Here is a 72,089-nt window from a genome sequence, read left to right as displayed (position 1 = left end):
ATAGTATCCCTCTTTCAATGAAAGACAACAAATACCCACTACTTATTCCTGTTATTTATAATAGGGGTACTGGATAGGTATCCAACTCCCAATCAGGGTATAGGTTTATTTAGCTTTTCTATGGACGGATGTTGGCTTGGTTGAAAGAAATGTCTAAAACAAAACCATTTTTGGTCATGGCATTTCAATCAAGGATGCAGGGTCATGGCTGTAGGCTACACCTCTCATAGGGATCACCGTACTATCAACCAAAATCTTTACAGCAGGATCTCACCCATTCCTCATTACATTGTTGCCAAAGACATGGGTCAAAGATTCAGTCGTGGAAGAGTGTCGTGGAAGAGTAGAAGAGTCTTAGATGGTGCCGGTGTTGTTGTTAGACCTCACCTGTGGTATAGTAGAAAAGGCTGTATTACTAATCAGTAAGCTCCCAAAAATGAATTGGCCTCTCCATAACCATATAGATTATTCCCTCTTGGACAAGACTGGGGATGCTTTATGCAGAAGCATAAACTTCTGTTGTTGGGGGGCACTTGGACTTGACCACTGGTGCTGCCCGTGGTTCATAGACCATAAGGGAAAATTGAAGACGCTAAAATATTAGGACACATTTGAAAAAAGTAGGGTCATAAAGCTGCTACAAACGTTGACAAACTTTCATCTTTGCTGTCTGAAAGACCAATAAAACTGTAGCGGAGTCATTCAGATGACACACTTGAGTTAAAGGCTCATCTCTCAGGGTGTGACATACAGGAAATCTTAGCCGCTGCTTGAACTGGGACACTGTGAATAGCCACAGAGTCCCTATTATATTATATGGCTGAAGTAGGAGAATGTGCAGCAGATTCTGGTTTCATGAAGTGGATGCAGAGTGAAGAGAGTGGTATATTGAATAGATGAACATAAACGTAGAGGGTATGTGGCTGCAATGTGCAGGGAGTGAGTGAGAGTAGTGCGCTAGGAGCAGGTGCAATATGTGGGCGCTGTGTGCATAATGCGGCTGGAGTGCAGTGTACAAGGGTAGGTACAGTGATGGGAGATTGCAGTGTGTTTAGGGCAATTGGTGATGAGCACAGAAGCACTAGCAGTGAATTTCCCCGAATCCATTGCCTGTCCTTGATCGTCTTGAATATAATGAACGAGGAGCCCCAGAGACTAAGGCTCGTGAACAAGTCTGCAATTAAGTGCAGCTGCAGCAGCCGCCTGGACTCAGCACAGTCCCCTACCACAAGCCTTGTCAAGTTAGAACAACAAAGTGAGAGCAAGGGCAATAAATTATGTGGCAGTGGACCCAGGGCCCAAGAGGCCTGAGCAGCCCACCAAACACTTATTATGACCAGGGCCACTGGAATTATGCAGCATGGGAGGGCCGCATTTTGCTGCAGTGTTGACTAAATCATGCAGCAGGAAAAGGCAAATTATGAAGCGTATTGCGTTACAAATGTGATCATATTTGTACATCATGTAATTTGTACACTTGTTCCCACTGTCTGGGCATTGGTTGCCCCTCATTAGTACCAGTTTAACCCTGAAATATGGCAATAAGCAACATAAAGGTGGCCAGTCAACCTGTTGTATGGCGTTTTAGATTCCAAATGAATTTTCCCGATTCATGCCCTTCTATAGATACAATTTGTGTTGCCCTTATATAGGCATAGAAATCAAGCCCTTATTTAGGCATAGCCCATGCTACCCAAATACAGGCATGGCTACTTCCATCCGTTCACAAAACGTCACAACGATTTCTTGGAAAACCAGACTCTTAAGCCGTTAGGGACTTCCCCTCGCTTGAACATTGATTTCTCCAAGAACTCATTTATTATGCATGAACAACTATTCCTTAGGGGTTTATCCATGACGTTCATATGCCCGACTTGACGTCAAAGCTGGGCATTCTTTTTTTTTTTAAAGTTGTTTTTATTTAATTTGAAATAGATAGAGGAGAAAGGACAGAGAAAAAAAACCAGACGGCAATATTGCAGTATCACATATGTAGGGCTTGGTAAGCATTTCAGACATAAGCATTAGCAGCGATGGGCCACGGCCATCCGGGCAGTTCCGGAGGGCAGGAGAGCCGGTGACGGCCAAGGGACTTACAGTCAGTCACTTCCCAACGTCTCAGCTGCCTCCTCTAAGAAGAAAGTAAGCATGGGCGGAAAATCCGTTTCGCTCGCGGATTTTGCGGATTTTCGGTAAATTCGCAATCCGCGAGATTCGCGAATCTCCCGCAAAATCCGCAAATCCGCGAGCAGCGGATTTTGCTCGCACTGTTCGCGTGAGTTCGCGGCTTCCCAGTACAACTTCGCACCCCGCGAATAAGGGCAAAATTGCAGAAATACGATTTTAGCAAAACTGAAACTACTTACCAGGTTCAAAAGTTCAGGCTCATCATTAGTAGCCATTTCCTGTAGTGCTTCCTGAGGGGCCCCTCCAGAGTTCAGTTGCCAGTTGCAACTATTATGTGACCCTGCTCTGAACCTCAGAATAGTTACACATATGCCACAAAGGTCCTGAATTACAGCTAAGGGAGACAAGCAGGAGCCAGGCTGGAAGTTCAAATCCATTAATCAGCCCCTAATTCATTATTGTCAATTGGGGCAGGGCGGGTGTTGTAACTAATTTTGCAACAATGAAAGCACTTAGCAAGTGCAAAAGATCACTAATCAGGAAGCACTAAGGAAGCAGGTGCCAGCTAAAAAAATATTCTGTGACACATTAATCAGCCCCAAGTTAATTCAGGTCACTTGAGGCAGGGAAGGTGTGCTTGCTTTGCCAAAATAATGTACACTGACTGGACAACCAGAGGGTGCTGTGATGAAACAGAGGGTGGCATGGGTGGGCCAGAGGGTGGCATGAGTAGTCAGAGAGTGGCAGTGGTGACAGAGAGTGGCAGTGATGAAGAAGAGTGTCCCAAACAGGCTGGACACATAGAAACAACAAGTTCGCGAAACTTGCGACCCGACAGGTAAGTTCGCGTTTGCGAAATTGTACAAAACCCTCGCGAACTGGCAGAAACCCGCGCGAACACACAAAAAAAAAAAAATCCGCAAATTCGCGAGAATTCGCGGATTTTGCGAATTGCGAGTTCGCAAATCCGCAAAATTCGCGAACGCGAGATTCGCAAAATTCGCCCATCAATCCAGCAATACGAAGTACCTCGGAAGCCCCCGGGTAGGCAAAATCCTCCGTTAGCTATGCATTGCCGCAACAAGTACATAACCCCCCCAACTTTGCCCCCATCCCACCCCCCGTTCCCCCCTCCCCCCTCCCCAGGTGGATGCGCCAACATACACTCTCTCTCTCAATCACATACTCACGCAGCCCAATTAATTAAATCTGGAAAAGATGAAGGGCTCGTAGGGCTGATGGGCAGACCGCTGATGGCAGACCTTTTGATAAAAATCGGACCAATGGACCCCACCGAAAGTTCTTAAAGTTGCCCAAGAAGATGTCCGCTATTCTCTCCATGCTCATCAACCTCCACAACTTCGCGTGCCATAATGACACGGCCGCCGGTTTCTTCCATGCCGCAGCCAGTGTAAGCTTAGCCGCTCCCAGACAGTTTGTCCGCCTTCGTCTGATGTTCCAATAGCGGGTCCCGTAGGCCCAAGATGACAAAGGACAGGGAGTCTGGAATCGGATATCCCAACATGTCTTTGATATAAGATAGGATTTCAGTCCAAAAAGGCCGTATGACTGGACAGTCTCACCAGATGTGGCGGAAGTATCCCAACAAGCCACAACCCCTCCAGCAGTGGTCTGAGGTCGCCGGGAATATGCGATGAAGTTTCGAGGGGTAGAGGTACCAATCGAGCATAGTTTTAAAATGGGCGTCCCGTAGGTCCGCTGAGTGATTGTGAGACCTAATATCGTGCCAGAGACCCTTCCATTCTCCATCCGCTATGTCCCTACCCAGAAGGCCTTCCCAGTGGTCCATGTAGCGGGGACGAGGAGAGACCACCGTACTCAGCAAGCGTTTATATAGAAAGGAAATTGTTCCCTTCATCGTGGCGGTCCGTAAAAGAAAGGCCTCGAAGGGCAAGAACGGTCTTGTAGCTGCCTCTCTCAGTCCGAGCGAGGTCGCCTAGTGGATCAGCTGGACATATCGGAAGTGTTCCGTGGGTGGAAGGTCATAGTCTCGCATGCAGTTAGAAAACGAGAGGGGTTCCGTGCCGTGGAATAAATGCGCAGGGGCCCTGCAACCTCCCTCTCTCCAAAGCCGAAATGGTCCCTCCTGCAGCGCCGGCGGAAAAGCCGGATTAAAATGCAAAGGAGTGAAGGGGGAGGGGAACGAAGTCCAGCGGTCATCTCCCGACACCGTGTCCCACACCTTCAGGACAGTGCCAGTGGGTGTGCTGATGTAGGCATTCCTAGGTCTGTCTAATTTGGGTTTCCAGGCCAGGTCCCAGATCGACCTCCCGGCCACACTCCTGTCCATGTGCAGCCAGTGTTTTTCAGACTCCTGCTGTGACAATTCTACCAAAACCCGCAACTGTGCGGCTTTATAGTACAGGTGCATGTCCGGGAGACCAACTCCTCCCTCCTCCCATGGGGGCCGCAGAGTCGCAAAGGAGAGGCGCGCCCGGCCACCTTGCCAGATGAATTTCAGCAAAAGAGTCTTAAGGCGCCGGAAGAAGTCCATCTCTATGGGGTTGGGGAGGGCCTGGAAGAGGTACAGAAACCTAGGAAGGAGAACCATCTTGACGGCATGGATCCTACCCAGCCAAGAGATGTACTTCGGCTTCCACCGGTCTAGTTCTTCGCGCACTGCCGACAGCATAGGCGGAAAGTTCGCTGCGGATAGGGATCCAATAGAGGGTGTCAAGCGAACACCCAGGTAGAGCAGGGAGGCTGGTGCCCATGCCAACGGCGTAAGCAGGCGCAGTCGATCTAACTCGGCCGGCGGGAGCGTCAAGTTCAAGATATATGATTTATCAAAACTAACTTTAAACCCGGCCACGTCCTCATAGCCGGACAGCAGAGTTTGAATGTGTGGCAGAGAGTGCGCCTGGTCCCCCACCGAGAGCAATACATCGTCCGCAAAAAGGGAGATTTTATGCTGTTCACCAGAGAAGGGGAGTCCCTTCATCTGCTCCCGCTCACGCACCGCGAGGGCCAGAGGTTCGATGCTTAAGGCAAAGAGAAGAGGTGAAAAAGGGCACCCCTGTCTAGTACCCCGGGTGTGAGCGAAGCTGGCGGAGCGATGTCCATTAATCACCACTCTGGAGCAAGGAGCGCTGTAGTTCGCGCGGATCATGGTGATGAATTGGTGCGAGAAGCCAAAGGTTTCCAGAGTGCGGAACATGAAACCCCAGTCCACCCGATCAAAGGCCTTTTCGGCATCTAACCCCACCAGTACCGCTGGGAGACGGAACCGAGTGGCCTTCTCAATGAGGTGTATAACCCTTCTCAGGTTGTCGTGCTTCTGGCGGCCCTTAATAAACCCTGATTGATCCGGGTGAATGATGGCCGGCATCAGGTCCTGGAGTCTGCGCCCAATGATAGTGGAATATAATTTAGCATCTATGTTGAGTAGAGCTATCGGGCGGTAGGACGAGCAGTGAGACAGGTCTTTCCCCGGCTTAGGAATCACGGTAATCATAGCCTCAGCCATGGAGCCCGTGGTTCGCCCCGTGGCTGCCATTTCGTTGAAGAGGGGTACCAAAAAATCACAGAGCTCCGAAGCAAAGGATTTGTAGAACAATGCCGTGTAGCCATCCGGACCGGGCGCTTTGTGGAGCTTCAGGTCCCTAATAGCCTCCAACACCTCTGTTCTAGAGATGGGGCCTGCGAGGAGTTCATTCCACTCTTTCGAAACCCGTGGGATAGGGAGGTCGGCCAGAAAGCGATCCTGGGCAGCTTGATTTAGGGAGTCACCCTTATAAAGTGCCTCATAGAAACGGCCGAAGAGATTTGCCTTATCTACATCTCTATGGTGCAACGACCCAGAAGAGTACAAAAGGCCACCAACATAATCCCTCTCTCTTTTATCCCGGAGCTGACGAGCCAAGTGCCTGCCTATTTTATTCCCCTGTGAGTAGGAGACACGCCGAAGCCAAAGGAGGGTAAATTCTGCACGGTTGTTATAGTGGGCCTTCAATTTGCCCCGCACTGCAGTCAGTGGCCTAAGAGTCAGCCTAGACGGGTTTGTTTTGTGGGCGTGCTCTAAGGCAGCCAGTTCCGCTTGCAGCTCTTCTCGTTCCTTCCTCCTCAATCTATTGAGGTTGGCATTGAGGCTGAGACAGGTGCCCCGCAAGGAGGCCTTACATGCATCCCAAGTATTAAAGAGGGAGGTGTCCGATGCCGGGTTGAGAGTGAGAAACTCCTCTATCGCCTTACGCAGTTCCTTGCAGGAGGTGTCATCCCGGACAAGCGCCGGTGGAAAATACCATTTCCTCACCCCGTCCCCTCCGGTCGGCCAGTGTAGCCCCAGTACCAACAAGCTATGGTCAGAGGCAGACAGAGGGAAAACGCTAGAATCCCGGACATCCCCCCTGAGGGTCTGGCTTACAAAAATATGATCGAGCCGGGAGTAGGAATGATGAACATGGGAAAAGAACGTGTAATCTCGCATTTGTGGATGCAGGAACCTCCAACAGTCAATCAATCCAAGCTCACCAATCAAACCCTGATTTTCAGTAGAAAAAACACCTGCACCCGCCCTCTGAGCTCGTGAGCTGTCCAGATCTTTGTCCCAAATCATGTTAAAATCCCCCATTAGAACCACGAGTCCCTCAACAAAGTCCCCCGCCCTGTCCAACAGGTCTCGGAGAAAAGCATTCTGCCCCGAGTTGGGAACATACACCACCACAAATGTACAGGTCACGCCATGAAGTACTCCCTTGACCATTAGCCACCGCCCCTCCCTGTCACAATGGATCCCCAAAGGTTGGAAGTGTAGCGACGCTCGGAACAGAAGTGCCACCCCTCTATGTTTAGTAGATGCAGAGTACCTATAGATGAGTGGGAAATGCCTATGTCGCAGTCGGAGCTCATCTTTATGCGCCAGGTGGGTCTCCTGGAGCCCCACAATGTCCAAGTGGTGATCAGTGAGATATTTCCAAATGTTTTGGCGCTTCTGAGGGTAGTTGAGACCCTTTACATTCCATGTCCCAATACTAAGCGGCATAAGGGATAGTCAGAACCCTCCCCTGCCTACTCAACGCAACAACCTTCCCACTCCCCCACCTCCCCAGAGGCAGCCAAGCCGGCCCCCACGCCCCATCCATCACCGGACCTCCACTGAACATTGCATTCCTCCCGGGCCACGAGGACTCAAGCCCTGCAACACCTCCTACCCAGCTAACAGTCCCTCCCAGAGGCCTGACAACCAAGATCACAATCAACTCAGAAGCAGAGAGAGAAAAGCACACTACACACTCATTCCGGACGCTACCACCACCCAGTCCAACCACCCCCCCCGCAAAAGCCCCCAACAACTCACCCATCTTCCCTCCCCCCAGACCAAAACCAAAACCAAAATCAGACAAATATACTTAGCAGTCCCAGTGGATAGTCCCAGATCAGTGCAGAGCACAGAACAGTCACTGGGAAGGGGACGGGAGACCCCAGGCGGGACTCCCAAGGCCTTGGTCCGGGGTGTCTTCTCACAAAGTACCACCATACCCACGGAACCTGAGTACACGGGCCCCTCCGGCGCCCTCTGGCCATTGGCCCGCATATCAGGCCGCCCCGGAGCTCTGCTGCGAAGACATCAATGTTGCTGAAGCAACGGAAGCCACCGCGTCTCCTCTCTCCTGCAAGCTGGTTGCTCGGTCAGGCCGACCGCGATCCGACGCCGACCCCACTCTATGCCATGAGGAGGATCGATGCCGACTCCTCGTCGAAGGGCTGCCCGCTCCTGAAGCCGGAGACTCATCCTCGATGCCCAGAAGTTCCTTCGCCACCTGTAGGGAGCGGATCTGTGCCAGCTTATTCTGCCACCGGAAGACTATGCGGAAGGGATGGCCCCATGAGTAAGGAATGTTGTGATTTCTCAGAAAGGCCGTTACTGGCCTAAACTCCCGTCGCTTCTGAAGGGTCGTAGCCGCCAAGTCCTGATAGAGCTGAGGGCGGTGCTCACGGAACTGCAGATTCGGAATATCTCGCGCCTTCTTGAGGATCCTCTCTTTCAGCTGAAAATCATGCACACAGACTAGTATATCAGGGGGCGGCCCTCCGCCCCTCCGCGGTAGACCGACTCTGTGAACTCTGTCCATCCGGATCTCATGCACATTCTCCTCGCCCAAGATCTGTATGAAAAGCTCTTGTACATAGCCACGCAGGTCACCAGCTTCGCCATCTCACGGCACCGCTCGTATGCGAATGTTGTTCCTACGAGAACGGTTCTCCAAATCTTCTGCATGGGATTGTAGGTCCAAGTTCTGCTCAGTGAGCCTTAGCACGTCCTGCTGCAATTGGTGGACTTCATTCGCCATGCTGAGATCGTGATTCTCCAACGTGGCCACTCTCTCCCCGATTCCGTCCACGTCCCTCCGCACCTCCCGGAGATCAGACGTCAGCTGCGCTCGGAGGTCAGAGATATCCTCCTTAATAGACTTAAAGAGATCAGTCATGAAGGCCTTGGTGACCGGAGCTTCATCATCAGACTTCCTAGGAGAGGAGCTCGGGCCAGGAGATGCCGGCTGCTGGGTGCTCTTGGATTGGCCGTCCTTGCCGGGCTTCCCCTTGCGTGAAACGGTGGACATCGTGGCCCCCTTTGCCCTTTTGGGAGACACCACGGAGGGCACCTCCCCACCACAGGACAGAACCGCTTCAACGTGGCCGCCTCACGTCCTCGGCTCGGACCTGGACCCCCGGGTGCTACCCCCGTCCTCCACAGGGGGCCAGGTAGATCGGGCTCAGCGGATACGGCCCCCCTGTCTCCAGCTCCACCCCAATGCTAGGGGTGCGATCGTACCTTCAGCAGTAAGCAGTGAAGTCCAAGAGTCCAGGGGGTCTGTTCTTCCCCTGGGGCCCCCAGTGCAGGCGTCCTCCACTACCAGCCAGGCCCCACTCCGATGACCTCTCTGCCCCACGCTCCAGTCCAGCTCAGCTCGCCCCCGCCAGCCAGCAGTGTCCCAGCCTCCAAGAGGGGGGGGGGGGGGGATCCAAGCTCGTCCCAGAACCACTTCTGCGTCACCAGCCGCCCTCACGCGGAGCAGGGGTTCGTCCTCAGTGCCCCCACATTGCCAGAGCCATTGCCTCTTGCTCCGCAGCATCCCGTGACGGCCCCCCGCCGCAGTGCGACTCAGTTCCCGGGGGCCAGGCGTTCACACAGCTGCAACCCTCTGCTCACACTCACAGCAGACGGGCACGACCTCGAGTAGGCGTGTGGGGAGTCCAAATCTTAGGTCGCAGCACTCACTGCAGCAATCGCGCCGCCACTCACTCACCAAGGATTATCTGCACCACCGCGAGGGTCGTCCTGGCGCCAGACCTCAGGCAGGGTCCCAGTGTGGCAGCGCGGGCCCCCGGTGCAGCTCTTCCCGCCTTCCGTCCCAGGCCACAAGCCCCGGCCTCGATTAGTCCGCAGGCCGTGCAGCAGCTCCTCCGGGCCGCGGGCAGTAAGCCCCGCCTCCTCCCCTATGACGAAGGCCGCGATGTCCACCGGGCACTCCGTTACCGCCGACGGGCCTCCGCAGCACTCTCCGGCTGCTCCAGATCGCCCCTTCCGGCTTCACAGTCTCCCCACGGATCCGGGGCACTCAGCTCAGCCAGCCTGCTCCACAACTCGCCACATCAGGCCGATCACGGCCTCCGGTCACGGCCTCCGGTACAGCGATCTCGGGCACCGCCTCCGCCGGGCGTCAAACAGCAGCTGGTCACTGCCCCCAGGGGACACCGGAGCGCCCAGAGAGCCCACAGGGACGCCCGGGGCAGGTGCTAATCAAGGCTTTGTAGGGCCTGGCGCCGGAGGGGACTTGAAGCACGTCCTACTCTGCCGCCATCTTGGCAACGCCCCCAAAGCTGGCATTCTTAAACACCTTCAAGGTATAAATATACCACCACTTGCTATAGCAAAGCACGGTGTGGTTCGGTGCGTTTCGACGACCTACTTGCCCGACGCAGCTCGCTACCACAAGTGCTGAAGGGAGCCGACTCTCCAGCTGACACACTATTCAGAAGCTGTCCTCCTCTTCCGAGAATCCAGCTCCAGTGTTTCTGACTTGCGGGGTGTTGGGAAATGGAGTCCGCGACAGAGATACCAAACCTCCTTCATTCTGTGGGTATGGAGCTGATTAGAACCTAGAGAAAACTTTGGCAAATTCTTGGCAGAACTAAACTGATACCCTCGGGTCCAGCTAGCACTATATACAACTCCTAATATAAATAAATAAATAAATCTAAGCTAAAGACCACACTTACTTCTTCCCTCGTACTAGACCTAGGTAAGATACATTGGGGTTGTATGAGAAAGAAGAATGTTCAATAAACCCTTTTTATTGAACATCCATCTCTCTATTTTCTCTGCAACTCTGTAGAAACGAAGCATGCATGATTGACTGAGTAAAATAGTTATCTATTGTTTCCATGACTCTGAAGATATTTGTTCCAGTCCTAGGGAAACAAAGTTGTCATGTTTATGCGGTTGTCTGAAAGAAATCCCTTCTTGTGTATTTGAGAAAGTTTCTAGTGACCTCTGAGCTAGCTGGCACTCACAATTAAGTTTAGTACTGACCTCAGTGCTATGTCATATCTATAGGGTATACTATTCCAATGCGCAGAGCCTACTAGGAATATAGGAACTACTCTACAAACCTTTGCAAAGGGCCTTCCACTGGGCAGCAACACGTGCCGCTGCATGTTTAGTAACTTTTGAATTGTTTGACCCTCAAATAATGTCTTATTAAAATCTGCAGACTATGCAGCAGATGCAGGATTATGTGACAAAAGCGACAAATCTATAATGATGCAAAAAGCGCAGCGGGTACACATTTGGCCTTGAATATAGCTGTCTTTTAATACTCAACCAAAGGAGACCCAGTATGTTTGCACTAGGGCCATCCCTGGCACTCTTGCTGTATCACATAGTTAGTGGAACTCGAGAGACAGATGACACATTATCTGTTGTTATACTTTGCAGTATAGCCTGACTGCTGATACCCATGAAACACCAGGACCTCTACAGCAGACCCACCCACCCACCCCCAAGCAGAAAGCAGTAACTACAAGTGAAACCACACACAGGACACTGATGAGCATTCATGTACGGTATATCAGTCAGAAAGATTTCACACAAACATACAACAATTATTATTATTATTATTAAATCGATTCTTGGAATAGCGCATGGCTACCCTTAGGCATCCCAGCGCTGATTGCACATTCCTGTTCGACTGCAGCTTCTGGAAGAGCCATGTTTTTAGTTGTTTCCTGAAAGAGAGGTGCTGTGGTGTGGATCTAAGTTGCAGGGGAAGGTTGTTCCACAGAATGACTGCGTTGTACAAAAACATACATCCCCCATTCTTACCCTCCTGATCTTTGGAACCTTGGCTAGGAATAGATTGGCAGATCTCAGATTGCGACGAGGGCGGTGGAAGGAGACCAGGGTGGAAATAATTTTTGGGCCTGTGTCCCAGAGGGTCTTGTGTGAAATGCCGAGTGATTTGAACCTAACTCGCTCGGATATGGGGAGCCAGTGCAGTGTTCTCAGTGCTGGCTTGACTGATTTTTTTCTGGGGATGTTGTATAGTAGTCTAGCTGCGCAGTTCTGTACCACTTGAAGTTTTCTTATTACGGCGTTAGGGGTGCCCAGGTAAAGTGTATTGCAGTAGTATAACCGGGGGAGTATAAGGGCTTGTACCATCGTTCTACGTGCAGTATCTGGGAGAAGTCGTAGAATTTTCCTAAGTTGCCTTAGGATGCCAAAGCATGTAGCTGCCACTTGTACCGCTTGATGGTCTAGTTTTAGTGACTTATCCAGCCAGATTCCAAGGCTCTTTATTTTTTCCTTGGGTTCGGGGACTGATCCGAGGCATGCTGGCCATCTTAAGTCTGTGGGTCCCCTGGCTGTGTTACCGAGGATCATAAGTTCGGTCTAGCCACCTTAGTCAGACATTCTTCCAAGTCAATAGTGCTGCCATCATGGTGGTTGAGGGCTACCACCAGTTGGGTGTTGTTGGCGTATGTTACTATCTGGGCTCCAAATGGGATAACGAGATCGGCGAGGGGTCTCACATACACAATGAATAGGGTGGGGCTCAGTGAGGACCCCTGAGGCACCCCACAGGTGAGTGGGATCTTCCTTGAGGAATGATTGCCTTCAAACACTTAAACTGATATGTCTGTTAGGAAGGACTTGATCCAGGAAAAAGCATTTCGTGTCACTCCCACCTACTTGAGTCTTTCTAGTAAAGTGCCATGATGTACCGTGTCAAATGCGGCACTCAGATCCAATAGGATGAGTGCCACTGAGCCCCCCAGGTCGAAGATTTTCCTTGAATCCTCAGTTACGGTTATCAGGGCTGTCTCTGTGCCGTGTTTGGGACGAAACCCTGTCTGGGAGGTGTCAAAAATGTTATGGGCTTGAAGGTAGTTTGAGAGAGAGAGGTGTTTACATGTTTTCCCAGAATCTTGCTGACCTGGGGAAGCAGGGATACTGGACGATAGTTACTCCATATTTCTGGGTTTAGGTTGAGCTTTTTCAAAAGTGCTTTGACCATGGCATGTTTCCAGCTTGATGGTACTGTTGCAGTAGTTAGGGACAGGTTGAGGACTTCCAATAGTGTGGGGAGTATGGATTCTTTTACCTTATGCAGCAGATGTGCCAGAGCTGGGTCACAAGGGGATCCAGATTTAACTTTCTTGAAGAGTGTGGTGAGGGTGGTAGTGTTAAGTGCTGGGAGGTCGCTCAGAGGATTTGCTGCCTTCGTGTCACTGTCCAATTTGGTGCTTAGGTTTTCCATTTGCTGCGGTGGGGGGAATGCATTGTAGATGTTAAGGATTTTGGTGTTAAAAAACTCTGCCAATTCCCTACATCACAGTGGGGCTGATTCTGAGGGCCTTTCTGGCTGGGGACATAGAGGTATTTTTTTTTGCAATTCTAGCTATTTCCCTGGGTGCATTGGATGCCAGGTTAATTTTGAATGAATGAATTAATTAATTTGGGATTTGTATTGCGCGACTTAACCCGGAGGCATCAAGGCGCATCTGATGGAAACAGCTGAGTGAACGGTGACACCCGAAGAGGGGGATTACAGGTAGGATTCTGCGAAAAGCCAGGTTTTTAGACCTTTACGGAAAAGGGCGAGGGACGGCAGGCCCTTAAGGTCAGCTGGAAGCGTGTTCCACAGTTTAGGGGCAAGGGAGAAAAAGGCCCTCCCTCCCCACCTAGCCTTGATGGTTTGGGGGATAGTCAGAAGGTTTTTGTGGGCCGATCGCAGGGCCCTGCCCGGGGTATAGAAGGACACAAGAGACCCAATGTCCTCAGCACCCAGACCGTGTAGAGCACGGTAGGTAAGGACAAGAACCTTAAAATTAATCCTGGCCTGTACAGGCAGCCAGTGAAGGTTTTTCCTAATCCCGGAGCCAGAGGAACGTCTGGGGGCATCAACTACAAACCTAGCTGCTGCATTCTGGACAACTTGGAGGCGATGGATGAGCTGTTTGCTTATGCCAAGGTAGAGGGCATTGCAGTAGTCCAGGCGAGGAGAGATGAAAGCCACCGAAACCTGTTTCCGGGCGTCAGGGGAGAGATAGTGTGCGAGTTTCCTAAGGATCCTCAAGACACCACAGCAGGTGGAGACAGTCTTGTTGACTTGTTTGTCAAAAGCAAGTGTGGTGTCGATGATGACCCCCAGATTCCGGGCAACTAGGGACGGCTTGGGGCATGTTCCGAGGGCAGGCGGCCACCAGTCCTCCGACCAGAGATCTTGTTTGCCACCGAAGATGAGGACCTCAGTCTTTTCCCCATTAAGTTTGAGGAAGTTTGAGGTCATCCAGCCTGCCACGGCTTCCATGCAGTTCTTGAAATTTAAGGCAGTGGACTCAACAGAATGAGATAGGGAGACCATTATCTGGGTGTCGTCAGCGTACGACAAAACTTCAAGTCCGAAAGATCTGACAAGTCTTGCAAGTGGAGCCACATATATGTTGAATAGTGTGAGGCTCAGGGATGAGCCCTGTGGGACCCCACATTGCAGAGGCTTGGCGGAGGAGAGGAAGTCACCCAGTTTGACCCTTTGAGCACGCTGGTTGAGGAAGGATGTCAGGAGACCCAGAGCCAGTCCTTCCACTACCATCTCGCCAAGACGCGTGGCCAGAATGGAGGGGGACAGGGTGTCAAAGGCGGCTGTAAGGTCGAGCAGGATCAGAAGGGTAGTCTGACCACTGTCGACCTTGGCGCGGATGTTGTTGACCACCACTGTAAGGGCTGACTCTGTGCTGTGCACCTTCCGAAAGCCATGCTGAGAGGGGTCTAGCAGGCTAGCTTTGTCCAGGAAGGCGCTGAGATGGCGATTGAGGTGGGCCTCAAGCACCTTGGCAGGGGCATGAAGAAGGGATATGGGTCGGAAGTTTTTTTGGATCCCGGGATCCAAAGTTGGCTTTTTCAGTAGAGGCTTGACAATGGCCAACTCCCAGGTTGCGGGGAAGACGCCATTTGAAATTGCCAGATTCATTAAATCCAGAAAGGGGGGGAGCAGGACCTCTCTGCAGTTCTTCAAAATTTTGAGAGGGCAGGGGTCCAAAGGGGATCCCGATTTGAGTTTGTCGAGAAGCTCATTTAAGACTTCATAGGTCAGTAGAGGAAAATTAGACAAGTGTCCTTGGGGGGACGAACGTGGGCTCGGCCGGGAAGGAGGGACAGGTGGCGAGACGGGCTCCTGAATAGAGTTGAGGGCTTCTAGGGCGGTATAGATGTCCACGATTTTGGTGTGAAAGAACGTGGAGATCTGATCGCAAAGTTCTTGAGATGCGACAATGGGATCTGGATGCTGAACAAGAGACAGAGAATTCACAATATTGAAAAGATCTCTAGGGGAACTGAGGGAGGTAGTCAGATTGGTAAAGTATGACTGTTTGGCTGCCCGGATTGCGGCCTTGTATCCTATAATGAGGTTTTTGTGTTTGGTCCTTTCATCTGGGTCAGGGTGGGCTCTCCAGAATCTTTCTTGCCTCCTGCACTCCTGCCTACGGAGTCTAAGGGAGTCAGAGAACCACGGGGCCGATGGACGTTTCCTGGCGCAATAGTGTGGTTTGGCAGGGGCAAGGATGTTAACTGCCTCCGAGATGGTGTTGACAAGCTCCCGAGCGGCAGTATCCGTATCAATTTTGGGAGAGGACTTGAGATTAGCGATAATGGCTCCTCATAGAATTGTGTCTGGGCTTTTTTGATTTCTCTTTGGTATGTTTTTATGGTTGGTAGGGTTAGTATTTGTTATGGGGTTGGTGGTTTCAAGGGTGTGTGCCCAGACTTCGGGCTCTAGTTTTGCCCATGGTCGGTCCCAGGTTTCTGGGGGTTGATTGCTGGGGAGGGTCCTTGATATCTTCCAACTGATAGGTATTGAGAAATGGTCTGACCAAGGGACTGGGGAGGGGCTGTTTATTAATATATTGTCTAAGTTTGAGAAGGCTGGGTCCAGTATGTGACCTTTATTATGTGTTGGGCCTGTTATTCTTTGTTCAAGTTGTAGTGCCTGCATATTGAGTATGAGGTTGTATGCTTCGCCTTTATTATTGTCTTCTGATGAAGGTTTAGGTCACCTAGAATGGTGAAGTTGGCTGCCGCGTTTGCCCATATTGCTGCTATGTCGGTGAGGGAGTCAATAAACATTCCGGATGGGCCGGGGGTCTGTATATTAAAATTCCTGAAAGGGAGCATGTGGGGGTAAATGTGAGTGTAAAACCCATGCTCTCACAGTCTTGTATCATATTTGGTTCGATGCGTTCGATGCGTCCCTTTACATGGTCTTTAAGGATAATGGCAATTCCCCCCCCCCACTTCCGGGGTGTCCTATCTTTCCTCACAATGCCTAAATCACCAGAGTGCTGGCCACTATTGGAGTACAGACTACCCATGCACACGTCAGTTTTATCCCCCACCAGCCTCTAGTTTACCATCACAAGGTCTGGTGTTGTCCTGCAGTGTCACTCACTGCTAGTGTCTCCCTCTTTCAATGTCACTGAAAGTCTCTTTGTCTCTCTCTCTCTGGCTTCCTTTTTCTGCTAGTGTCTCCATCAGGACCATTTCCCATCAATCACTCATGTCAAGCTTTCCCCTTGTGGATCAATCTCACTGTGTCTCTATGCCTCTGTGTGTTTGTGCACTCTCTTTTTCTGCATCCATCTCTCACCGCCTTAGTGTAGGAGAGTGGCTCTATATACTGGACCAAAGTAAGTTACAGTCAGTCGCGGCCTGTGGAGGGAGTTCTGTGGGGCAGACAGGCGGGCGGGGAGGGGCAGGGTGGGGGGTGGTAAACACTGCAATATGGATGATTGCAGGTAAGTAAACAATTAAATTAAATAAATGAATTTTGTAGCGCGCCCTGCATCGCATTTTGCGATGCAGAACGCGCTACAAAATTTGTTTTATTAATTTAATTGTTTACTTACCTGCAATTATCCATATTCCGGTGTTTACCACCCCCCAACCCGCCTGTCTGCCCCACGGAACTCCCTCCAAGGGCCGCGGCTGGGTACACTGTGTATAGAGTCCCCAGAGGTTTGGCAGAGGCTAAAGTTAGATATAACCTTACTCTCTAAAGTGGTAGCTTGGTCGAGCAGTATCAGAGGACAGTGCAAAGCATTTGTTGTACACACTCAGTCAGCAAATTGCCTCACACGCTCAAGAACTGAACTCTAGACCAATTGTTTTGTATGAAAAGATATAGTTGTTTTATTTTAGAACCAACAAGGTATCAAAATATACTTTCTCAGGATGAGTTACTTTAGTTAAATACTTTTCAAATAGGCAATAGACTTTTTGAATGCAATAGTTACAGTTTGTTGCAATAGGCAACACAATTTCAAACACAATGCAACATTGAGCTTAATGGGAATTTCTAGTTAAATGCAATTAGTTACTTTGTAGATTACTTTTCTAACCACAGGACTGGATGCTAGATTCATTCCCATGACATGAGCTGTAAACAGTTAAGCAAAAGTTGACAAACATTTTCAGTTGATATGGAATGATAAGGAAATTCAATTTACAGGTAAAGTATGTTCACGTTACTTTTGTAATCCAGTACTGGACTCCTAGGTTCAGCACTGGGACCTCTATCTAAAACAGGTAAGTAATCACGTTTTGGTAATTGGTACAATTTTTAAAGAATATTTGTAGTTTGCAAAAATCGACACTTAAATGAAATTTCACAGAAAAACAGTCAATGATTTCCTATGGAAGAAAATTCAGGTTACTGGTAAGTACGGTTAAAATTACTTTTCAGGTTTTGTGCTGGGCTAAAAGGTGCAGTACTGAGGTCTCTCCTGATAACAGGTGAGTAAATCAGAATTCATTGTTCGGCTGATTTTTGGTGAATTTTTTAAAGTTCAAAAACTCCACACTCTGAAGAATTTCCAAGTGAATCCAGTAATGTTAGCCTATGGAAGAAAAGTGAGTTATCAGCTTTTAGGTAAGTACTTGACTGGCAGAGTTAAGGTTCTGGGCATAGACTATGGGGTCTCCCAGGGTCAGGTAGGTACAGTTGGTACACTCTCAGTGGCACAGGGGCAGCCGGGTGCAGAGGTTGTTAGGCCCAATGTTATCCAAGGAGAGGCAGGGGGCCTTCGGTTGGTGGCTGCTGGCTAGCAGGCCACTCCGCTGTGGGAGCTGGGCTCCTGATCACTTGCTCAGGGCAAATGGGGAAGTAGGATAAGACAAAGGTTGCACTGCCAGGGGCACTCGGGCGGCTGGGTGCAGGGATGTTATTCAATGGAGATCTTGAAAAGGGAACAAATGCTGCAGGCTCGGGATGGAGGATCTTCTGGTGCGACCCACACTGCGAGGGGTAAGTTGGGATCTTGGAGGGTAGGTAGGCATCCCGGAGTTGGGCACAAGGGGCTGGGGGGCACCGGGTGCAGGGGTGTCTTTTGGCGTCTGGAAATCTTACCCTCTGCTGGTCGCGGTTGGGGGGGGGTCCCTGACTCTGAGGCTGCGGGCATCATCTGGATCGTCAAGGAGGGTCCTTGGACACTGGATTCCAGGTCAGAATCGCCGGGGGGACGTCCTCAGGGTCTATGTCCACTCGGGAACAGGCCGGGCTCTGCGGGTGCAGAGTGGTCTGGATTCGCAGTTCCTGGCTAGCACCAGGGGTATTGTTGTTTAAGCAGAACCACTGCACATGGGAGTCCCAGTCTCTAAGAGGGTCAAGGCAGGCAGGTCTTCCGGGTTTCTCAAACTTGCTGTCCACAGGAGACGCCAGGATTTAGCAGGATCAGGTTCAAAGATCAACAGGCCTGTAGGGCTGGGGCCAAGTCAGTTGGTGTCGTCCTCTTGTTAGTAGCTGCACAGCAGGTCTCCTTCATCTTGGTCTTCTTTCTTGTTTTGAAATCGGGATCTGAGGAAGGAGGGTTCAGGGTGCCCCATAATACTAAATTTAGGAGCCGTGTCCTGGGGTGAGTACACCCCCTATCCTGCTCCTCTCCTGTGGGAATGGGCAGTAGCCTATCTCTGATTGGGCAGGGCTCCCCATCCTCAAGATGGCTGGAGCCCGGAGTTGTGCCTCACCTCGCCTCTCCCACCTGAGGGATGGAATTGGCACAGGCTGGCACACCCCCTTTCCTCACGTAGGGTTTCCCACCAGTCTCCCCGCCAGAGTGGGGGTCAGAACCAGAGGGGGCCAGTTGCTGTGCACAGCAAGTGGTCTGGAGAGGCTCACAAAGATTGTATGCCTTTGAAGCTTCCCCCTGCCCATCCTGGGGAGGAGACCTAGCACCTCGCCCAGGATGGGCATTGTTGCAGGCCCAGGAGAGCGGGCGGCTCTCCACCCAGGGGTCCGGCAACATGTCTGCTGTGTGGCAGCCTAGGCAGCCCCTCAGACAAGATTCGGATTGTAGGCTAGGTTGCAGGGGGCATCTCTAAGATGGCTTCTGTAGTGCATTTTACATTAAATCCCACACTGGCATCAGTGTGGGTTTAATGTGCTGAGAAGTTTGATATCAGACTTATCAGTCTTCAGTGTAGCGATTATGGTGCTGTGTAGTTCGTAATGACAACCTCCCAGCACCATATAATCTTAATGGCATCACTGCACTTACAGTGTCCAGGGATGGCCCTGGGTACTGTAGGGGCACAGGGCTTATGCAGCTGGCATAGGGCACCCAGCTAGAGGGGGGACTGATGTATGCCAGGGCAGTGGGTTTGTGGGAATTGCACTCAGGGATGTGTGCCATGTCGACTCTCTGTTTAGTTCTGCACCAGGACACTCAGTCTGCAAAGGTGCTGTGTGGGTGTCAGGGCGCAGGGCCCCTAAGTGTGGCACAATAAGTGCTGCAGCCCTTAGGCGCCTTCTCTGGTCACATTGCCCTGGGTACCTTGGGTACCATTTACCAGGGGCTGACAGGTGGCCAGAGATGCCAATTGGGTTTCGGCTTCAATACAGTTTTTAGGGAAGGAACACAGGCCCTGGGCACACTCAGTCAAAGCACATCAGCAATTCAGCAAAAAGTGGGGGCATACCATGCAAGAAAGATGGCACTTTCTCACACTTAGTGGCACTTTCTTATTCATCTCTGCTTCTGGGTCTATCACTCATTATAGTTGTTATTTTTTAACCATTACATTGTGCCCACCTGCCCAAGTCTTTCGCCCTACCTAATTGACCCATTCTGTCTACTTTTAGATCTGTCTCCTGACTTTATGTGATCAACAGTAAAAGAGTTATAAGAAGCATTACTAGAGTTGTGTGCTTCAGCCGAGACAGGGCGATAATATCACACTTTAAGCCTTTTTGGAAATCTTATGCTCAATACAGTTGGCCTGCCTTGGTTATGGCGATAAGCATTGCCACAGGTTTAATCAGTTATGAAAAATTACGACAAAGGCAGTAGGCTTGATGATGATGATGAAGATGGAGTTTTATAAAAAAAACTCTGTTACCAATGGCTTCCTGGCACTAGATGGAAAAGTTAGAAAAATTAGGTTTTGATTTTTTTGTAGAAGAGAAATAGCATACTGGCACATGTTATGTTACCAGACAAAAATTCCAGTACTTGACAGCCTGGAGTGAGAAGTCATGTATTTCTTGTCAGCTGTGTTTGCTCTTAGGGATGATCAGTCTTCTTTGAGTGAAGGAGCTAATGGGGTGAGATGGACAATAAATGGCAAACTGCCTTCTCTGATACAGTTGACCAAGGTGGTTGATTACATTATAAGTGAAACAGATAGCTTTAAATAACATGTGTTTATGAACAGGAAGCCATTAGAGGCCCTACAAATGACAAGCAACAGACGTTCAAGGTGGTAGATAGGGAAGCAGTGGTAAGAGATTGCACAATGTGAAGGCAGTGAATGATATATTATAGGGCACCCCAGCACTGATAGTTTGCATAGTCCAGGCAAGCCATGAGGGTCTGTATGTCGACTTCCTGGATCATATGGGGAGTAAAGTTAAAGCAAATGGCTAAAATCTCATTGATTGATTTAATGAAAATAAGTTTGTTGTCCATGATGGAGTTGTGGTTCCGGGCAGAAGTTACAGGTATTGGAGCATGTATCCAGGAGGAGAACCATGTGGAAGCTTCAGGACCAAAGAAGAGTACCTTCATCTTGCCCCCATTTAACTTCAAGGAAGTAGTACTCATCCAACTTGCAACGGCTTGCATGCAAGCTTTACATTTATCTTACCTATCAATTATGTTGGATGAGATGAAGAATAACATTTGGGTGTTGTCTGTGTAAGAGATTATTTTACATGCCAAATTCCGAATAAGAGAAGTGAGAGGATTGAAGTAGACAGTAAACAAGGTGGGACTAAGCTATGAACCATGTGGGACACCTTATCTAAGAGGCGGTGCTGAGGATCAGAATGGTGTAAAAAGAACAGTAGAGGTGGAATCAATAATGAAGGATCAAAGCCATTTTAGTTATGTTTCACAAACTCTTATTTCTTTTAACTGAGAGAAGAGGGTGGGGTGTGGGACCCTATCAAATGTGACAAAGAGGTCCAATAGGTCCATGGGAGCAGACCGCCCTGGTCCGGGATTCATCTGATGTTGGTGATGGCCAATAGAGAAGATTCTGTGCTGCCCATACAGAAGAGCCCAATTGAGAATAGTCAATGATGTTATTATCCAGATATTCAGGTAGCTGAAGAGTGACCTTTAGTTTTAGGATTTTAGCCAGGTACGGCAAGATAGAAATGGGTCTAAAACTGGAAAGAACTGTAAGATCAGCTGTACACTTCTTTAACAGAGAACTAATTTGGGTCATCTTTCTTAGGTTGAATATTCAAGCCTAGATTAGCAAAAAGTTGCACAGCATGGTTACAATGGGTGAAATCTCCTTCTTTTCTAAGTCAAAGATAGCCAGTGGACATGGTTTACTGGGTGAGCCGAAAGTGATATGGGATTTGATTGAACCTGTTCCAGGTCTAGAGGAGAACATTTTTCAAGATATGCACCTTTCTTTGCTTGTATGAGTGACAAAAAGCCAGCAGAGGTGTCAATAGGTTTGACTTCTCGAACGTTAAATATATATTGGAGATCCTACCTGACAAGAATGTGTACAGGTCATCACACAGCTGCTGCAAAGGCTGCATAGATTTGGCTCAGACAGGAGTAGCTAGAAGAATACTATGACAAACGTTATCTGAGGGGAATTTTTGCCTTCAATGTTAGTTGCATAAAAAGCAATGGTAATAGTAGAGATGATGTTTTTATATTTAAGTAATTGGTGAAATATCCCCTTATCTAAATCATTATAGTTTTCATTGCATTTGTGCTCTTGTTGCTTACATGCATTTTTCGCCTCTCTTAATTGCTCATTGTACCATGTTGCCAGGGGGATGTCTTTTTTTGATGCGAGGTTACAGGTCAATTAAGTCCAATACTGTGGTGAGCTATGTCTTGAATTGTTTAGCACAATTATATATTTAAAGTGTGTATGAGGGAAATTAGTGAGGACTGCAGCCAAAAAGGTGTGTGTATTCTGGGGCCAAGTGCAGAAAGTCAGGTTTTTAGGTCTTGCCTTGGCAGCACTTGTGCTGTCTCTTCGAGACATGCTGTGTTCAGGATGTGAGCTTTAAGCTCAGCCCAATTGTAACTCATGTTTTCAATTGGCTCTTGTGACTGTCTTGTGTAAATGCTTTTTTTCTTTGGTTAGTTTGTTTACTAGCCCCTCCTCAGTCCCTCCTTTTCTACTCTAGTAAACTCTCATAAGGGATGCCCCTCTTCCATGTGCTCTTACTCTGTGTGTTTCATCTACAATGTCAGAGCACTATTTTCTTAATAAGCTGGTGTTGCAGGCACAAAGCTACCACTTCGCGACCGCATGTCCCTGACCCTAATAGAATTTTAATGTCCATTAGGGTTTTTTGTGCATATCGGTATGCTGTGCTTTATCCTGGAGTATGGCAGCTGTGCCTTTCTTTTGTGCGGCACGGCTCACCCACCTCAATTTTTTAAATAAATAACTTAAAACATAAATTAACCTTCAGCGTGGAGCTCGTTTGACGAGCGCTGCGCTTTTTCTTTCACTTGCAGCTTCGGTACTGCCTCTCCCTGTGGGGTGCCCTCCTTGACTCCACAAAAAAAAGCCTATTCTACATTCTCATGCCCCACTGCCTGCTTATGGAGACGACGCCTTTAACTTCAGGGGGGCGCTCTGCTTGAAATAAATGCACTGCCGCAGCTATTTCAGATTATTTGTTTTGTTGCAGCGCGGCATGTTTGCAGAAACTTATCCAATGGTACTTTTTATTTATTTACTTTCTTTTGTTGAAGCGCGGCATGTTGTGCTTTATTTTGCAATATGGCGGCCGCTACAATGTTAAAACTGGCTGGCTTTAAAAAATATATCAATAAATGAAACAATATTAACCTGATGGAAGTTGGCTCAAGGTCCAGGAGAGCGATAGGTCAGAGATTCAGAGAAAGACATGGAATAGATAAACTGCACAGATAAGAACAGCGGTTGTGTTATTCAAGACAGAACAGTGTAAATGGTCTTAATAAATTATGGCAATACCTCCACCCATTCTGTGGAAGTTGTCTTGGCAGATAACCTTTTTGCCTGAGGAAATAGCTGATGCTAAATCAGACTCGGATGAATCACAGAGGCAGGTCTCTGTTAAGAAGAGAACATATGGATTATGAATTTTAAATAATTTATAAGTATGAAATCAGTTTTTAGGTAGTGCTCTTTATTAGGAAACATTTGGCAACTGCTGGCTTGGTAGCAGTCTTGGAGACCTTATTGTTCTATGAATTTTATGGCTGAAGAAAAATACATTAGTTTCAGTGGCAGTTGGACTAACTGACCATCGAAGTACATAGAAGTGAGTAGCTGATTCAGTGCCGACGAGGAGGGTATGTGACTCAACCTCGTTCCCCATTGGAATGGACACCATGTTTCCAGGTGTCTACTAGAACCGCCACACACCTACTGAGGTGACATTCCCAATGCAGGGCGGTTACTGAACCACACTTGTGAGAAAGAAAATAGCCCCACCACATAGTGTAGATAGATTCACTGTTCACAGATTAGGCCCTGAAGAATTACCATGGATTGAAATAACCATGAGGCAATAAACATGTTGACCTCAAGAGATGAGCATAGCTTTAACTGAACCTTGACTTCAGGAAAGCTGCCACTCTTTTTGTTTTTATTGAGGTGATAGCCAGCCAGAATATAAGTGCTACTTGGACTCTCCCACCTATTTCAAATCACTCGTTCACTTCACTTTATCTACACACCATGGGCCACACACCCCCACTTCATCATACACGAGGAAAAAAAGATCTCCAATAAAGAGCCCCTTTACGGGTGCCCGTTGGGTATTGCAGCGCCAGCCCAATGATGAGCAGGTCCAGATGATGAAGCATGACACCTAGCTTGCTAGGTGTGTGAGGTCCATAGTTCCGAAAGAGAGGGATCCCCTCCAATCTCTCTCCAACATCAGGTTCCACCTTTACTATCATTACTAATGATAGTGGTTGGTTCTCTGAGGTTTTTTTGACTAGGCACCACTTTATGAGGAACAGCATACCACTAGCTAATAGAAGTGAGTAGCTCAGACCTTTAGTTTGTAGCAAACTGTGGGTTTCACTGGAACTCATTATGCAATTACCTCCATTCAGCGGAAACCCAGACTTCATGGGCTATGTGCACTCTGGATGCAGCCAACTTTGCTTTTAGTATGAGACCTGTTTGGTCTTAAAGTCCACCATTAGAGCTTGGGTGTAGCTACAGGGGGTGCTAGAAGCTAGTGTGTGTTCTCTGGTAAATAACAGTGTAGGCAAATAAAAAGATAAGACAATCTCAGCAACCCCACCGCCAGTAAAGGCTTCACTTCAAAATGAGGATACTGAGAAAATAATACTAATTAAAATAAAGATGAGTAAAATAAACCACAAAACATGTAATAATTGCAATGCAGAGATTGGTACCTTCAAAAACGCAGCACCTCCAGAACACAAGAAAATGAAAACTGTAAGCAAAAATGCAGTAAATTGCTTCATAATTTCTGTGGGTAGGCTGATTCTTCACTATAAATAAGTCAAGTCTAACACTTGACTTATCTATTTTGAAAAGCATGTTATTCAATAGGTATTTAAGGGTAAATATAAAACATTTCCTAGCAATTGTAACAGAAAGTTTCATTTCTATTAAGGATAAGGAGGCGAGGGTTATTAGCTTTACCATCAAACCCTGGAAAGGACTACAAAACAAAGTTCAGCCAATCACAGCAAAGATTATTTCCATACCCTCAATTGTATCTTGGTCAGCCTCCTCTTTCTAGAGTGTGACCAAAGACAGTCCAGCACTAAATTTACTCCCATTTAGATGACTCCGAACCTGGAAAAAATAACGTCTGTCCCTCATATCCTGGAGGAAAAAACTTCATAATAACTTCCAACATTGCATTTAGATAATTTAAGCACACACCAAATAAATCTCCAAATGTCAAATCCTGAAGGAAAGCATCATACTTAGACCTTACGATCACTCGGACCCTAGACCATGATTAACTGCCATTGCCACAGGGAATAAAACTAATAATCTAGCAGGGTGGAAAGTTTGTAGAAACCTGGGTGGGAATAATCTTTGCTTCCATATCCTTAACAGAATTTAAACTTTCTGTTACGATTACCTCCTATTATTACGATTACCTCCTATTGTTACGATTACCTCCTATTATTCCAGGAAGATTCAAGATGCCGCTCACTCTAGCAGAGAACTATTCTCCACCGTCATCTCCTTATTGAGTTGTCCCCGAGGCGCGAGCTTTATACCAGACAAAGTATTCACGGATGAGATGGCGTCCTATTTCCAGAATAAGGTCCAATCCGTGTACAATGATCTGTCCAGAGCAGTGGATAGTTTACAGGTCAAGTTGAGCGGGCACAGTGGCAATGGCATCTGTAAAGCATAAAGTGACCTTTCAATGTTCTCCCCGTTGGATGAGAATGTGCTGACTGACTTACTGCTGGCCACCAAGTCAGGCTCTCCTTTGATCCCTGTCCACCTTCTGTACTCCACCTGGCACCGGCAGAGGTAAGCGGTTTACTAATGCCGGTATTTATTCAGGTTTTGAATTCTGGTATCTTACCACTAGCTTTGAAAAAGGCCTGTATACGGCCTTTGCTCAAGAAGCCCAAGTTAGACCCTTCTGATGAGAAGAGCTATCGTCCCATCTCCTGCTTGCTGCTGCCAGCTAAACTAGTGGAGAAAGCCATAAATAGAGAGCTATCTTTCTATCTTGAGACATGGCATATTCTCGACAGCACCCAGCATGGGTTCCGTGCGAATCACTCCATGGAAACCGCTCTACTGATGGCAGCTGAGGAAATTCGGAAGGGGATGGATGAGGGAGGCAGGGTCATATTGGTTCTGCTGGATCTTACAGTGGCCTTCGACACCGCAAATCACGAGGTACTCATCCAACGGTTGCAGGATGTCGGTGTCAAAGGCCTAGCGTTAGATCTCCTCTCCTTCTTCCTATCTGACAGGGAACAAGTCATCTACTGGAACGGGCTTCAGTCAGACAAATTTCCCCTTCCAGGAGGAGTTCCCCAGGGTTCGGCGCTATCGCCCACCCTGTTCAACATCTATGTCTCCCCCCTGGCCAAGCTAATAAAGAATCTGGGTTTCAAGATGGTGTCATATGCTGATGACACTCAGCTTTCCGTGTCCCACCCCGTGGATTCCATGGCTTCTGACTTCGCCGGCTGCATCTCCAAAGTCATGCAAAGGATGAACTCGAACTTCCTAAAATTAAACACTGAAAAGACGGAAGTCCTAGAGTTCGGACAGAAAGAGTCTATATGGAATCAACACTGGTGGCCTACATCGGCAGGAGTCTGTCCGGTCCCAGTGGCGAAAGCAAGGAACCTGGGGTTTATCTTTGATAAAGATCTGTCATGGAAGCCCCAGGTGAATCAGGTGGTTTCCTCCTGTTTCTTCATGCTTAAGGGGCTGAGAAAGATCCTGCCCTTTAATCCTTACCATCTCAGGAAAACGGTTATCATTGCCACTATCTTTTCCAGATTAGACTATGGAAACGCTCTCTATTTAGGAGCAGGGTGTGCTCAATTGGCCAAAATGCAATCAATCCAGAATGCAGCAGCCAGGATGCTCCTCCACCTGCCTAAATACCATTCCACCTCACAGGCTATCAGGCAGCTACATTGGCTCCCTGTTCAGAGACAGCTAGACTTCAAAGCGCTCTGTCTGGTGCATAAAGCCTTGGCTGGTGTAGGGTCCTCAGATCTTCAACACCTAGTCACGAGGTATCTGCCAACCCGACCCCTGAGGTCTGCCTTGCAAGGGCTGGCCATGGTCTCTAAGATCAATAAACAACAATGGGGCGGGAAGGGCTTCTCCCATCAGGCCTCGGGGCTTTGGAATTCATTGCCTCAGCAGCTAAGACAAATTGCCGACCACAGGAGGCTCAGGAAGGAGGCTAAGACCTGGCTTTTCACTCAATAGGACAGTGACCAGCACAATCTCAGTTACCCTGCACAGCGCCAAGACGCCTCAGCATTAGTGCGCTTTAGAAATACCATCACTCACTCACTCACTCACGATTACTAGGAAATGTTTCATTCTATGTCGGGACCGGAGGCAAGGATTATGCTCTTTCAAAGCTTGTCAACCACCAAAGATGCAATATCAATCACCGTATTAAAGTAAAACCATTTGAACATAGAGTCTGAAGACCAGTCAGACCCATTAAGAATATCCTCTAGTCGAGCCTTTAGAGCAGTGATACTCAAAGTACGGCCTGGGGGCCGCTTGCGGCTCTCCTCACCTTTAAATGTGGCCCCCTGGGCAGCAGCAGCACTGGGCTGCTGTTTACTCAACTCAGCCCAACTTGAAAAAAAATGTTAAATATACTGCAAACACTTACTTAAAGGTTACTTGCAGTTAGGGAAAGGAAGTAACTAGGCCCTTAACTTTAGTAACACATTCATTTTTAAAGACAGCTACTAGACATCCATACTTTGCTGCCCCTACTCCCACTTTACACCCCCTACTGGCATCAGCGCGGCTGTGGGTTACACCGTAGACCAAACTTTGCGGCCCCCGGGAAAATGTTTGTGAGTACCAGTGCTTTAGAGTAAAGACTTTGGAGGCCATCCCCCCTCTTGCGGAGGGAGCTCTGAAATGAGACACATCAATGCCTGCACATTTAATCTATTAGAGTTCTCAAATTGTGATCTACTGTGGACACCAAGACCCTTTGACTCATTTTACGCTTTTGGTGCCCTGAGGAAGGTGCAACCAGGATTGCGAGGTCATCACTGAAACGCGCATCTGCGAAATTTCTGGAAACAAAAAGAGAGGACCATTAAACATAGTGATTGTTTGAAATGTACTAATAGGTTTATTGGAGAAAGTATTAGAGAAATGACACCATTACTGCTCCAACAAAAGCACAAATTGTCTTTTTAGTCCCTCTTGAATACCTTATATGTCTTGTTCTTCAGATGTTTGTTATTATTAGCGTTTCTTTTAGTGGTTAATAATGAGGTATGAATGAGACTATGTGTGATTGTACAATTAGAGGGCTGTATATCGGTTCTCTTTGTGTCTGATCCACAGTTTCATTATTTTGTCACACACAAGAAGACATGTGTTGGATAATAAATTCTATAAATAATGTGTTACATAAATATCAATAATAAAAATCTTAAACATAATACTTTTTTCAAACGTTTGCGTATTTGCTCAATATATGCTTAGACGTTCTAGCTGTGCATATAGATGTGCATGTTCCTTGGTTCCTCTAGGACTCCTAGCGTGCTCGTATAAGTTGGTGAGAAATTCCGCCAATCAAAAATATATATAGGTAGAAAACCTCATACTTATACATTTTATTTTGTTCCCCTGATTTTCCTGCCTTTCATCAGCTGTTTAGCGGGGACTTTTTTTGTTGCACTTTTATGGAATAACATTTTCTGGTATCTTAAGCACTCCCCAGTCTCACCCTTTATACGTACTAACAACTTTTAAACACAACTACCCTTTCCTGTACATTTTATTTCCTCCTGTGCTCGCTAACACCCATTGTGCTCTTCATTTTCAAGCAGTTTTGAGATATTGTTAACCAACTTTTTTGTTGTTGCAGTTTTATATAGTGCAAACCCAGGGGCATCAGTATTTTGCATGAGCCCCAGATTACACTATTCAAGGTCAGTTTCAATATCCTGTGATCATTAAGTATGAGAACTCAAGATGCTCAATGACATTGAAGTTTGCAGTGATGCTGTCTACGGTGGAACTGTTCAGTGCACGTGAGGGAATCTTGGTCTGCTCTTGCCCTCAGTGTGTGGGTGTGTGGTAAACAGCACTGTTCGATAATGTTATGTTATATGGTCTCTTTTATAGCGCACGGCTACTCAAAGGAGTGTCTCAGAGGAGTGCTGTTACTGTATATGTGGAGGAATCTTGCTTTGTACCTCTACATACCCGTGTGTGCGTGCTTGTGTGCTCACTCACTAACCCTGTTCTTGGTGCGATGGATGCTTTAACTGCTGCCGGTGGTATGTGTTCTGTGTGTCTCATAGAAACTTCAGAAACCTTTTCACTGTATAGAAGCCAGCACTATTGGCATTGGCACTGCCAGGGTAAAAGTGGATAGCATCGCCCCCATTGTTTCTGCAAACCATGAACCTTTTAAGATCTCGAAGGTCTAGGGGCTCCTTTTAAGATCTCGAAGGTCTAGGGGCTCCAATCAGCTTCTTGTGCCTAGAACGAAAACAGCTATTTTGGGCGGCCGCACTGTCTCCGTTTTAGGAGTAAAAGAATGGAACAAGTCACACGGTCCCCAACCTGCTAAGCCTCAGAAAGTTCCTGAAATCGTGCCTGTCCGACTCACATCAAAACTGTGTTTTTACCTGTTTAATAGTATTTGGCTTTAGTGCTATGAAGTGCTTTGTGTACACACCCTTTATAAATAAAAGCAATGCAAATGCTGGACCGTGCACAATTTTTTTTATTTCACAGCAGCAATTCCTAGACAAATTTTAAGTAAAACCTGTCTTTGAGTAGTTGGTAATTCCAAGGCTGAGAGAAGAGTTTGGATGTACCCAAAGTCCTAGCACAGTGATGCGGGAATGACCAGGTATGGAAGAAACACACGAAACCTTTCATGGCTAGATAAAAAGTCAGTGTTATGTTCGGTGAATAGCAGAGCTTTATAAGTTGCAAGGAGATACATAGGGCCTGTTTACGCCTCTGGTGGTCTGAGGGGAGCGCGGTATTGGTAGTCCAGCCACAGCCGTACCGGCGCTCCGACCGCCCTATTACAAATAGGGCGGTCGGACCGCCATGGGACTGCCGCAGCCACCAGGGAACTGCCATTCCCCGTCGGTGGCGCGGTGGTCTTAAGTCCGCTATCTGCCACAGTCCCGCCAAGCATATTACAAATTTCCTTTCCGCCGGCAGTGTCATAGAGGTTCCTACTCCATGAACACCGTGGTGAAGAGGAAATAAAAGGGGGCCTACAGAGCCCCCTGTGCCTCCTCCACATGGGGATGCACATGTTGTGCCTTCTTGTTTTCATGCATCACAGTTCCTGCATGGCATGAACATTTGAGTCCATGTCGTGCAGGAACATTGTTGTGCGGTCCCATTGCAGTGCCTGTTTTCCAAGACACCGCCGCTTGACCGCCACGCCATTCGCCCGCCAGACCACTTTAAACTTATAATCTGGCGGGCGAGCTGCAGTAAGTTTCGGCAGTGCAGGTGCATGGCGGTGATGTATCACTCACTCCTGCACCACCGAAAGGCATAATTTAGACCATGCCGTTTGATGCTGCAATTAATGGCCATCATTCATTTCATTTCATAAGGCTTTATTCGGAACAAAAAACAAGTCCATAAAAGCACAGCATATAAAAGATTACAATATAAAACAACAGCCATGAAGTGCAAGGATGCAACAGTTAAAAACGGTTAAGAAAGCATACTTTTCCTAGCATTAATTGATTTGAGAATAAAAGTAGCCGTATAAAAACAAACATCGGGATGATGTAAATTAAAAAGCAGGCTCATGGAGTCTCATATTGTCCTTACGCCAAACTTAACAAACAAGGGCTTCAGATAGGCAATCCGCAGATATTTATACAGCTGGCAAAGCAAAAGAAAGTGCACTGTGCTTTGTGGGGTAGTATTATCACACGAACAAGGGCCAACAGGGTGTAAATGCAAAGAGGGGAAGGCCACAAGGTGGTGGACTACTCCAGTTCTCAGTCTTGCCAACACAAACCGATGTGCTTTCCAGTTCACCTGTGATAAATACGGTTGAAAACCTACAAATTCATTTAAATCATGATAAAGAACACAGGAAGAAAGTTCAGCACTGTTTTGATATCGCCTTATAGATAGCTGTTGTAAAAAGCAGCCCTTAAGTTCAGATTTAGACAGCTAATTAGCCCCGCATCGGTCCACAATGATATTAATGTTAAAGATCTCATGGAAATTGTCCACAAAATACTTTAACCATGGAATCTTTTCATAGTGGTCCAAAGAAAGGCAATCAGAGATAATGGCTCTACACAATGAGGTCTCTTCTTTTATCCAAATAGAGCGCCATAGCATCAGAGGTCTGAGGAGGATCAAGTCGGCAAGATGATAAATACCCAATTCGTTATGCACTAAAACGTTAAGACAGAGCTTGGCAGGCACAGGAGTCTCTTCAAGAAGACATTCTCCTCGACCTGGAGAGGCCCTGCCGTGGCATGGCCCCAGATGCCCGCTCCATACAGGGCGATCGAGACACAACGAGACTGGAAGATTTTTAACATGTCATGGACCCGCCTATCTCCCAGTTTTGTAGCCATAGTGAATATTCCATGAGAACTCCTCGCCATCTTAGCCCGGACATTTTTATGCTCATTGGCCCAATTATTATTACTAGAGAAAGTGACCCCCAAATAGGAAAAATTATCAACAGCTTGAACCTTTTGACCATCAATAAAGAATGAGAAGTGCTTCTTTCTATTCTTTCGCCCGCATTCCATAACAAAGATTTTGGTTTTATATAACACAAATATTCTACTTTTAATAAATTGCGAAAAGCCATCCATCAGCCGTTGAAGGCCGATAGGGGGGCGTGAAATGAGGACAGCGTCGTCCACGTAAAGTAACACAGGGACGCTGTCTTCGTTTATTTTGGGAGCATCCAGTGCCAAGGATTTGAGAAAAGAATCAACCTTGTTAATAAAAAGGGTAAAAAGCAGTGGAGCCAGCACACATCCCTGTCTGATTCCCCGCCCGATTTTGAACATAGTGGTGCATTCCCCGTTAAGACCATAACGGACACAAGCACGTAATTTGGCGTAAAGACGTGCTAGGAAGTGCACAATACCCTCGGGTGCCCCAATTTCGATAAGCTTAGCCCAGAGAATGCCATGGTCCACCAGGTCAAAGGCACTACTCAGATCCGCAAAGCAGAGATAAATAGTGCCAGATTTTGCCTGAGTATATTTACCGATGAGCAGGTCCAAATTTAGACACTGCTCAATCGTGCCACGGCCCTTCCTGAAACCAAACTGACTCTCTGCTAGAATGCTGTTATCCTCCACCCATTCTTCCAACCTTACTAAGAGCACCCTACTCATAACTTTTACGGAGGAATCCAACAAGGAGATTGGACGATAATTCTTGACATCCCCTCTGTTTCCTTTCCTAAAGATTGGAATTAAGATTGACTCTTCCCAAGTAGGGGGCACCTCGTTACAGTCTGCTGCGTTGAAAATGTTAGTTAACAAAGGCCCCCAAATTTCGGGGACCAGTTTATATATATCAATTGGTACCCCGTCTGGTCCCTGAGCTTTTCCTCCTTTACTGGCCTTATGCTATTTAAGACTTCTTGGACAGTGATATCAAGTGGCGTATGTGGCCACATATCCCCTAAATCCCTTGAAACACTATCTGAGTCAAAAAGTTTGGAAAAATGAGAGATCCACTCATCCCTCAAGACGTTGGAAGTTAGTTCGGGGATCTTTTCATCTTTGAGGAATGGGGAATTGACAGTTTTCCAAAACAGGGTACAATTATTCAGTTCGGCAGCCTGAGTCAAATTATCCCATGCTTCCTGTTGGAGTTCCATTTTCCTACGTTTTAGTGTTTCTTTATATCCAACTCTAAGGTCCAGAACCAGGCACTTATCCCTAGGCTTAGCTGATAAGACTGACTTTAATTCCTTTAGGGCCAAGGTACAAGCCGGGTTAAACCACCCCCGCAGGCGTTCTTCCTTATGCTTAGATGTAAGGGTAAGCTTGGAGTTGATGACGGCATTGATACCAGTAAACAGCTCAATAGAGCTAGTGGTGCCTTGATCATCTTCTAAAATCCGTGTAATTCCAGCCAGACAACTAGAAATGATTGAATCAGACATACTTTCCGCCCTATCCCCCTTCCACCTTAGTCTAATGCCGTTGGGACGCACAGCCTCGATGTTATTGATAGTACGCCCCGTAGTGGGGGGTCCCTTTGTTCTCCCATAACAATGCCTCTACAGTCAGGCAATTGTGGTCACTAAGTTGGATATCTATAACTTTTGGTGCCATAATCCAAGCCTCTAGGCTCGACTAGATACAAATGAAATCAATAACAGAATTAGCTCCCCGACCTGTGAAAGTGGGGTAGTTTCCCTCCTGTTCATTTTTCTCGTTTACCATGATATACATATTATGTGAATCCAGGAGACTATTTAGGGCTTCTCCATAATTATTGTGTTGAAAGTGGGGGGCTCCATCCCCATGACAGTCCACCGCCCCACATACATTAACATTAGAAAGTGGGCAAGTAGTGGTATTGGCCATCATTCATTTTTAGGTCAACATTTGGATCTAAGCATTCTCTTTTTGACAAACGTCTACAACGAATATTTGATTTAGTGGATAAAAACGGCTCTTTAGGTGGCCGAACCAAGCTTAGCCTCCCCCTTGTTCTGAAAGATTGTCACTCCCAAGTTATTTGCACGCACATTTAGCAGTTTGTAAGAGGAAAAAATGCTTGCGATTAAGAATAGGTGAAGTTATTTTTAAATGTTCTCTTCACATTTCTATGCGTGACAATATCTATTTATTTTTTCTCAACACTCATGCAGTCAGGCTACCGCTTCAGAACCCTGATACAAATATAACAAGATCACAACTCTGCAGAATATACCTGGATGTTAAATTGCACTGAGATCCCATGAGACACACTCTTTAATGCTTCACATATAAGTGTGCTTGATGTGTTGCTTCAGCACTGATACTAACTTGATGAGCTCCAGATTTAAAGGATGACAGCATAATGTCAATAGATTTGTGGTTTTTATTTTGCATAGTAGATGTGACTAAATATTTACAAATGCCTGCATTATATTTTGAATTGTGCTCATACAGAGTATCAAACAGTCACTTCTTTCCAGTGGGGAAAAATGACCAGCATATTTATTATATATAAGCATACATTATCATTGAATTATATCAAGGCATATGTAGTATATACAGCAAAGTTTGTATCTTGAATGGGGAATATAATTATTCTTGTTAAAGTAAAATGTATGATATTGTTGTGATGTTACTTCTTCTGACAAAGTGACATCTTTGGGTATTGCCCATGCTAAGCGTATCCTTCCCTCCAATCATTTTAGGACATGTTCTACATTTTCTGGCTTCAAAGGAGCTCTGTTGAGGTGCCTGTAACGAGACAAAAGTTTAAAAAAACTAGTGATGTAGCAGGTTGCAGGCAGGCTGAGGTTGAGCGGCCTTTACCCGGGTCTATGCCCTTGTGCGTCAGGCATATGGGTCAGGGCACCAGCAGGAAGTGCCTCTCACCCCAAAGGAGGCGCTCAGAAAACCTGGACTGCACCAATAATTTATCGAATATGGCTCCATGTCTTCTACTTCATTCACCAATTCACAATTACTCACGTCTATAAGGAGGCAGAAAGAAATAATGAAGGGTTAGAGAAAAATACGCAAAATAAAGTAAACCTATAAGTAGGCAAGGCCTAAAAACAGGAAAGTAGATCAAATGATAACAAACGCTGACAAAACCGCTCTCGATTTTGGACCTATTGAGGTGCTATGACGAGGCTGTGTCATTTTGTAGGTGCCTGCACAATGCATACACATGCCTATAAAATGCGGGTTCTTTTTTCCATTTTATTTTCTGATCTAAATTGGATTGGTAAATAAAAAAAAGGCAGTGCACTAGCATGTTTTTTAAGTGGGTTTAGGGAAGCAACAAGGTGAGTAGAAAAAGAAACAACATGTAGGGCGCGGGAAGGGGGAGGCATCACTGACGTCAGGTTTGGAGGCAACACGAAACGTAGCGGGAGAAGGACATAACACAGGTAAGAGAGAGCAACATGGGGGGACCCAGGGAGAGCCAGGCGCGAGCTGGTCTTTCCCTGGGTGCGTTCGCGCGAGGGATCGGGGAACAGGTGGGGGTGATTAGGGGAGGTCATAAAGGGAATTCAGGCTGGCGGTTGGGAAGTGCGTAGCGGGAGGCAGGGGAAGGGAGGTTCTTTTTGCCCCACCCACCCTCCCCTTATTCCTTTAGTTAGGTTTTACTTTGCGGTGCTCTAGGCGCTGCTCTGGTCTTTGGGCCTTGCCACTGTTAGGACAGGTGTCTTTGTTCTTGTAGGAGGCGGTTTTTGCTAGTGGGGTGGGCAGCCTGGAGCGGGTTGGCCATCCTGAAGGGTAGCTCGTTGGGTAATCCTGGGGGTATTAGTCAAGAGTTAGTTTCGGGTTCTGTTAGGTAGGGAGTTTAGGCTTACGGTGTAGATTGGAATTTGATGAAATAAATAAATAATGAATGTGTTCAAGAAATGTATTATGCACCTGTCTTAAATTAAAGTGGCCTTTCTTGCTCCTAGAAGAAGTGTGGACAGTGATTTCTTGCGCGAGGAGCGTGGGGGACAGAAGAAGCACACAGGTGAGAGAGATAGGAAAGGGGGGGCCACTCGGCCCCCCATACGTATGGCGGTGCGCCGGCCCCCTCCTTCCCCTACCCAAATTGGTGGTGGGGCATGCCCCCGCCGCGTCATGATGGCGCGGGGGGGGGCGCGCCCCACCACCGATTGGTGCAGGCTCCCTTGTTGACCCAGAGGCAATCTAGTTGCTTCCGGGTCAAAGGGGGGAGCCAAAGGGGGGTGGACCAGTTGCAACTGGTCTGCCCCAGAGGGGTTAAAAGGCCGGGGGAGCGCGGGAGGCGCCCTCTTGTTCACGCGCTCCCCAGGCTCTTGCCTCGGTGCGAGGCGAACAATAATTTTCTTTTTTGTATTTCAGGACCTATTTCGTCGAAGGTCCAGGTTCTTTATACACCGGAGGAGCGTCGAGGTGTGGGTGGTGTGAGTGAATGCAGGCAGGTATCTAGCACACATCGGGTGCAGCAGAAGAGCAAGAACCGGCCGGCAGCACTGCCTCGCACTGCACAGCCCGAGTCTCCAGGCGCGCTGGTGTGATGTTTGGGCACCGCGCGGACAAGAGGAAGGGATCACGTCTCTGAAGCGGTAAGGTAGCGGGTGCACGACGCACGGGGGGCCCGGGCTGAGCGGGGCACCGTGGGGCAATTTCTCCCAGTATCAGTCACGGGAGCAGCTGGCAGCATCAGCGCCTGATCTTTAAGGCGAAGCAGGGTCAGGCCTGGTTAGTACGTGGATGGGAGACCGCATGGAAAGATAAGGTGCTGAAGCATTTTAAAACCATACAGCTACACAGGCCAGCGAGGTTAATTTTTTAAAACACTGTTCATGGAAATCTTTTAATAAACACAGTCTTGGTAAAAGGTGGTGCTTGTTAACGCTGGCTTTGGGGGAAAGGTTTTAATGAGCACAGTTTTGATTAAAATTGAGGGTGCTTGACTGAACTGTTCATGGAAATCTTGTGATAAGCACAGTCTTTTTGGATAATTTTGTGTTGGATACAGCTAGAAGATTGGTAATTTTCTTTTTAGGTGTGGCAGTGCTATATGCTAATTTTCTTCTCATTGTAGGACCTCTTTGAGGGGGACACTGCGGACTGAGCCAACAGGGAGTGGCGCGGTGGACAACACTATCTGGGGACACAGGCAGGTCTGCACTTCACTGCATCTGTTGGACCGCCGTGCTAGAGTGAGCTCGTGCAACACCCAGGCTAGCTGGGGTGTCGCGGTCACAGTTGCGCGGTGCTTACGGCCAGTCTGTGTACCTCCAACTTGGTACAGGTAAAAGCCAGGCAGGTCCTGGTGGGTTCAGGAATACATAGTGCTCATAGGGTTGGCATAAGTGTAGGCGGTTTTACCTGTTGCAAGGCAAAGAAAAGAGGATGGCTAGTAGACGTGGCATTAAGTGTTCCCGCGTGGAACCTATGCTGCAGGGCATGATGCGTAGTATGGCAGCAATATACAGGAGATGGGGGAAAGTGGACCGGCTGGGTAAAAGCGTGGAGGAGCTCAGAGAGAGGTTTCATGATCAGGCAGGGCCATCTGGGAGACCCAAGCGAATAATAGTGCCCCCGCAGCCCAGGGGGGAATTAGATGCTTTGCCCAAGTGGGTCAGGGCCAAGAAGGGTAGCGGTCGGGGTCCCCAAGCAGCAGGGGGAGGGTGGTCCTCCTGGGGGGGTCCCTGATGGGGGGCTACACAGCCGGTGGTTCCTTTACCTACTCCCCTAATCCCGGCAGGTGTACCGGTAACACCGGCTCCTGCCACACTGGCGTCAGCACCAAGCATAGTGCCTCTGGGGGTACCAGCGGTAGTCCCGATTGTCCCTGTGTGTAACACGGCACCTATCCCGGTACCCGGCACGACATCCCCATCACAGTTGCGTCACCTCCAGTGGTTGGGCAGGTGCCTCCAGAGCTGGCAGCGCAGATAGCGGCAGTACTCCCTTAGCTAGGGATAGGGGGAATGTTACCTTCTTCAGTGGGTGCAAAGGAGGTGGGAGAGGATCCCTTAGTGGAGGCGCAAAAAATGGTAGCAAGGATCATAACTGGCCTGGTGGCGGGGCCCATTGTGCCTAATACTCCACAAGCGACATGTCCGGGCACCGACTCCAGAAAAGACAAGATTGTTGAACCAACGCGGGTGCAGAAAGTGGTAAGGAGGTGGCATTACCAGTACTAGGTGTAGGCACAATACCATCCAGGAGGGAAAATCAGGCTCAACATGTAACACAGGAAGTGAAGGATTTGATCTGGGTGGGCAAATATGTCAATATGTTTTCTTTGCTAGTGGATAACAGGGAAATGGAATATGCTAGGAAGCAGAAAGACTGGATGTCGCCTAGCGAATGGCGGGGAGAAATGGCAAGATTCAGGGTGGAGGAGACATTGATCATCTGGATTAGAGCCTTTTCTGTGTTTATGGCGATTACAGCCGAGCGTTCCCCGAATTTGCAGGCAGAGATGGCATGTTACCAGAGTAGGATCACAACTTTCAGTGTTAACTATGAAGGGGAAGGGTGGAAGGAGTATGACATGAGTTTCAGGAAGGCTAAAGAGTTTAACCCCTCACTGTCCTGGGATCAGGTGGATTCCATTTCATGGTATGGCCAGTTTACAGCAGGGCAACCGGGGAGTGCGGTGCCAAATTGGAACAGAAGTTACCCCTCCAAACTCCAGCAGCCCTTTCGGCCGGCACAGGGGGGTGCATGAAACTCAATGTACAGTTTAGGGCCAAACATGTCCCAGGGGTTTTAAATAATGCAGCTGATGCATCCTCTCGCTTTAAGATGCAGGTATACAGGGAACACCAACCATCCGCAGAGGTGACGCCATCACACTTCCCAGCAACACTCTGGCAAATTGGTGCCCCCAGCTACAGAACCTCGTGGCAGCTAGCCTAGCACCCAGGACCAGAACCACTTACATGGGGGCGTTTTTATCTTATTGCTCCTTTTTGGGACGGCGCTGGGTGGAGAAATGGGATCAGGCAGAGAATTTCACTCAGTACCTAGATGCATTACATAAAGGAGGGCGCTCCGCAGCGACAGCTAGCAGGCACATGGCAGCTGTCTCTTTCTTTGCGCAATTCAGGGGGGCCAAAGATCCCACGAATAATTTCATTGTGCGGAAGGCACTAAAGGGGTGGCGGCACCTGCAAGAAACCACCACAACCGATAGGTTTAGAACGGCTGGCATCATTATTGAATGCCTTGTCTGACATCTGCAGTTCATCAGGGGAGGTACTCCTGTTCAGAGCCGCCTTTACATTGGCCTTTTATGGGGCATTCCGGGTAGGTGAACTGGTGGCTAGCAGTAAGCAGGACATGCTAGGTGGACTACGGCTGGAGCACAAAGATATTGGGTGATGCACTGATGATAACCATACGTAAATATAAAACTGATCAGGAAGCCCAAGGGGATGGGCTGGTACTCCATCGGGCACGGACTAATCCTAGCTGCTCAGTGTTCCACATAGAGGCCTTCATCAAACAGAGAGGAGGCGCAACGGGGGGAGCATTGTAAATATATGCAGACGGTACCTCACTGACCAGGTTTCAATTCCAAAGAGTATTGTCAATGACAGTGGACAGGGCTGGTTTAAATCCGAAGGATTTTGGGACACATTCGTTCCGGAGAGGGGCTGCCACTGAAGCAACGGCTAGAGGGTTACATGCGAGCAGTGTGAAAAGGATTGGGAGATGGTCTTCCAACTGTTAAAAGCGTTATGTGCGGATGCACATGTTGTGAGGTGGCAGGATAATTGACGCTGACGCCTGTCTTATTTGTTTGCTTGTATTTCAGTTTCTCGAGCCTGTCACGCAGGGCGAAAACTGTCATCAGATCACCAACTACAAGTACCTTCATCACGGCAGACCCAGGCACATAAGAACGAGGCACAAGTTGTATGGGTATGGCCGGGAAATTCTGACGTGTTTTATGTTTGTGCTTACTGGTGTATTTTAATCCCCATATTTTAACTTTGCTAATTTGCACATTTGCACTTTGTTCCCGCTTCCCACCTCGGACCGCACAGCCGATTTCACGCTGTCGCGGCTCGAGCCGGGGGTCAGCCGCCATCTTAGGGAGGTGCAGGGATCGCGGTCTAGGCTCTCAGACCCTCCCGCCCTCCCGGGTTTTTAAACAGCTTCCTAAGCACTGCTCGGTGATTGCTACCAGCGTGTTTTCCTGAGGCGAAAAGCCGGGAAATTCTGACGTGTTTTATGTTTGTGCTTACTGGTGTATTTTAATCCCCATATTTTAACTTTTGCTAATTTGCACATTTTCACTTTGTTCCCGCTTCCCACCTCGGACCGCACAGCCGATTTCACGCTGTCGCGGCTCGAGCCGGGGGTCAGCCGCCATCTTAGGGAGGTGCAGGGATCGCGGTCTAGGCTCTCAGACCCTCCCGCCCTCCCGGGTATTTAAACAGCTTCCTAAGCACTGCTCGGTGATTGCTACCAGCGTGTTTTCTTGAGGCAAAAAGCCGGGAAATTCTGACGTGTTTTATGTTTGTGCTTACTGGTGTATTTTAATCCCCATATTTTAACTTTTGCTAATTTGCACATTTGCACTTTGTTCCCGCTTCCCACCTCGGACCGCACAGCCGATTTCACGCTGTCGCGGCTGGAGCCGGGGGTCAGCCGCCATCTTAGGGAGGTGCAGGGATCACGGTCTAGGCTCTCAGACCCTCCCGCCCTCCCGGGTATTTAAAAAGCTTCCTAAGCACTGCTCGGTGATTGCTACCAGCGTGTTTTCCTGAGGCGAAAAGCCGGGAAATTCTGACGTGTTTTATATTTGTGCTTACTGGTGTATTTTAATCCCCATATTTTAACTTTTGCTAATTTGCACATTTGCACTTTGTTCCCGCTTCCCACCTCGGACCGCACAGCCGATTTCACGCTGTCGCGGCTCGAGCCGGGGGTCAGCCGCCATCTTAGGGAGGTGCAGGGATCGCGGTCTAGGCTCTCAGACCCTCCCGCCCTCCCGGGTATTTAAACAGCTTCCTAAGCACTGCTCGGTGTTTGCTGCCAGCGTGTTTTCCTGAGGCGAAAAGCCGGGAAATTCTGACGTGTTTTATGTTTGTGCTTACTGGTGTATTTTAATCCCCATATTTTAACTTTTGCTAATTTGCACATTTGCACTTTGTTCCCGCTTCCCACCTCGGACCGCACAGCCGATTTCACGCTGTCGCGGCTCGAGCCGGGGGTCAGCCGCCATCTTAGGGAGGTGCAGGGATCGCGGTCTAGGCTCTCAGACCCTCCCACCCTCCTCCTGCATAAATGTGTGTCATTTCCCGTCCGCGCAGCGGGCGGGCGCAGCGGGCGCGCAGATGGCGCGCCAAAGGCGTGCCCGTCTGCGCCCGTCCGCACCCAACCGGGCCCCGGGGCCAGAACCCCTGGCTCTTTTTCTACGGTTCTTCACCCATACACTAGCAGACAATTACTCGACTTAAGACCTCCTAGTACGCATGCGATGCATTCATTTGACATGCTCGACCGTTTTCCTCAGCACTGCCCTGACTGCCCATTTTTGCTAAATACTCCTCTTTTATGCAACAGTCAACGTCAAATATTTACTACTCCTTCTCCTCCTGGATTTACATTCATTAGTCATAATTGTCGTTCTTTGCCTATTGATGAAGCGCCGGATGCACTATTCATCACAGAATTCTGGCTTCATGATAGCTCCGGCCCTGACATCGCCGAAGCGTTGCCCACTGAATATGCCATTGTTCGCAATGACCGTCCTAGAAGGACGGGGGGTGGTGTGGCGATCATTTTCAATAAAAAATATCAGTGTCATTCGGATCCTATCACTTTGAACGGATGTGATGCACTGTATTTTAAGCTTACTTTAAATCCCAATAATACTCTCACAGGGCTCCTAATGTGTCCTCCGGGCACGGTAAATTCTTGGTATACCCAATTTTTGGATTATATTTCATCTGTGCTCATTTCTTCCAGTAATTTCTTTGTTATTGGTGACCTAAATTTACACTTGGGTAACCCAAATGATCATTCAGCAGATAACTGCATTACCGATCTTGCCGCCATGAATCTAATTTTACTCAACAAGGGTCCTACCCACAGGGGTGGGCATCTTTTAGATCCTATTTTTTCAAACTCCTCACATATAACATGTCTCCCTGCCTTGCCTGTCTCCTGGTCTGATCATTATCCTGTTAAATTTACTGTAACAAATAATAAAACACAGACTACAGCCAATCCTTCTATGAATCTTAAAAAGAGAGTCTGGAAAAATCTGGACATAGCTGTTTTTAATAAAAATCTGTATGATCTCATGCCTAAATACCCACTCAATTTAGACAACATAAATGCATCCACCAACTCGGTAAATTCCTGGCTCTCCGAGGCTATAAATACTTGCCTCCCTTTCACAAATAAGAAAAATAATGTCCATAATTCCCCTGCCCCATGGTACAATGAAACTCTCCGTGTACATAAATCTCAATGCAAAAGACTAGAGCGAACCTGGAGGAAAGATTATTCCATCGCTGCTGGGCTTACGTATAAAGCTGAACTGAAACTTTACCACAAGGCCTGTGCTCACACCAGAGCTACCTATGTCAACAACCTGATTACAGAAGCCATGAATAAGTCCAATGTCCTATTTAAGGTGGTAAAAGATCTTGCTGGTTCACAGACAGTTGCTATACCCCCTCCTCTCTCCAACATGAAATGTGATGAACTTGCCCAGTACTTCACATCCAAAATTGATAAGATTTATAAAGACATAGCAGCCCAGGAGAAATCCAATGTTAGCTCTTATCCATCCCTCACTACTCCTTGCCCTCCCTCGGCCTCATTGAAGACTTGGCCAAATCTTGTACCCGCCACCCTCTTGGAAATTTTAAACAATATTAAATCTGGCTCACCCACGGACCCCCTACCTATTTCGGTTTTACGTCAACTTGAGTTTTCTCAACTTGATGTAATCTGTACTTTGTTAAATGCTTCTCTTGACTCAGCCACGGTCCCCCATAGCTGGAAGCATGCAATGGTGACCCCGCTTCTTAAGAAACCCACTGCAGATCCAAATGTTGCTGCTAACTTCCGTCCTATCTCACTGCTGCTGGCGTTTTCGAAAATTTTGGAACAGCATACTCATTTACGTCTATCTCGCTTTGTTGCCACCGACAATCTCCTTCATCCCTCCCAGTCAGGTTTCCGTCAAGGCTTCTCCACTGAATCCACTCTTTTAGGAGTAACTGAGAATATTCGCCAACTACTCGATCGAGGTGAAACAGCTGCACTGATATTGCTCGACCTCAGTGCAGCCTTCGATACTGTCTCGCACAGTATCCTTCTCAGTAGCCTTGCCTCTTTTGGTATATGTGACAAAGCCTTGCACTGGCTTTCGTCTTTTCTCACTGACCGGACTTTTCAAATTTTTTCCTACACTTCCAACACTTATCCTTCTCCACACGGTGTCCCCCAAGGTTCTATCCTTAGTCCTCTTCTCTTCAATCTTTATGTTGTCCCTTTAGCACATGTTGCACATCACTCTGGTCTTAATCTTTTTACTTACGCTGATGATTCACAGATTGTGTTTTCCCTATCCCAAGCCGACCCTTCATCACCTTCTTCTTTGCAATCAGGTCTTAGGGACATCTCCCGCTGGATGAGCTGTAATTTTCTTAAACTCAACAGCGACAAGACTGAGGTGCTTGTCTTCGGTAACAAGCCTGACCTATGGAGTTCAAGACACTGCCGTCGACTATGGGAGACTCACCCATTCCATCGGAAATCTCGGGGTCCTTATCGATAGGGAGCTATCGATGAAAGACCAGGCTAATAAAGTTGCAGCCACCTGCTTTACTATTCTTAGGTGGCTGCGTAAAATCTTTTGGATCCTGCCTTCTGACACCCAGAGATCTGTTGTGACGGCGCTGGTGACCTCCAGATTGGACTACAGTAATGTGCTCTATCTGGGGGCGACCAGGGCGGTCATGCGCCGTCTCCAACTAGTCCAGAATGCCGCTGCACGGCTTCTGTGTGGATGCCGGAAATACGATCCAATCACTGAACACATCAAGCAACTCCATTGGCTCAACCTTGATAAACGGGTAAAATTCAAGGCACTATGCTTTATGCATAAGATAAAAATTGAAGCTGCCCCCACCTATCTCCAATCTCTTGTCAAACCCTATGTAACCGCACGCTCTCTCCGTTCCTCTTCCCAACATCTTTTCTGTGTGCCTAAGTTTAGGCTTACCAGAGTGGGCGGTCATTCCTTTGTTGTACTAGGACCCAAACTTTGGAATTCTCTTCCCCTGGACCTACGAGTGGAGCATTGCCATCTTCGCTTCCGCAAAACCGTTAAGACCTGGCTTTTTGCTCAATAACTCCCTCTGGATTACTATGCTATTACTGTCAATCAGCGCCGGGAAACCCTTACGGGTAGCTGTTCGCGCTCTATAAGATTAATAATAAATAAATAAATAAATAAATAAATGGGTTGTTGGTCACTCATTTGTGAAACGTGCTAAATCTGTTTTCTTTGCAGGTAACTATAGATAGAGGGCGGAACAGGGAGGTTTCAAGGTTTCCTTTCATAGTAATGGGGCCTTTGCCTCAGTCAGTTTAGGGGGTTCTTTACAGAGTTGCTCGATAGACACACCCTGCCGCTCACAGTTGTGATCTTACATTTGGGTGGCAACGACCTGGTGAAATTGGGCAGGAGGGTCCTGATGGAAGAGATAATCTCAGAAGTAAAATATTTAGCTAAAACACGCCAAGGCTGAACCATAGTTTGGTATCAGATGATTCCTAGACTCAGACGGAGGGGGGGGAATCTGTCAAGGTGTTGAGTTACTCGGTAAAGAGGATCAACAACAAGATATAGAAATTATTTTAGTCACCTCAACTGCAGAACATACCACATGGGTGTGTCAGGGGAGAACAGTTCTTCTTACAAGAGGGGGTCCACCTGACTAGGGCAGGCAACAAACTGTTTATGGGGAACAATTTGGCATAGCTGGCGGGTTCTAAGTAGGCATGACCCTTCAGAGGAAGTGGATAGGGGGGCCAGATAGTCGGGCAACTATACTGGCCTGTGGCGGTAAGGTCATGATCCGTGGGGTAACCGGGAGGGGGGAATTACCCTCTCGGTAAACGGGCCCTCTGCGCATGCGCACTCATACGTGAGGGCGTAGCTGGCTGATAAGGATTTGACACTGGTTGATTGTAATCTAATGTCAGTAGATTTTTTCTGCATAAATGCTTGTGTAAATATTGTTTATTTCAAATTTTAATGTGTTTTCATGTTTTAATAAATACGGCCGGGGGATCGTGAGACCCCTCGCCTTCCAAAGAAACTCCTCCCATGTCCAATTTCTATATAATTGTTGGGGTGCACAAGATGGGGAGGGGGATGGTCGGTAGTCCCTGACCATAAGAAAAGGGGGGCCGCTTGTCCCCCTTGCACGTATGGTGGGCTCCGGCCCCCTCCTTCCCCTACCTCTATTGGTGGTGGGGCATGCCCCCGCTGCGTCTTGATGACACGGCGGGCGCGCCCCACACCCAATTGGTGCAGGCTCCCTCGTTGACCCAGAGGCAATTTAGTTGCTTCCGGGTCAAATCAAAGGGGGTGAGCCAAAGAGGGGGCGGACCAGTTGCAACTGGTCTGCCCCAGAGGGGTTAAAAGGCCGGGGGAGGGCGGAGGAGCCCTCTTGTTCCTGCGCTCCCCAGGCTATGTCCCTTGCCACCGTGCGAGACAAACAATAATTTTCCCCACCCACCAGCCCCTAAAGCAGATTCTTGAGCTTGTATGTCAGATTGTTGTATCAATTTTAGGCTCCTTTGGTTTCTTCACAATGACTGTGTTTTGGTGTGTGTTTTATTTTTTCCTTAGGTCTTTTTTCCTGTTTACAGGTTGTAGTATCAATTTTATGCGTGTTTTTCACGAAACGTGTTTTGGTGTGAATTTTTTCCTTAGACCTTTTTTCCCCGTTTACAGGTAACATAATTGTCGTATTTATTGATAGTCCTTGGTTAGGCGGTAAGGTCATGATTGGTGAGCAGTCAATTTAAGGTCCTTAAGGGACGGCGCCATTCTTGAATGGGGTCGACCAGGGGGAGGGACAACTGTTCTCTCCTAGAACTCCAGGGGCAGTACATCCGCTTGGTTGGATGGGTGCGGGGGAGGGGGGAGTCACGCTTTCTTTGGGCTGGTTAGCCACCCCGCACGTGCACTATGACGTCATTAAACGGCGCAGAGTGCAAGGGCCCCCCTTTGGTTAATGGAGTTCATTGAGCATACGGGGGTTACCGGGAGGGGGGAATTACCCTCTCGGTAAACGGGCCCTCTGTGCATGCGCACGCGCACTCATACGTGAGGGCGTAGCTAGCTGATAAGGATTTGACACCGGTTAGCCACCTTGCTGTAGGCCCAACAATTAGGATATGCAGAGAAATTCATAAGTGTGACATGCTAGATTCGGTTAGGAAACATGCTGTATTAGACATTTGTTAATGTTAGCCCTTTGATACCTGTCTACATTGATTGTAATCTAATGTCAGTAGATTTTTTCTGCATAAATGCTTGTGTAAATATTTTTTATTTCAAATTTTAATGTGCTTTCATGTTTTAATAAATACGGCCGGGGGGTCGTGAGACCCCCCGCCTTCCAAAGAAACTCCTCTCATGTCCAATTTCTATATAATTGTGGGGGTGCACAAGATGGGGAGGGGGATGGTCGGTAGTCCTTGACCATAAGAAAAGGGGGGCCGCTCGTCCCCCCTGCACGTATGGCGGGGCGCCGGCAACCTCCTTCCCCTACCTCTATTGGTGGTGGGCCATGCCCCCGCCATGTCTTAATGACACGGCGGGCGCGCCCCACACCCGATTGGTGCAGGCTCCCTCGTTGACCCAGAGGCAATCTAATTGCTTCTGGGGGTCAAAGGGGGGGAGCCAAAGAGGGGGCGGACCAGTTGCAACTGGTCTGCCCCAGAGGGGTTAAAAGGCCGGGGGAGCGCGGGAGGCGCCGTCTTGTTCCCGCGCTCCCCAGGCTATGCCCCTTGCCTCCGTGCGAGGCGAACAATAATTTTCCTCACCCGCCAGCCCCTAAAGCAGATTCTTGAGCTTGTATGTCAGATTGTTGTATCAATTTTAGGCTCCTTTGGTTTCTTCACAATGACTGTGTTTTGGTGTGTGTTTAATTTTTTCCTTAGGCCTTTTTTCCCGTTTACAGGTTGTAGTATCAATTTTATGTGTGTTTTTCACGAAACATGTTTTGGTGTGAATTTTTTCCTTAGGCCTTTTTTCTCCGTTTACAGGTAACATAATTGTCGTATTTATTGATAGTTCTTGGTCAGGCGGTAAAGGTCATGATCGGTGAGCAGTCAATTTAAGGTCCTTAGGGGGCGGCGCCATTCTTGAATGGGGTCGACCAGGGGGAGGGACAACTGTTCTCTCCTAGAACTCCAGGGGCAGTACATCCGCTTGGTTGGATGGGTGCGGGGGAGGGCTGATTATCCACCCCGCCCGTGCACTATGACGTCATTAAATGGCACAGAGTGCAAGGGCCCCCATTTGGTTAATGGAGTTCATTGAGCGTATGGGGAGGGAATTACCCTTTCGGTAAACGGGCCCTCTGCGCATGCGCACTCATATGTGAGGGTGTATCTGGTTGATAAGGATTTGACACCGGTTAGCGACCTTGCCGTAGGCCCAATAATTAGGATATGCAGAAAAATTCATAAGTGTGACATGTTAGATTCGGTTAGGAAACATGCTGTATTAGACATTTGTTAAGGTTAGCCCTTTGATACATGTCTACATTGATTGTAATCTAATGTCAGTAGATTTTTTCTGCATAAATGCTTGTGTAAATATTTTTTATTTCAAATTTTAATGTGTTTTCATGTTTTAATAAATACGTCCGGGGGGTCGTGAGACCCCCCGCCTTCCAAAGAAACTCCTCTCATGTCCAATTTCTATATAATTGTGGAGTTGCACAGGATGGGGAGGGGGATGTTCGGTAGTCCCTGACCATATGCAACGTGGTGAGAACAGGGAAGAAGCACACAAGTGAGAAAGCAATGCAGGGAGAGAAGTACTACACAGAGGCGGTTCGGGGTGAAACACACAGGCCGGTGCGACATGGAGACTGGTATGAGGTGAAGAGATGTACACGAGGAATCTGGAAAACACAAGCACTCTCATGCTTAACCAAAAAGAAAAAAGGAGTAGCTGTAAAGTAAGCAGTGGAAGGACACAAGAAATGAGGCCATGCTCTAGCGAAGGGACACACAGAGGAGGAAGGAAAGCCCACAAAACCAGTCTTTAAACAGGATTGACTGCGTTGATAGGTTACTTTTCTAAAAGCATGCCACTTAATGCAATGAACACTATGGAGCCTATTAGGATGGCAGTCGGAAATTTTCTTTCCGCCACCGTAGCGGTCCCACCCACGGTATTATGATGTGACCGCCGCACGCATGGTGGTGATTGGGTCTGTCCGCCATGCTTTCAGCGGTCCCGCCCGTTGAAATATGATGGGGCCAGCACCGCAGTGGTCACATTCTGCTGTGTTAACATTGTGGCGGAGGCGATGCTGCGTTGTGAAAACAAGCATGTTGTACATTTCACAGCACTACGCGGCAGGCACTGCACTGTGCCTGCCACTTGGTGCAGTGAAAAGTAGCCCCCCAGTGCACCAACACCCCCCAACACGAGGGGGACCCACAACGGGACCCCAAACACAATCCCCGCCAGCCTTTCCATAGAGGAGAGACCCCAGCGGAAAAGCTGGCTTCCGCATGCATCCTAATCCGGACGGCAGAAAAAGCTAGGCACCGGCACCATTTTAGTAGTCCAGCTCCACCCGCCAGACCAGCAGGCGGATTGCTACCGGCGGAAAAGCGGAGTATGGATTTTCACACCGCCGCGGTCACCACCTCAATCATAATCTGACTGGCGATTATCAAGGTTACGATCCTGGTGCGGATGCCACCACCGGCCCAGTGGTGGCGATCCGCCCGCCATCGTAATAGGCCCCTATGTTTTTAATAAATTTCGACTACTGCCTTATCATTTATCAGTAATTAGTTAAATGGATATTTGTGGGTTAGTGTGTGTTAAGGGTGCACATGCACATGCAATTAGCAGCCCTATAGTAGTTTAATGATGCCAACAAATCTTGGTTCAGGTCGTTGCATTTACCAATGCTTGTTGTTTTGGTTTTATGTAAGTGTACTGAAGTTCTGGGAGCTTACACGTTTATTAGGCTCCATATGTGCATATGCTAATGAGTAACCGAAACATTGCTGAGCCCATAAAGGGAGCGCTTGCGCCTGTGATGATGCTTCGTCTCTTTGCATCGCGTCACGACGAGCGCTCCTGTTAAACTCCTCCCGGGGCCTCCTTAGCTTCAGCGGCCTTCTCGGCAACCTCCTTCCTCTCCCAGGCTTTCTCCTCCCTCCTTCCTCATCCCGCCCGCTACCCGCTTCCCGTGATGCCTTCTGCTGCAGCTCACCTTCTAGGATGAGTCTCCAGTCTTCGGCAGCCATCGCGGACGTCCACCGGAAGTCTTCTTGGAGCCGCCTCTTGATCATGGACTCTGAAAAGAAGAGAAGATGGACAGTAAGAGTCAGGTTGCTTAGCAACACGGGATTAAAACATAGCGCTATTATTAAAATAGAGTTGGGTCATTCTCAGAGACAATTGCCTGCATTTTAAGTTGCATAAATACATATCGCGAGCTGTAGACTGAGTACAGTGTTTGTACCACATGTTTATTCAACAAGCCCAAGACAATGAAATGTTATAATTGTGAATGCTTACTGTTAAAGCTTGCTGTTAGAGATCAACACGAAGGATCCTAAATAATAATGCTGTAGTTAGCTTATGACTTTAATAAGCTGAGAAAACTGCAAATAATGTAAGAAGTACATAGGTGGAGTGTAAACTGAAATGTACACTGAGTAATGCCAAGACTGCTCATTATTCTAGGGAGTTCTTGTGCTGGTATTTGTGTTTTTTTCTTTTTTCCTCTTCTGTTTTACAGACCCCATTTGTCCGGCTATAATCTGGGTCTCAAAGTATGTGCATGGAGTGCTAAGGTTCATTTAAAGTTCATTTGATAACTAACTCCAACTAACTATTAAACTAGTTTTAGACATCATTCGAGAAACTTAGATTTTCCTATTATTATTCAAGGAGTAGTCAAGAGCTAGACATCCTTCAGACCCAACGAAGTGTGTACATGGGCCGGTCTTTCAATAGGTGTGTTTATTTAATAAGTGAAACAGTATAAGCATTGAAAACCATGTTATATTTTAGGAAAGTCATATTTATTGTCTTGTAACAGAAGATTCATGTACAAGTGACCAGAACTTCAGAACACGAAACGGCCCGAAACAACTGCTGGACGAAGACCAGTGTTTTGTTTGTTTGTTCCTCTATCCAATTCCCCTTTCCCTTAAGGGCGAGTTAATTCAGCAAGTGTAAACTAAAGCCTTGTTCAGTTGACTGGTTCTGGAGGGAGTTGGGACTAAACGGAATCAAGAAGGAAACATCAGAGTGCTCAGCATGATTGCGCAACAGTGTGATAGTGTTTGAACATTTGTGCAGTTGTTACAATTTCAACTATCTGCAGTTTCTGTGTGCTTCTTCAACAAGTTACCATGACCAAAGCATATGGTGTGATACAATACAATTCATTTAAAGGTAGGCTTAAATGAAGAGACAGTTCTTCTTGTTGTACAGATATTGTCGACTGCTATCCTGCTCCTGCCTGAATTTACTTTCTTACCTTTACCTGTACAACAACATTCCCAGGAGTTTACCTGTAAAGCTTTTCCAGGTTCAAGTTTACTGGAGTACTCCTGGGAAGGTCAGTTGACTTTTCCTGCAAAGGGAGGGGGATAAAATATTTTCCCCCATGGAGAAGCCCCTTCCTCTGCACTGCCAGCAAATAAGGGAGTGATCTGTTCCTCCTCACACCCTGGAAAAGGAGTTACACCAAACCTTTGGCAGAATATTTTATGACCCATTACAGAGTAGAAAAGGGAGGGAGGGCAGTTTTGCAATAACCACCAATGAACATGTTTGTGGTGGTCCCCAAACTTCAAAGACAAATCACACATTTGAATGCCCACTTCCTAGCCCTTTAGTGGGGATTATGTAGTGGAGATCTGCACCCTCGTAAGTGGGTTTACACCAGCCAGGAATCCCTTTGTGGTCTAGTGGTAAAGTGTACAAAAGATACATTTGGTAGTAAACAGGTTTATGACCAAATTTGCCTTCAAGCATAATGCCTATGGGTCTGGGACTTCCATTTCTGGAGGCGCTCCACTTGGAATATTAGCCACATTTCTTTACCTTTTGGAAATGTTTACGTTAATATAGATCTTGAGCAGCCTCATATGTACTCACTTTCTACAAACTCACCTTGGACTTTGCTAGTTGCCAGCCATATTATGGATATTCAGTACACCTGCCATAGTCCTGTTATGTTTTGTATTTCTTCACTAGCTTTTCTGTACAAACATAAATACTGAATACCTTCATCAACACTACTTTGCTCAGTCCATCCCTCTGCATTTGCGGTATATATCTGGAAAAGCAAGCACACATGGAAATTGCATCACACTCCACCTAGATTAACATTCTGAGATGCGTGGAGCCCATGCAATCTGGAGGCAAAGGTGTTTCCACCGAATTTTAGATAATGGCCTGAGTTTCCGGCACCTCACACAACAAAGTTATATAGGCAAAAAAATCTGCATTGCTTTGAACGACTAACAAAACAAAGTGCAAGACAAGATTTGGCAAGAGTCACTAGCTGATGACATTATCTGTTGTGCTACTTTATTAGACCAGGTTTTGCCCTTAAACCTATGTACTATTTTATCCCAGACACACATTCTTTCCATAACTTAAGAGGTGGTTGACGGAAAGTTGTTTGGTGCTGCACAAGGGATGCTTAGTGCAAAATAACTTCTGTGCAAAGCAGTTGATTGTCACAGCTGTTTGCATCAGTTTGCACTGTTTTGCCAAGCTTTTAGTTAATCTGGGCCTATGGGCCGAACAACAACTTTTCATCAATTCAGTTTTTTCCTGCCCAAATTCCTCCAGGCTGTACCTGATGAAATGTGTCCAGGGAAACGGGTGCAATCCTGAGTATTGGCTCCAAAAGTACTAAGTATCAAAATACCTGTGAACATAAAAAAAGTGGTGGTAAGCACATTTTTCCCTACATTAAAATAAAGTTTGAAATATGATTACTCGCATATGGTGGTATTTAATATCTTTTTTGTTTAGTGTTTAATAAAGTTAGATTATTAGTGATCATGTAGAATATATTATTAAAATGTAACTTGTAAGTGTTTCTTTTTACAGGTTTTTGGGTTCTTTTGGGGGTATTGGGTGGGTAGTCAAAGTCAAAGTCAAAGTCAAAGTATGTTTATTTGTTTTGGTACTCAACCGAGGACCACAAATTTTTAAAATAATTTTACAAAAAATAAAATACACTTCAACGATCTGATTTAAAATTCATAAAGTTAAAACATGTTCAAGGTTGCTTTGAGAAATTTAAAAAGATTATAGCACACAAATTCATTAGGTGAATGTTTACATAATACGAGCAGTTCTTTTACAGTAACTATTCTACATTTGCAGTAAATCGGTCTTAGGTATCTGGATCTTGCCGATACTACTATTGAGTTGGGACATACAAACAATAAATGTTCAATTGTCTGATCTCCCCCCAGACACAAAGAGCACATCGTTGTGCCTCCTAAAGTCCATTTGTAGGTAAAAGTGTGTAAAGGAAGGATGCCCAGGCGAAGCATCATTATTGCCCGTCTTGCCCCGTGAGTTAATGTAAGACCTACGTATACTGGCTCCTTTTTATATTCAATAATTGCTGTAAATGGTTTATATAGTGATAGCGTATTACAATGTGCAAAATCAGTCTCATAACTAAATTTGGGTGTAAAACATTTTAAAAACAATTTCAACTGAGCAGCTGTCCAAGATCGTAAAATATCCAGATTAATTTGTGCAAGATCAAGCGCTTTAGCCATATTTCGAGAGAAGGTCTGATAAAAGGACTCAGTTTCAAATATCTCTTTTTTGAGCAATGCTCGTAAAGTATCACTTTTTGCATGAAGAAGGTTGAAGGTCCACCGTATCACATTTGCAACTGCAGTCGCATATGAGCTAGTGATTGAAAACTCCAGCCTTAGAGCTTGTACTGGGATTGAGGCAGAGACTTTCATCATTTTCTTTAAGATTTTTCCCTCTTCCTGGTCCATGAACGACCATTGCTTCATTGGTATATATTCCGTGGAATATGATAGGACTGATGGAATTTTTACTTTAAAAACCTTTATCATTGATGCAAAGTGTTTTGTCCCGGTTGCCGAATATAGTCTTGCCAGTGCTCCAGCATGCATTTGCGACTTTCTTTTTAAGTTAGTTATTTGATTTGAATTCTTTAGTGATTTTGCAAAAATTCTACCTAAGTAGGTATATTCCTCTACCTGTTCGACTTTCTCATTTCCCAACTTCCAGCAATACCTAACCCCTTTTTTGTTTCGACCAGTGAAAGCCACGATTTTCGTTTTGGTTAAGTTGGGAATTAAGTAGTTGTTCCTAGAATAGTTGTATAAAATACATAGAAGGTCTTGAAGGCCGAAGGGGGTGAGATCGAACATCACTATGTCGTCAGCATAGAGTAGCGCATGTATGCTCTGTGCAGCTATTTTCGGCGGAAAACTGGAGCTTTTTTGGAGAAAACTTGGTAAATCACTCAGATATAGTGAAAAAAGTATTGGTGCCAGCAAGCAGCCTTCCTTAAGTCCATTATCTGTTCTAATTTGTTTAGTATAGCCTTTTTTTCCTCCCATTTGTACTTGACACCACGTTTTAGAGTGAAGACTAATTATTATTTGTAACAGTTGTTCCGGAATTCCAAGGATTCTTAGCTTTTTCCATAATGTGGGTCGATCAACCCGATCGAAAGCTGTTGAATAGTCTATGTATGCTGCATACACAGTTTGAGATCTCCTTCCTGTGTACTTATCCAATATGGTCTGCAAAATTCCGATGTTATCAATTACTGAATGATTGGGCCGGAATCCAGCTTGCACCATCGGTATAATACCTTCAGAAAATGCCCATGTTTTTAAACGATCCAGTACTTCAGCTGCAAAGATCTTTCCCGTAGCATCCATCAATGCTATCTGGCGGTAATTGCCTGCAACGTTCTTGTTTCCTTTCTTAAAGATTGGAATGATAATGCTCCCCTGCCAAGATTTTGGAACTTGCTGTATTTTAAACAGATGATTGAAGAGGGGGCACAACATTTGGCTCCATTCTTTTGGATTAGCTTGCAGTACTTTAATGGGAATTTGGTCTGGACCTGATGCACCTGTAGCTCTTGCGTTCTTTATGTGCAATTCAATTGAAAATGGGGTGGTGTTATCAATCAAGCTTATTCTTTCAACTCGACTCGTAGCAGCATCAGACACTTCTGTGATGCTCAAATTGGTTTTGTATAGATCTGTCAAATAGATTTCCCAGTCTTGGGGTGTAACAGGGATTGGTTGTAGTTTCTTTTTTGTCCCTGATATAGTAGCAATTAACGCCCAGTAGTCTTTTTGATTATGGCTCTTTGAGGCTTTCTGGATATCAATCCAGTTTTTATCATGGAATTTCTTTTTCTTGCCGTTTTTCTCTCTTCTTAGTTTGTTCTTTAGTCTATTTATGTCCGACTTGATGGATAGAGAGAACTTCAGGAATTGTGCTCTGATTAGCTTGTTTAGTTTTTTTGCCAATGATGAATTACACACTCTGTTTCCTATGTGTTTTCCGTTGTTATTTGCGTTGGCCTTTTTTGTTAATCCATCTAAGAGAATATTTTTTAGTTTATTAATTGTGTATTCAAAGTTGGTAATTGGATCTAAGGAATAAGCATCAGTTAATACTGGCAAGATAGGAATTAAAGAGCTGATTAGATCTAGGGCTTGAGAATTCCAGAATATGCGCCGTTGGGTGGGATTGATATTGACACAGCTTTCTTGGTGAATTATGTGACAGGTCGGGGTAGGAGAAGCTATCCAATTAGAGGTTAGATGTAACTGAGCGTGATCACTCTCCTCTGTAAAAATTGTGTGTAAATGATCAAATGATTCAAAGAGATCAAATTCACAGATGAAATAGTCCAGAGTTGACTTGGTACCATTTCCCCGCCTGGTTGTTGTTGCCGGAATGTCGCCTTCCACATTGCCGTTTAGTATAGTCCCATTTAGACTGGGTAAGGTCGATAATAGACTTTTGCTTCTCGAGTCTGAGCGATTTCCTATTGGAAATGTAGGAATGGGCACTTCTACTGATTCCTCTTTGTACATTTTTGCCCAATTACTGATATCTTTGTTTGAAATTTTTGCATTTAAATCACCCATTATTAGATACTGCGGATATTGTAGACTTTCAAGTATCTGTAACATAGTTTCCATATTCTCTAAAAAGATACTATCTCCCTTGGAACCAGGGGGAAAGTATGCGTTAAACAATAATAATGATCTTCGATTGTCTGAGTCGTTGGTATACATTAGGACCTTAATACATTGTACATGAACAGAGTTGGTCTCAATGATCTCTTGATCCCATTGATCTTCCTCACTCAGGAGTATTGCCAACCCCCCTTTGGCATGTCCATTCTTTGATTCCTTTGCTGGAGTGTCGTATACGTAATAGCCATTTATACTGAAGGAATTTGTAGACCAAGTTTCTTGTAGAGCTAAAATGTCTGGTTGATTATTTATAGCATCAGTCATTTTACTGTCAGTTTTTCCAGCCATATTCCAAGATACTATATTAAATTTAGAGCCAGGGTTAAACCATAGGTTGATGATGGCAAGAGTTAGTTTTGCTATTTAATGTTTCTGAGATCCATGCCCAGGATTGAATGTTTGCTAAAGGTTCTTGCGCTTGTAAATCTTGAGTCCACACTATTCTCGCACCTTTATGTACTTGTACTTTTAGAGACTCTTTTCCATGAGAAGTTGAGTTTTTTTGCTGGATTATACTCCCATTACCACTTAACATATTCAGATTTCGTACTGTTTTCCCTGGTTGTCTTTCCGTAGGTTTGACTTCATTAGGATCATATATTTCTCTTACGTCAAACCCACATTTGTATATAACTTCCTTGTCTCCTAGAATGATCCCTGGCAAGGTAGGTGACCAGAAAGTAACCATAGCTATTTTGTTTTGACATTTATTTGGAAAGGACACCAGTGCAATTTCTCTGCTAGTCAGAGATCGTAGTGATGATATCTGTTGTAATAGGTTAACAATTCTCCCTCGGTTTAAAGGCTCGTTGTCATTTGGGAAAAGTTCTTCAAACAGGAGATATTTTGAGGATAGGCCTTCCATACATAAGGAATTTGTTTCAGAATTTTGAGTTACTTCTTGGTTTCTTGAACATATTCGTGTATAAGATTTAACTGGTAGATATTCCCCCGCATTAGGATTTAGTAGTGAGTAATTTTGATTAATTGTGTTATCCTCCTTACCCTTATTAAGAGGGGCACCGATGATTGGTTCCTTTGTTTGTTTATCCTCAGTTTTGGAATAAATTTTGGGGTTTTGAAATCTTAATTTACGGGCTTTTTTCTTTTGTATTCTTCTTTGCGGTTTTCTTCTTCGATTCTTAGCCCCATTTTGGCATGATTGCTCTTCTATAATTTTTTCCATATTTTCCTCTTCTGAATTTTTATTTGTTGTTTGTGAATTATTATCTCCTTTTCCTTCATCAGGTTTAGATATAGAGTTGTTATCCTTAGTATTTGAAAACATTGGATATTGTCTAATTGTTTTTGGTTCTTTGAAAAGTTTTTTCAATGAATAGATGGCCTCGTTTTCCTGTTTTTATCGGGGTTCATTCATAAGTGATTCTCGTGACTCATGTTCAGGCGTTTGAGTAGTTGCGTCTTTTTTTGTGCCTTTAGTCATTGTGTTCTCACTCTTGTTGTTTTGGTTGTTGCCAAATGTTTGTTGTGTGTTTTTCCCATCCGAGCTTTCTTTCTTTCTTTTTTCTCCTACTAAATGATTGAGTAAGCCAATCTGGACATCCAAGGTTTGGTCCGAATTTTCTAATATGTGGCCCAGGAAAGTTAAAACTGACTCCAGGATTTCCTGTAGAGAAAAGAGGGCTTTGGACATAGGTGTTACTGGTATTGGTAGACTCATGTTATCCATGATAAAAGGATCTGGGGTAATTTCTAGATCATGATCAGTTTCAGTTTCAGGAGATTCTTCCATTAAGATAATTGACAAGTTGCCTGTATTTAGTAGTGCTTCTTGGGGTTTAGTTACTACTTTGTTTCTATGACCTTCAATTTTTTCTGCGTCCACGAATCGAGCTATGTTAGTTGCAAGAGTTTCAGGATTAGATTTCGACTCTTCGATATTTGTTTTTAGAGAATCTTGGGGAGTAGAAATTCCCTTTGAATCGCTTTCTGATCTTTGAGTACTCAAATTTTCAACCAGTGGTGAATTGTTAGGTGTAAATAAGACTTTACCACTCGGTTGCAGTGATTCTGAGTGCATCTCTGGCTTTGGCTCAAAAGGTATTACTGTTTGCTTAGATGAAAGACCTGAAAAATAATTGGTTATAGCCGGAGTGACGGATAACTGACCGTGTGATAACGCTTTATCAGATGATTTCCTAATGGCCTCCTCCGTTCCAATTCTTTTTAAAAATATTGTTCTTGATCTTAATTTTTTCAGGGCCATGGAAGTTCTGTATGGTATGTAATATGTAATAACCTGTTTGATTACTGACTGGTTTGTATCACAGTTGTTATTTCGTTGTATGCCCTGGTCAACAATTGAGCTTAGGCTGACAGGATGCAGTGTGATGATTAAGATTTTACCTTGCTTGCTTGGTTGGAGGGTAATGCAAGGTTTTAAACAGCCAAGTGGTGTGGCCCGTCCCGTCCTCCGGGCTGTTTTTAAAGCGCCTCCTGGCGCTTGGAGGCGGTGTCACGCAGGTGTGGGACCCAAGGGCTGCTGGTAGCTGAAGTCGCAGCCCCTCACCGCGCTCCTCACTGCAGCCCAGCTCAGATGTCTTGCGAGCACACGGGCAGCGGGAGGCGGCGGAAGGTCACAGCAAGGCAGTGGCAGTGCAGGATGCAGGCAGACGGGTAGGTAAGGTTGCAGCGTATCAGCTGTTTTGTGAAATGTTTCTTTACATTTTGATGTTTTAATGTATTATTTTGATTCACATTTATTAACAGAAGCAGCCTGTAAAATGTAATTCAGGCCTGCCATAGCAGAGCCTGTGTGCAGTCTGGGACTGCCATGTCGACTTGGCAAGTGCACACACTTGCCAGTCCCTACACCTTCCCTTTTCTACATATTAGGCACCCCTAAGGCAGGCCCAATGTACCCCTGTGGGCAGGGTGCATTGTATATGAAAGGTACACCCACCAGGGAGTATAACTGATGTAACCCTCAGTCGAGGCTAGTTTCCTCACATTCTATCAGCCCTGCTTGACTGAGTTAGTGCCGGGACACCTCTGTTTGAGGTAGCTATCATGCTTTATAAAATATATTATTACTATTATTATTATTAGGACATGCCCTGGTGTGTGTGGTATGTCTTGATAGTGAACTACTGCCAATTTCGTTTTTCACTATTGCAAGGCTTCATGTTCCCATAGGACAGAATAGGGAGTTTGTTTATAACATCTTAAAAATATAACTGGCCCTGGGAATAAGGTAGAAAGATAATGTTTAGTATGCCTGAACTAACAATGTTAAAATGCATCTTTTAGTGAGGGTGATTTTTACATTCAGTGTTTGAAAATACAACTTTTAGAGAGTAAGGGCCCGATGTAGGAGCCTTAATACCGGTCGGAAACGGCCGATTTCGGCAGTTTCCGACCGGTATTAGGCTTTAGAGATGTAGGGGACGTTTTATTTAAGAATCGGTAATTTTACCGATTCAGTAAATTTACTGATTCGGTAAAATACCGAATTGGTAAATTCCACATGTAGGTGGCACAGAAAACAGTGCCACAGCCCTTTAGGAGTCGGTAGTTTACCACCCAATCTAATTGGGTGGTAAAATACCGAATCCAGGTGTGCATGCACATCTGTGTATGCACACCTGTGCCATGTGACACACAGACATGCCCCTAGGGCATGTATGTGTGCCACATGGCACACATGCCTGTAATTGGGGTGCCAGAGGGTGTCAAAGTGACACCCCCTGCACCCTTGCAAAATTCGGTATTTACCGATTCGGTAAATACCGTTTCGGTAATGCCCATTGATTCCTATGGGCTTCAATGCCCATAGGAATCAATGGGCATTACCGATTCGGTATTTACCGAATCGGTAAATACCGAATCCTTCCGATTCGGTAATTACTTACCTACATCTGCCCTGCTCTTTTTTACCACTTCTTAAATACCGATTCGGTATGAATCGGTATTTAAGAGGTGGTAAAAAAGATTTACCTACATCGGGCCCTAGGTATTTTCTTGCTTAATTATCCAGTGTGCCTCTGCTAGGTTTATGTATGTCATGTCAGGCTTTTGGATTGCAGGGGCTGGTGAGGGGCGGCGGCTCCAGAAGTCTGATGAGTCAGGGCTGGGCTGAATAGACCTGGGCTGCATTTAAAGTAGGCGGAGGATATTTTCTTTCACCTGAATTGGCCTGGTCTGCCTTCAACAATGCTGTCTCCACCTCCTGCCAGGAAGCTGCACCAGTAAGGACAGAACTGGGTTTGGCTGGGTACAGACACTCTCTGCCTCCAGAGCACAAAGGATTTTGGTGTATAAAAAGAGGGGCCCAGACTCCAGACGTTTAGATCACTTCTGGGAAATCAAGAGGAACCTTTGCCAAGGAGAAGAGCTGGATAAGCTGAGGAGGAATACTGCCCCTGTGCTGTTTGCTGTCTGGGGTTGGCATGCAATAGGATTATTGAGTACTTTTTAAGAGGGCTGGCTCCTATCTTACAGTGGTTACATTATTTATTATAGGCTAAAGGAAAGTTCTTAAGGAGTATTATGGCTTCAGAATGTTTTGTATTTACTAAAGAAACTGGGTAATTTTTAACCAACACTTTAACTGCACTCCACCACATACAAGTTATGTCCCATCTTAAAAATGAATTACAGTATACTATGAAAAATAGCTTCATAGATCAAGATATAGAGATGTGCAGAATGAAACGTTGATTTAAAAACCTAATTCAATCCTATCAGCCAGTAGTCCCTCAAATGTATCTGACTTGGAAGATAAAGTGAGAAGATGTATAATGCTATGTAGATTGAATTGTTTGCTGTTACAAACTGTCACAAATGCTTGGCAGAATATAACCCGGGAGGAGAGAATATGCACCTTATGCTATACTGATGTACAGGCTATTGAATGTGTTGTATTTGCCTGTCCAGCTTTGAGATATTATTAGCAGAGATTTTTAAAGCCACTTTTAAAAGATGTGAATCTCGACAAACTCCAAATGTTCCCCAAAATACAAGAGTGCAGACTTTGGGCAAGATTTAGAGTTTGGTGAACAGTGTACTCTATCACAATGGTGCTAAACCCTAGGTTTGCCCTAGTACATAGGGTCATTCAATAAATCAGGCCTGTACTGTATTTGTTCTCGTAGGAATGCTGCCGACCAAATAAACTGGGGAAGGATAAATAACCTAGGAACAAAGTCTAGTACCTTTTTAAAATAGGACCACTCTGCCTGATAGTAAGCGCCCCTGTGTTCAGCTGTGGGGCTCTGCACGCAGGTACCCTCGAACCCTCGCATGACTGCCTCCTACTACATGGGAGAAACATGAAAGGCTGCCCACAGCCTGCCCTTCCCCCTGAGTACTTTTTTTTAATATTACTTCATGACCCAAAAATGCTTGCAAACAATATCACAATAATAAAATGAAATGTAAATTGGGAAGAGGAACAAGACATAACGCTCTCCGATGGGGCAAATATAATTGCAAATAGTTGGAAACAGAAAGATTAGGTGATTTGTCTTTTACTATTGTGCCTCTTTTCACAGAGCCTCCTGAAGGTTATTCGTTGGAGCAGCTTTCTCGTAGCTGCTTGGTCTGCTGTGCTGATAGACCTTCCATGTGTCCTGAGGTGACCTTGTGTGCTAATTACAAATGCTGGCTTGCATAGCCCAGCTGAGAAATAGATTGGGATCTGGGCCAGGTTCTCACCCTGCCTAAGCTGATGCAATATGCAGAGCGATGCTCTTTTTTTTCCCCGCCCTTATTCTTTTCCACTCTGAGTTTGTGACCCTCAGGGATCAGAACTTTAGCCCTCTATATGTATTACTCTTTATCTGCCACTCTCCCATGCCCTGTTCGTCTCTCTTTCCCTCTCTCCTAATCTTTCCCTACCCTGCCTCTTGCTCTTTCACACTGTTGCTCTCACACACTCTCTCACTAACCCCTCTTTTTCTGCCTCACACACGCACACACGCTCTCTCTCTTTCTCTCCCTCTTGCTCTATAGCATCTCTTTCTCTCTCACACTCTTCTCAGTCTCTCCCTCCCTCCTTCTCCCCGTTCCCCTTGCTGTTCCATAGTCGCGTTCTCTACCCCTCCCCCTCTTTTTCACACTCACCTTCTCTGTCTCACCTTCTCTCTCTCTACCTCATCTCGCTAGCTCTCTCTCTACAGGCTCATGCATAAGTGACGCAGTAATCCTTTGCACACGTGAGTGGGTGGGTTGGTGATGTCACCAGCTGACTGGTACTCCAATGCTTTTTCTGGTTTCTCTTCTTCTCCAAGAAGGGCAAAGATCTACCATTCATCCTTCAGCTGTGTCGAGCTGGTGATCATGTAAGAGATGATACTATAGAAGAAGTTCAACTTTTCCTTTTATTTGTGGCAGGGCATAAGGAAAGTTATTACTTTTCAAGTCACACCTACCAGACAGCACTGCTGTCTGTTTTGCTAAAAACATCTTGGGTACTTTCAGAAAGTTAACCTAGGAATGTCTTTCGCCCGTTGATTACCATTGGCTTTGTGGCTCGTAACTTGCATTTTCTGGCAGTCTATTTATTGGCTTTATTTGCTTTAGGTTCTCCAGGTTCATATCACCCCTCCCATTGCCTTTAGCATGTTTACTGTATTCTTCCACCAACTCCCTTTCTGTAAACTGCCTTTTGAATCTTGTTCTTATCTTGTCACATTTGCTGTGCATTCAAAGACCAAGGTCAAGTGTCCAGCGCCGTCTTCCCTGGGTGCTTGTTTTCTTTTCTTACTGTGGCTTCAAAGTTAGAGGATTTATGTGACAATCTTGCTGGATACTGGGGGTAGTAAAGAGGCCTTTTCTAGCACACAACAAGATTTAAATGAACTGTGAAAGTATTTCGGAATATATCATAATAAGGAACACAAATGAAGCAAATTGTTGGTATTTCTGAAGTGTGTTGGAAACAAATACTTTAATATGATCAAAAAATCATTACAATAGGTTAGGCGATTTCAAAACATTTTTGTTTGTGCACTGTATAGTTTTGTTAGTAAAACTGTATGTCTGTGGAAATGATCATATCAGGTCAAAATGTGTTGTCTGTAGTGACAGTGCACTACCCCACCATACCATGCTAACTCCGCTCTACGCCACTCAACTCTACTCTACACCACACCACTGCACTGTACTCTGCATCACTCTACTTTACACCACTCCACGACAATGCACTCTGCACCACTCCACTCTATGCAGTTGCACTTTATGGCACTTCACGCTATGCCTCTCTACTCTACCCTGCACCACTCTTCTCTATGCCAATTTTTTATTTTATTTTTAGAGTTTTATATAGCGCGAACTTGAACCGATTAGGTTATCAGAGCGCTTTACATAGCACCAGTTCCGTTACATGTTATCAAAGCACTTTACATAGAATCAGTTACGTTACATAAGGAACACATTTCTTTTTGTTCTAGTGAATAAGGTTATCTCTTCACACGGGGGAAGGGATACACCTGGCTATACTTAGGATTACATGCGTTATAAAACAGGTACAACAGAAAAAAATTGCAAATGTACAAGAGATAGTCACACAAGGAGAAGGTGCAAAAGGATAAACTCTAGGCATATACTAGTGATATCTCTATCTACTTAGGGAGGGGATACACATGGATATACTCTAAGAGTCACATAGGAATGTTAGAGAGCCAAGCGGACTCCTGCATAAACTAGTGATTAGAGTTATCTCTATATATATAGGGAAGGGGTAAAACTGGATATACTCTAAAAATCACATAGGAATGGAAAAGAACAAAGCGGACTACTGCATGTTCAAGTGATTAGAGTTATCTCTATATACATAGGGAAGGGATACACATGGATATACTCTAACAGTCTCATAGGCGACTAGTCGTTAGTGTTATCTCTATATACATAGTGAAGGGATACACATGGATATACTCTAAAAGTCACATTGAGACTAGACATTAGAGTTATCTCTATATACATAGGAAGGGATATGACCGGAAATACTCTAATGGTCACATAGGAATGGTAGAAAATACAAAGGTCTACTGCATACACTAGTGATTAGAGTTATCTCTATATACATAGGGAGGGGATATGACTGAATAATCTCTAAATCACATAGGAATGGTATATGGTGCAAGGTCTAAAGCAAATACCATTAATTAGAGTTATTGCAATAAGTCAAAGAGCAGAATTCCATAAGTGTGGATGCTGTCACAGCACAAAGGGAGGGTGGGAGGGATGCAAGGGTATGGAGAGAAGGGGAAGCACAAAAGGGAGGAAGCATTTGAGGATCATCCACGGGGAAAAGGGTTAAGGCCGAGGGCATGGTAGGAGGGCTAGAGTCCAGAGAAACTGTCCGAAAACAGCAGCCAAGTGTCGGTCAGGACAGAACAAAAGTCAATAAGTCCAGGAGAGAAGGTGGGAGCCCAGGTGAGAGATGACGCTGGAGGCCAGCCGCAGGCACGTCGCCATCTAGGAGAGCTTGTAGTCATCCGGCACGGTGGGCGTCAGAGAGCGCAAGGTGGTGAAGGTGTTGTTGCGATCACGCGTTGGCCGTGAGGCGCTGCCACGGCAGCCGGTGGGTTGTGTGTGGATACAACCACCCTGGAAGATGTGTGGCCTCCGGGAGCCATGAGCAGCACATTCAGAGCACTGGAGCCATTGGTGCCATGCTGCAGGGGGGGGAGGGGGGAGTGATCCAGGAGATCCGACTCATGTTGCAGGACCACGGGGCAAAACGGAAGTGGCAGAGGCCCCCCAAAGCGGCAGCCGGACGGGTGGCAGGCCAGACAGCCTGAGAGAGGGCCGCAGTATAGACAAGAGGCCGGGGAGAAGTTGGGGCGAGCCAGAGGTAGAGAGTCCCGCACCGGATTGCACTGAAATAGCATCACAATACTCGACCCAGGCCCGCCCAGTTTAAATTACAAATGCACTCAATCTCTCCGTCACAGGTGTAGGTGGATCAAGGTATCCTACTGGGAAAAGGTAGTGTAGCCAATGAACTCTTCCTCACTCTACACCACCGCACTCTTCGCCACTGCACTCTACACCGCTCCAGTCTAGGCCACATCAATCAACTCTGCACATCTCCACTCTACGCCACTATACTCTGCCACTCTGCAATACTGCACTCTATGCCACTATATTCTATGCCAAGACACTCTACACCAATGCACTTTATTCTGTAACACTGAACCCTAGGCCCTGCACTCTACTCCAATCTCCTGTACGCCCCTCTAATCTACTCTGCACCACTGCACTTTGTGCCACTGTACTGTACACCAGTTTACTCTGCGCCATTACACTCTATGTCACTGTGTGCAACTCCACTCTACTCTGTACCACTCCACTCTATGCCACTTCAATCTACTCTATGCCGCTGCACTCTACACCACTCTACCCTTAACCACTGCACTCTATGCCAATGCACTGTACCAATCTGCACTATTACCACACTCTACTCCACATCACTGTACTCTATGCCACTGCACACTGCTCTCTGTGACACTGCATTTTCCGCCACTGAACTCTACACCCCCCACTCTATGCTACTCCACTCTACGCTACTCCACACTACGCTACTCCACTCTACGCTACTCCACTCTAAGCCACTCCACTCTAAGCCACTGCACTGTATGATGCCATACTCTACTCTGAACCACTAAATGCTACTCTACTATGCACTAAGCCTGGGCAGAGTTCCCCCAAGCAAAACTCCGCAAAGTGACTAAAAACTCTGCAGCGCTCCGCGGAGTTCTGCAAGCAGCGGAGTGTGGTACGTTTTACACCGAAGCGGCACCACGAGCAGGACAAGAGGAAGCAAATTCTCTCTGCTGCCTAAGTAGAAGTTCTACTCGAGTGGCACTTTCCTCAAAGCAAGCTTCAGGTTTCCCAAAGTGAGCGGTTGTGACCTGCTGCAAACGCATGCATTGAGAAATCTTGCTTGGGGTGATCCAGCGTTGGATTTTCCTCACTTGCACTTGCAGACTTAACATTGGCAAACTGCAAGAGAAGAAAATCCCTGCTCTGTGCCGCTCGGCAGAGTTTTTCAAAAGTGGGAAAACTCTATACCACTTGACGATACTGTGCTATTGCCCTCTGCATCACTCAACTCTGTGCCACTCTACTCTGCACCAATCTACGCTACTCTACTTTGCATCACTCTACTCTGCATCACTCCACTCTGTGCCACTCTACTCTGCGTCACTCTACACTGCACCACTCTAGACTGGGCAACTCTACTCTGCGCAACTCTACTCTGCGCAACTGTGCACCACTGCACTCTACTATGCATTCTTCTAATCTATGCCACTGCATTCTACAGCACTGCATTGTATGCCACTAAATGCAGTGCTACTGCACTCTATGCCACTATATTCTGCAAACTCTCTACTCCAATGCACTCTACACCAGTCTACTCTACACCACTACAGTGTATGCCACTCTACGCGACTCCACACTATGCCACTCAAATACACAACACTCTCTGCCTCCCCATTCTACAGTACTCTACTCCACTCTCACCATTCAACTCTACTACCCTCCACAAGAATCTCCTCTATGCCACTAACTTTTAGCCATGCTGATCAGCAGCCACGCTGGTGTACAGCATGGCTAAAACAATTAGAAAATTTCACATGAAACATGAGCGACCATTACGTCCTTGAGAACTGGGTGTTGCTGATGGGCAAAAACAATGTTCACACCGAACTCATTTATCTTATAGATGCAGTTTCTGCAAGACACGGTATGGCTTGTGTGAATAAATCAAAGGCTGAAAGAACATTTAGAATTGGACCTTAACTCAATTTGGTCAAACAATATTCCATGGAATACTACGGATAGAAGCCAACATAATAATTTATCAAACTGTACTCACTTCAGCCGAAATTAGTATAGTTTATTTTGTATTCATCATTTATATACAAACAAAACGAGAATTATCAAAAATATTAGATCAATTATTTACACTATGTACATTTGCATTCCAGCGTGATTTGTGAACACCAGTGAGGTGACCATTGTTGGTTATGGTCACCTCACTGGTTTCATAAATCAGCTGTGAATTTGGAAATGCAAGTCCAATCCATACGATTGCACTTCATAAGTCCTCATCTACTGACAACTTGTAGTTGTCTGTTATCGAAAGACTTCTTTTGGACTGCATCAAAACTTAAAATGGACTTAGAATCAGTCCATTGCTTACCATTGGTTGGATTTCTTTGTCACTCTTGAGAGCATACTGGCACATGATTTACAATCTCTCCTCTGATGGATCTTTTTAAGTTGACTGAGACGCTAAGGGAGTTAGGAATAAAAAAACAATTCAATCTTCACGAATCCCATTTGACCACACAATAGGGACCAGGAATCTGTGTTTGAAGTTAAGGGAGTTTATTTCCAATTAATAGTCAGTTCAATATATGTACATGTCAGGAGAATATTAAAAAGATACAAGATAAAAGCTGACAAGCTAAAATATTGCAATCTGTACAGTCTCAGTAGGATAAGAAACAAAAGAATCACAGCCACAGCAATAAAAAAAACTAAGAATTAGAAATAGATGTTCCTTAAGGAAACTCCTATTCTCTCTCCTAAACATGAATGAATACGTTCTAAAATCATCTAATCAAGGTCCTAAGTTTAGAATAAGGATGGGTTATAGAGTGGAGTCTCAAGGAAATTCATAAATGCAAGAAAGTGTCAGCATAGTGAAGACTCCAGCAGAAGTCTTTCAGGTTTGAAATAAGTGTTTAGCATAAAGCTTCACATTTGCAAGAATAAAGGAAACAGAAAGGTCTGTACCCCTCAAAGTCTAAGAATCTGCTCTGATGTCTTACAGCATGAACATTATTTAAAACAAATGGAAGCTTCAGCAACATTCATATCTCTTCTAACCTCATCAGGATCCAATCATTTCACTCTCGTTGTGTGCAGTGTGAGGCTCTTGCCACCTTTTTTGTTGAAAAATTGGAGAACATTTACTTGACCCTGTGCCGGGACCGCCCCCCAACTCACACATTGGCCTCATTCCCGACGGCCTCCTTGGAGGAGATACGGTTGTTATGCACCAAGATGAAATCTGGCTCCTCTTGTGACCCCCTCAAACCTGACCACTTCATGAGATCGCTACCTGTTCTCTTGTCACCTCTGAGCCAGGTGATTAATAAATATTTGTCCAGTGCGGGTGTTCCCAACTCTTGGAAGGAAGCAAGGGTGGTTCCTCTGTTTAAGAAACCTACCCTGGATGCTGCCAAACTGGAAAACTATCGCCCGATTTCTCTTCTCCCATGGATTGCTATGTTAACTCCATACTCACCAGATTTATGAAAGAAAACAACTGCCTGGACATCTCTCAGAATGGCTTCCGCTCAGGCCACAGCACGGAGTCTGCTCTCCTGGCTGTCATCGAGCATCTCAGGCTCGCTCTAGATGAGGGACGTACGCCAGCTCTGATTCTTTTAGACCTCCATGCCACATTTGATACGGTCTGTCATCATATCTTGTTACGCACGTTGAAGCAGGCAGGTGTTGTGGGTTCGGCCTTGGCCTGGTTTGTTTCTTGTCTTTCTAACATGACCTTCCAGGTCGTGGCCTCTCCGTTCGCCTCTACATTCCATGCCAACAAACGAGGGGTTCCGCAGGGCTCCGCGCTGAGCCCCATGCTTTTTAATCTTTATGTCCAACCTTTGGCGGTCCTGGTGAAGAGTAGAGGGCTTACCATTGTATCATATGTTGATGATACACAGCTGGTGGTTGCTCTCTCGGATTACACCGAGGGGCAGCATCCAAGTTTCAGGATGGTCTTATGGCTGTTGCCGAGTGGATGACTGATAACTGTCTCCAGCTGAACTCCAGCAAGACAGAGGTCTTACTGGTGGGAAAACATCAAGGGCTGTGCACCTACTCCTAAGCAGATGGTGAAAGATCTTGGTGTCTTGGTCGATTCGGACCTCAGCTTCCAGTTTCAAACCAAGAGAGTTGCAGGGACCTGCTCCGGCATACTTCGGGGGCTTAAACCGTTGCTTGTTTTTTTTACCTATCGGTCAGGCAAATGATTATTCTGGCCTCCATTTATCAAGACTGGATTATGCCAATGCACTGTACTTAGGGGTAAACAAGACCAAAACCCTGTGATTAAAGCAAGACCAAAATGCGGCGGCTAGAACCCTGCCGGGTCTCCCAAGAACTTGCCCCACTTCTAGGGCAATCCGTCGGTTGCACTGGCTGCCTGTTGCCAACCTAGTGGAATTCAAGGTCCTTTGCACAGCATTGAAAATCTTGAAATCTTCCTCTCCGGCCATCCTGTCCAATTTGTTACCACCCTATTCCCCTACGTGCCAACGTTGTTCAACTGGACAACATCTGGTGACTGTGCCTCTTATGAGGAGGGCACGGTCAGACAGGAGCTCTTTCCGTTTACTGGCTGCCAAGCTTTGGATTGCTCTGCCATTTCCCATTCCTGCCATGGATAACTACATGGCCTTTCACAGGGCTATTAAAACTCATCTTTCCCCCCACAGCCTAGTGCCTTCTTCTGATCTCCAGCCTTTATGTTCTGCTTCAGCGCTGGGATGCCTTTTGGCTGAGGCAGCAGCGCGCTATACAAAACATGCTAACATAACATAACATAACATAACATAACATAACATAACATAACATTTGTGAAATCACCTGAGTTTCCCATCACACAGAACTTGGACAGTTACTGAACCTTGAGCATCCCCCATATATGATACACAAGGAATAGGAGGCTTCATCTACCCATTAGATCTTCACATTTCTTGCCAATATGTATCTTCTCTGAGCTTGCAATCAATAAACTAATACATACAACAATACTCCTCCCTTCAGCTAATGAAACCTTGAGAATGCAACTGCAAAATAAAAGAAAAACACTTACCAAGCAAAGTACATTTCAAAACCAAGGCCTTTAGTCAGGCTAATGTTAACTAAACATTTAATGTTCATTTCAAATAAGAATAATACAAATAATCTCAGGTAGCTGTTCAGGCCAAGACTCCTCAAATGTCAATACATTAAGACCCCCCTCGAGGTTCAAAACAGAAAGAAAATAACATTTAAACAAAACAATCCGGCGATCCTGGCGTCCAGCCTCCCTCCAACCTTGCCGATCCTGGCAGAAGCGACTCCAGGCCCACGAGATCCGTCGTGAACGGAGTTTTTCATTACCCGCGTGAGCTACCATTCGGTACCCTCCTCACGCAAATTATCGCGTTCGGCTCACCCCAACCCCAACCTGCTTCATGCAGCCATGATCACTGGAACCATTAGCCACGGACTAAAGTTTCCCTTTAGCCTTAAATACCTCAAAACAATTCACCAGTTAATATCAGCCACTATACTCGTCCTCGAGGCATTCCTAATTTCAGGCGTAATTCTCTCCGTCCTGATGATGATCTATGTACCACAGTATAGATCGAAATGTCGTCGACTCCTTTAGACAGAATGCATGTTAAACACATTCGTTAAAAATTGTGCATTTGTGTCTTCGTCCTTACAAAGCATGCCCTCAAGATTCACTTATTGGCGATAAGCTCCTCTTTGTGCCTGAAAATGTTTTGTTTAAATGTTATTTTCTTTCTCTTTTGAACCTTGAAGTGTGCAGGATTGTGTCCCACTCTATTACGCTCTGTCTTGAATTTTAGAACTTATTATTTATATTCATTCAATCGTACCATGTCCGGCTGGGCATGTATGAACTAATATAGCACTGATTCTGGTCTATATTTATTGTGCGCTAGTATAATTCATTGAAGGACCCACTGTTCTCAATAATTAGCTGATACCCAGGATCCTTCCTACCTTGCGGGTTCCCTTGTTCCTTCGTAACATACAACACATCTGTGTCACAATTTTTCAGTCACCAATCTACATCATGGATTAAATAATTTCTGTCTAAACCTGGCTATGGCATCTCTTCCAAAATGTGTGGGTCCGTGGAAATATCTTGCCATTGGGGACTACATGCTGTCTGGCAACATTAGTTTGCCATCCACAGAAACCCATATATCAGCACCTCCACATATCTTGCTCTGATTCAACCCTGGTGTTCTGCTTCCTGCACTTCTTACTGTAATCTCTTCACTTCCACCAAGTTAGCAGTTGTTGACAACAAAAGGTTATAGTTGGTCTCACCTTCAGGTTCATTTACATATTCACTATTGAATGTTCGTGACTCATGAGCACAGTATTCTGTAACCTCATCAGCATAACGGTTGCCCACTGTCACATAATCATCACCACTGCAATGTGAAGGACATTTCACAACTGCAATACTTTATTCAGGAGGGCCACTGCTTTAGTTAACAAGTTTGAGCTATTGGCATTACAAATGGCAATGCCTTTTATTTATGTCTTGGTTTTTAAAACATAAATAAAAGGCATTGTCATTTACAATGTCAATAGCTGAAACCCTCACAAATGCGAGACCTATCGCATTCCAAAGCTTGAAGGCATCGCTGAGTTGCTCCCTTCTATCTCCCATGGACCCCGAAGAGCTCTCCGTTTGCTACGAGTTAAATAAACAAGCCGGTGGTCACAACTGTGCACAAAAGACCCTCCTGCAGTAAGATAAACTCAATAAAGAAAATAGTGCTTACAGACTAAAGAAGACACACCGTGTAACAACAGAAGTAAAATGGCCAGTCCTCATGGGAGGTTACGAATGAAGACAAGACGGTACTAAGGAGGGACTAACAAGCCTACTAAAGAATCAGAAGCCAGCATTTAGGAAGGACAATGACACAAGCCAATTACAAATATGGGCAGAGAGTGGGTGGGTCTTCAAGTACATACTTAAATACAGCATGCCTCGCAGACCAGCGCATGCGCTGCCCAGGCTCACCTAAAAAACTGTAAAGGGTGAATAAAACACACAAGGCCAGAAATTGTCTGACCCTACTCCCACCAACCACAGAACAGTTTTCTGGACAATCCGCGAAACTAGGCCTGGACTCTAACAGTGACTGACACCATCAAGAAAGTCACAAAACATTCAAATCACAGGGCCACTTACATTCCATCAGTATGCAGTAGTACTGTTTTTTTTAGGCCCGGTACTATTCCCCTCATTCAATTTTTATTAATGTTATCATTTTTTATTAATCAAGTTATTTTTTGATAACTTTTTAATTACACGTGGAGTGAGATTCGCCGTACTTCCCTTGCCCTCATTCTTCCCTCTTCTTTGTTATCATTAACCTACGTCATTCTCAATCGTCAACTTAATACGTTGCTATAACAGTTTAACGTTCTCATCTACTCCCGTTTTTTTAACGCCACTGCATTTGTTTTCCTGGTATAATATCCCGAGGTCACAGTACGGCGAAAGCCACGTCACCCTGCAGCAGACGCCTTGATCGGTGAGCACCCGCCAAGCTATGCGTTCCAAGCCCTGCGTTCCAAGCCCTGGAAGGAAGAAACATAGCGCCGTTGCTTAGGAGCAACGGTGACGCAATACCGTGATGACGTCACTTGTCCTTGTACGCCTGAAGGCAGTTGCTGCTGTCTACTAGTTGTTTTTAAAATGTACCTGCATCCGTTTATTTTATTGAAACATCTCTGTTTTTATTGCATTTGAAAACTACGCACCGGCATTGCACGTGGCTGTAGGGCGCCTTTCCTGACAGCCAGTATCAGCACATGGCTTACATTATTTGTCATAAATTATAGTATCTTGTTCCTAGTAATGCAAATCAGTTCTTTGTGAGTGATGATCTAATACATTTATTTCTGATTAGCTGCTAGGTTGTGCAACAATACAACTCTTTAACATGTTTAACTTGTACTGATGCGTAGAATAGAATCAGATTCCACCATCACCAACTCCAAAGCCTTACTTGATAAAATTGCTGTCACCATAAAAGAATTCGAAGAATTCAACTCTCAGAAAAAGACAGACAAGTTACAAAAAGATATAGGAGGTATAGCAAAGAGAAAACATACCCGTACCTACAAAAAGATTTCTACTTGTCTGAAACACCTAATCAACCGCATCGCAATAAAAGTCCCGGGCGGAAGTC

The sequence above is a fragment of the Lissotriton vulgaris genome, chromosome 4_1 (assembly GCF_964263255.1).
Source record: "Lissotriton vulgaris chromosome 4_1, aLisVul1.2, whole genome shotgun sequence".
Lineage (NCBI taxonomy): Eukaryota > Metazoa > Chordata > Amphibia > Caudata > Salamandridae > Lissotriton > Lissotriton vulgaris.
Note: the sequence above shows the minus strand (reverse complement) of the source record.